Source organism: Cololabis saira, chromosome 14 (genome assembly GCF_033807715.1).
Source record: "Cololabis saira isolate AMF1-May2022 chromosome 14, fColSai1.1, whole genome shotgun sequence".
NCBI classification, from domain to species: Eukaryota; Metazoa; Chordata; class Actinopteri; order Beloniformes; family Belonidae; genus Cololabis; species Cololabis saira.
Genome location: NC_084600.1, coordinates 10119097 through 10181649, shown reverse-complemented (window position 1 = coordinate 10181649; position 62553 = coordinate 10119097). Strand labels below are relative to the sequence as shown.

The following is a 62553-nucleotide window of genomic DNA, read 5'->3' as shown; positions in this document are numbered from 1 at the left end:
GGGGAAGTGAGTCATAACTTACATTCAAAGCAAACATGATCAGCGGTCCTCTTCCTTTCTGTGCCACTAAGATCACGTCTCTGATGTCACCTTCCTGTGTGCGGTTGCCGTGTGGCCCCATACGGGGCGGCAGACTGCGCAGTAGGGACAGGTACTTCAGCGCTTCCTCCACTCGTTTGGTAAAAGTGCATTTTACGTGCAAATGAAACAGTTGACAATGCAACTTCCTCCTCAGAGCTGTAACACAACAAAGAGAGTCTGGAGTCTGACCTGAATGCAGTGACTATCTCTCATATTTCACACATTACCCCCCAGAATAGATCACTTCATACGGATATTTTTAAACTCCCATCAGTGTGGGATGTTTTCTGCCTTTCTCTCTATCGAACAAGTATGGTGATGAAGTGACGTTGCGTGTGCATAAAGGGCTGCTCCTGGCCTGCCTTCAGTGGCTCTGAATCCCCTTGAGTGCACTTCTCTGGTAATAGCAACGAGAACAATGAGGAAGAGCCACTTCAGAGCTTAATGGTTTAATGTATGCATGACGTAACCGAGCAGGGAATTGGGATTTAGGACAATAAGCTTGTATATATTTCTGGAAGGGTGGCATTTTACTTCATGCACTAAGTTGAGGAATTGTATCCATGTGGGTTGTATCCACAGAAGATGCTTCCATAAATAAGCCTCATAAAGACATCGGTTTTCTTCATGTATGCTGGCCGGCACGGTTACTTTTCTGCATCTGCATCGTTTTCAACATCATTTACAACATCCATCCATCCATATCCCCACTTCTTCCCATTCAGGGCCCTGAGGGTCTGTTGAAGCTATAATATCAGTCACAACATCATTCAATCAAACTTCTTTTTACCCCTTTTTAAATGTTTTGTACTGGTATCCCACTGGTATCACCCTGGTAACCCTGGTATCACCCTAGCATCAACCTGGTATCACCCTGGTATCACCCTAGCATCACCCTGGTATCACCCTGGTATCACCCTGGTATCACTCTGGTATCACCCTGGCATCACCCTGGTATCACCCTGGTATCACCCTGGCATCACCCTGGTATCACCCTGGTATCACCGTAGCATCACCCTGGTATCACCCTGGTATCACTCTGGTATCACCCTGGTATCACTCTGGTATCACCCTGGCATCACCCTGGTATCACTCTGGTATCACCCTGGCATCACCCTGGTATCACTCTGGTATCACCCTGGTATCACTCTGGTATCACCCTGGCATCACTCTGGTATCATCCTGATATCACCCTGGTATCACCCTGGTATCACCCTGGCATCACTCTGGTATCACCCTGATATCACCCTCGTATCACTCTGGTATCACCCTGGCATCACCCTGGTATCACTCTGGTATCACCCTGACATCACCCTGGTATCACTCTGGTATCACTCTGATATCACCCTGGTATCACTCTGGTATCACTCTGGTATCAACTTGGCATCACCCTGGTATCAGTCTGGCATCACTCTGGTATCACCCTGATATCACTCTGGTATCACCCTGACATCACCCTGGTATCACTCTGGTATCACTCTGGTATCAACCTGGCATCACCCTGGTATCACTCTGGCATCACTCTGGTATCACCCTGATATCACTCTGGTATCACCCTGACATCACCCTGGTATCACCCTGGCATCACTCTGGTATCACCCTGATATCACCCTCGTATCACCCTGGTATCGCCCTGGTATCACCCTGGTATCACTCTGGTATCACCCTGGTATCACCCTGGTATCACCCTGGCATCACCCTGGTATCACCCTGGTATCACCCTGGTATCACCCTGGTATCACCCTGGCATCACCCTGGTATCACCCTGGTATCACACTGGTATCACTCTGGAATCACCCTGGTATCACCCTAGCATCACCCTGATATCACCCTGGTATCACCCTGGTATCACCCTGGTATCACCCTGGTATCACTCTGGTATCACCCTGGTATCACTCTGGAATCACCCTGGTATCACTCTGGTATCACCCTGGTATCACTCTGGTATCACCCTGGTATCACCCTGGTATCACCCTAGCATCACCCTGGTATCACCCTGGTATCACCCTAGCATCACCCTGGTATCACCCTGGTATCATTCTGGTATCACCCTGGTATCACTCTGGTATCACCCTGGCATCACCTTGGTATCACCCTGGTATCACCCTGGTATCACCCTGACATCACCCTGGTTTCACCCTGGTATCACCCTGGTATCACCCTAGTATCACCCTGGTATCACCCTGGCATCCCACTGGTATCACCCTGGTATCACCCTAGCACCACCCTGGTATCACCCTAGCATCACCCTAGCATCACCCTGGTATCACCCTAGCATCACCCTGGTATCACACTAGCATCACCCTGGTATCACCCTAGCATCACCCTGGTATCACCCTAGCATCCCACTGGCATCACCCTGGTATCACCCTGGAATCACCCTGGTATCACCCTGGTATCACCCTGGTATCACCCTGGAATCACCCTGGAATCACCCTGGTATCACCCTGGTATCACTCTGGTATCACCCTGGAATCACCCTGATATCACCCTTGTATCACCCTAGTATCACCCTGGAATCACCCTGATATCACCCTGGAATCACCCTGGTATCACCCTGACATCACACTGGCATCGCACTCTGATGGAGTCTGTGCCGGGTTTCAGAAGTGATATTAAACACTGGTATTCCCATTTGTAATTTTGAAAATTAAACAAAATTGCCTTGTGCAGACAGTGGGTGTTGTGTAATCACCGAGGGGCTTTGTACAATAAGAGGTCTAGAAAGCCACTTCTCACGAAGACAGCACTGGCTCTGGAGGAGGTCAGAAATTCCTCTCCAAAAGATCAAAAGCTGAATATTTGTTAGCCTTATTCATCTCAGCTGTGCGGCTCTATGAAATCATGAATCATTCTCTCCATTTTCTTATTATAGCTTTCCATCCGTGCCAAGAACTACTGGGTGATCACAACAGCGCGAATGCCGGGGTCAGAACCAACACGGCCCCATGTTCTGTTAGGATCACAGGCCAACAGGGAGATCGGTGACAATAGAGGGTCTGCATTGACGTCACTTCCCCACTGGACCAGCCCCCTTACTGGCACTGAGTGGCAAAACATCAGCAAAAATGACTGCTGCTAGTTGGGGAAACTGTGGAGAAGACGGGATAACAGCCGATTATGGGCTTAAATTAAAGGCAGTTGGACTTGACAGTGAGCCGTACAGTTACCCCAAAACCAGTGGTCCATGGACATTAATATTTGGTACAGTTACCAAGAACCAGTGGTCCATGGACATTAATATTTGGCCACTAATCCAGTTTCCTGATATTTATATGTACTTAATTTCTTACGCCGGGGAAATACAGGAAGCAAAGCTTGAAGGCATACAAAAGTCTTGACGCTTGGTCCTACTTCAATGCAGGATTTGTTGGCGAAATCAAAGTGATGAGGACATCGAACTTCATGATTTGTCCGTTTAACGTTAGCTACCCAAAAATCCAACATTACCTGATACAAAATTGGAACCGCAAATCCACGTTTCGGTGTCTGGAATCCAGTTGTTTCTGTGAATTGCAGCGATCCATTTGTCTCTCTTAAGATTATTTTTCGGCAGTCTGTAAAACGATAACTCCGATTTCTTGCTAAATCTATGAGTACAGTCGATCGCACAACAGCTCTTTCCCATTTTAGATGTTTTCAAGTGCTCAAACTGAAAGTCTACGCTGCCACTCAGTCCCATCTGTGACGTCATGCCCATTCCCACCTGGAGACTTACAGTGCCGGCATCGTGCCGTGCGATGGGGGGGAGGGTTGGCCTGTCCAACAGCCGTCCTCACTGAGCCCCAGCGAGAAGCCTGCCGGGCCGAAGCTGTGCACAAGGACTCCAAATGAGAGGATGATACGATGCTGACTCAGGCTCCAGCTAAATCTGCCTGGTAACCTTCCAACACATAAATCATAAATGGACACCACTCCTTCTATGGTGCAGAGGAAACTGAACGCAGCCTGAATTTTCACTGTATTGTATAGTCAAGTTAAGGACTGCTGATTAAACTGATACTTCAGGTTTTACTGTGCAGGAAGGGAACATATTAGAGCTGAAGTTTGACTCCTGGCAGCCGGACGGCCTCAGCAGAACTCAGTCCGGTCTCCCTACTGCACGGTTTCTAACGTCAGCCGAGTATTTCCACAATCAGTGGCTGAGGAACATGAATTATTGCATGATAACTAACAATGAGAAGCGAAGAGAGCTGGCGGCTGCTGCGAGTCTGTATCCATGTGGAGCTCGTATTGACACGGATGGGCTTTCATGGCTCTTGTTTGGTGCAGGAAATAAATAGTGGGCTGATTGATTCGGGAGTCTCCTGTGACTCTCTTCCTACTCAATGTGGAACGGTGTAAATCCACAGAGGGAGCCTCTCGCCAAGGGCAGCCAGGGGATGAAAATGACTGCATCAAAACAACAAATTATTGCCAATGCAAGTGCTTTTTGCTTTCAGGACAGTTAAACTTATTGGAGTTGATAAATACAGCAAACAGCAGGTTTAACACACTCTCACAGGAACTTTTACATAGTCCGACCAGATCAGAGCCCTGAAGGGCATCCAGGAGGAAAACATCGAGAAAATAAGCAATTTGTATACATCAACACTGCTCCCCACTATTTTCTGACATTATAATCACTGAGTCACAGATTTATTTTCTGTGATTCAGTAATCAAAATGATCATTAGCTGCGGCCATTATTCGAAAAAATGATGACCTCTCTTCATCACTTGCACAAAAAGATCAGCTCTAAAGTAAGAGCGGGATGACATGTAATTGATTGAGCTGATTTGAATTAGAAACGGTGGAAAATTCAGTTTCTCCTAATTGCTACACCACTACCAGAAGATTGTATTTCCACTTGGTTAGACTTAACATGCTTATAAAGGAGATGGACATAGGAGAGTAGTTTCGTAAGGCCCCGAACCCCCCCTGTGAGCCTGAATGTAAAAAAAGATGACCTCAACTACAAGTAAAAACACATTTTGGTTTTTGTCCACTCTGTTTAACAGAAATATGCTGAGTTGGGGGCATCCGGGGGCGTATCCGCTTCGGACAAGGCTGTAGCGACGGGACTTTGGTACATTTGGATGTGCTGCTGATGTAGGTATCAGCAGGGGAGCTGGATGATCAGGCTGGATGATCTTTTTTTACATTTAGATGACCTCGACTACAAGTAAGACCATCTTCTAAAACGCATTTTGGTTTTGTCCACTCTGTTTAACAGAAATATGCTGAGTTCGGGGCATCCTAGGGGTGTATCCGGGATTTTGGTACATTTGGATGTGCTGCTAATGTAGTCATGAGCAGAGGAGCTGGATGATCAGGCTGCATACCGGGAGCACCATGGTGTCATCAGCACACTTCCTGGAGACATGCTGATCACCGTGAGGGATGAGATCCATGACACACACCTAAGGGTCTGGTGGAAGTCGACCTGGCAGGGAAACATGACCCCCTTCCCACCTGTGTGGCCAAGAAGCACACAACTCCTCCCATTTCCACTGGGTACATTTCACAGTTTTCTCATTGAAATGGTGAGTCACGGTGGACCCGTGGCTCATCCGGCAGGAGGGTCCCCTCTTATGATCCAGGTCCTGGTCCAGGTTTCTCCCCCCTTATGATCCAGGTCCTGGTCCAGGTTTCTACCCCCTTATGATCCAGGTCCTGGTCCAGGTTTCTTCCTCCTAAAGGGGAGTTTTTCTTGCCACTGTTTGGCTAAAGGTTTTTCTCCCACTATGGGAGTTTTTACCTGCCAGTGTTTATGTAATAATTGCTCAGGGGTTTATGTTCTGGTCTCTGGAAAGATCCTAGAGAAAACTTCTGTTGTAATAGATGCTATACAAATAAAATTGAATTGAATTGAATTGAAAAACTACACATGATGTGTCAATGCGGCCTTTAAGACTGCATAAAATCAGGTAATAGACGCTATATAAATAAAATTGAATTGAATTGAAAAAAATTGGACCCCACTCTGGATGAGGACTGTGCAGCTCACTCACTGCAAATGAAATGGCCCATTCTTTGAGTGGCCCGGCTTATGGAAGCTGCTGCTGCTGCTGTCCTTCTCCGGCTCGGCTCTCCATCCCTGCTTCTCTCTCCCCACTACACCCCGAGGCCCCCGAGGCCCCCGAGGCCCCAGCATCTCCTCCACACACACAGCCCCATCTTAACCGAGCCAGTGCAGGGGGTTCTGGCAGGAGTGGGGGGGCTGCCACCTTGAGAACAACACCCCGGTCCATGCTGCTGCTCCATCCACACCACCACTGTGTTTCAGTCCCACAAATAAATAAATCCCCACAAATCCCTGCGCGCCGCGGACTCCGTGCGTTTGGCAGTTTATGAATAAATGCTGATCCTCATTTTTTTTGTCCCTGGATCTTCTTTCTGTGCGTGCCTCATGTCCCCCACCCCCCCCTCAAGCACGCTGGCCCATCGAGCCTGCAGGAGCCTGCAGAGGCTGCAGGAGGATGCAGGAGCTGCATCCTCCTGCAGCCTCTGCAGGGCTCCAGATCGCGGTCCTAATGCAGCCATGCTCGTCGGGAGGAGGCGCACAATAGAGGAGACGGGGAAGATGGTCGTGTGCATGCGTGTGCACGCGTGTGCATGAGCAGGGGAGAGGAGAGGAGGAGCGCAGGCCCGGGATGAAATGCGACAATAGCTGCTGTCAAATCCGCGCTGTTGTATGTGATCAGTGCAAGATGTGAGATGCACCTTATAGGGGGGTGGGGGTGATGGGGGGTGGGGGGCATTGTCTCATTGTCTCTGGCGCGTGTGTGCATGCCTCCACAGCCCGATTGGGCTGGAAAGGATGGAAAGCAAAGGAAAGGAAAGGGAAGGAAAGGAAAGGCTTACCTCCTCATGTCGCTCCCTCCGGCCGGCCGGCTGCCCCCCCCCACCGGGACGGCATGCTGAGGCTGGTGCCCACCCCCCTCCCCACCACCCAGCAGGTCCTCCCGCAGATCCTCCCGCAGGATCGTCCTCCTCAGACCTCCAGCACCGGAGCTCCCCCCCCGGCCGCTGTCCGCGTCCTCTCCCCGAAAACACGTCCCGATCCCCGGCGTCCGCTGCCGCGCCGAGCCGCTCCTCCCTGGATGATCCGGAGGAAGGTTGGTCCGCGTCCCCCTGCCTGTCTCTGCCCCTGTATGTCCTCCCTGTCTCTCCTCTGTCTCTCCTCTGATTCTAGTTCATTCACACCACAATCCCCTCTTCCTCCTCCTCCCTTCCTCTCTCTGTCTCTCCTCTCTGTCTCTCTCTCTCTCTGTCGTGCCCCCCCCCCTCATCCTCCTCATCTGAGGCAGTGACTGAGGAGGAGCTCTCTGTGCAGGTTACCCCCCCCCAAGCACAACAGGCCAGGGAATCAGCAGTGTGCCCCCCCCCCCCCCCCTGCTGTACTAATGTACAAGTCTCCTCCTCATGCCAATACTGACATTTCTGCAACAGAGAGATAAAGATAAAAGGGTGGGGGGGGGCAAAGGTGAGGCTGGCAGCGCGTGCATGTGCGTGGGAGACGTCCCAATTCGTCCCAAACAGGCTGTGGTGAGATCACAGCAGTGAACCTGCTCAGGAACAGGGGTTCACCCCCCCCCCCCCCCCCCCCCCCCCCCCCCCTGGACGATGCTGAGGAGGAGCAGAGATGAGTCAGGCTCTAGCGGGGGCCAAGTGCCCGTCACCATCCCCCTAATTACTGCCCGGCTCTGGTCCTGCCCCGCCATATGGCTGGGAGGGGGTCAGGAGGTCAGGGGGGGGGGGGGGGGGGGGGGGGGGGCAGGGAGGGGCTGTCCCGGGCATGTGCTGGGAGAGATAAGAGAAAAGACTTGAATGTGGTTGAAACGGTCGTGTTGACAACAAGCGTCCATCACTCGTGAAGAATCTGGCTGGTTTTGGTCAGGAGGACGAGAGCAAACGTCTAAATGTCTACGTCTCCTTACAAGAGCAGATGGAAACAAGTACGGAATGCTGTGTAGAATAAAAACAGCACACCTTTTTCATTGTTTTTACACAGGTTCCACACTCCAGATTCAGGCTGCACCTTATTCTTTACACCACATTTAGAGGAACATGTGCTGAGACTGGATGTAGGAGTGTGTTTGAGCAGGTGAGTCCCAGCAGCCACCGGGGCCACAGTGACCCCATGTGGACGTTTCTGCCACAGCAGCATCTCCCACTGCTGGCAGCTCTGTATAGTGCAGCAGATTAACTCATTTTATCAACACGATACTTCACTTTGGTATAGAAGCATGAAATTTGGCACAGATACTCTCCAAGGTCTACTCTTAAGGGAACAGGTGCGTGCCACTCAAAATTCCAAGATGCCGGCCCCAAAATCCAAGATGACCGCCCAAAAACGTGCTTTTTCCTTTATAACTCAAAATGCCTTGATTTTTAGCCCCATATATATATTAAAGTTGAATATAAAGTTGGGTATTGTGGACATTTTGGTACCAAGTACATGTCTGTATCCATTACGGTTCTTGAGATACATCATACAGAAACTTGTATATACCCGGAAAAGTGAGAATTTTGTAAGATTGATTGTTGTTACGAGAACATGGATTCATGAAAATGTTACTCTCATAACCTGATATTTCCAGTAGGGTTACTTACTATTAAGACAACCTGGGGGTTGTCTTATTAGTTAAAGATGTCGGCCCTTTTTTCAAGATGGCCATCAAATTCTCATTATAGTAGAGTATAGTAGAGTGAATGTCACTACACAACCAGGGCACACTGGTGACATCACTGCTGTGGAACTCAGCATGGGGTTCAGTGCCAGCTGATCTAGTTGTACTAATACTGTAGTTGTTGTCTAGTAGTGATAGTATAGCTTTGTTTAGTGTCCCAAATGCTGTCTAACAGCCCCATGTCAATTAGGTAGTACTAGTTAGATGTAGTTAGATAGCCGCACCTGAATTGACAGGTTGTGCCAGTGCGGGAGAGCCGAGCCAAGGGTAAGTGGGGCATTACAAGACTTGTTCATGTATTCTTACCTGGAAGGTGTACAGATCACACGGGACTTAAATGGCACTGGATGAATGATCGGGCTAGGTGTAGGTGACCCGAACCTAGTTGAATCCCATACCCGAATGTGTAGCATTATGATTAAGGTGGTATATAAGGATAACCCCTCGGCCTTAATCAGACATGGCAAATGCAAACCCAATGTTAGCTAAGAGGCAAACTGATTGGAAGAAATGCTGTCTTTGTCAGACAGACAAGAAAGAAGATCTACAATCACCGCCTACGCATCATGTTCTTCAACATGATGGCTATACAATGCTCGCCACCAACGTTCCACTCTTCCATGAGATCAAGCAAATGCCAATGATCCTGGACCTGGGAAGGCTGGATGAAGGTGGTGGGATAGAAGCTACTTTGAGAAGGAACCAAGTACCATTTAAACTGTCGAGCTTTGTTCAACAACACAAAGTTACTTTGTGCAAGGAAGAGACACTCCAATACTCAGTGCAGTGAAACAGATGACAGTCAAGTAAAGCATCGCAGATCCATGATGCAAAAAAGTAAGGATGATCAGGTTTGCTTTCTTTGTGATAAGATATCTTCTGCATCTGAGCTCAGCCAGGTCATGACAATGCACACAAACAACAGACTACATGAATGTGCACACACACTGAATGATGGTAAATTATTGGCTAAACTCAGTGGGGGTGATGCCATTACACAGGAGCTGAAATACCATCCTGCATGCCTCGCTTGTCTTTACAACAGGGAGAAACTCCACCTCAGAAGACTTGAGTCCCTTCAGAGTGACACAGTTCAAACAGATCTCTTTCCTCAGGCTCTCTGTGAATTGGTGAACTCTCCCATCTTCAGCAAACTAGGTCAATACCCTCCTGTATTGACTGATGGTGAGCTAGAGATCTTGGAGAAGTTTGTTGTCCTCATGTACGACAGATCGAGTACGGCCGTTAGTGTAGATGAGGCTAGGCTTGATGTGTTTGCCCGAAAGCAGAGGCCATATGAAGCCATTCCTCCAACAAGAGCAGCTCTGCTTCAACACACTAAACGCGCTGCCTATCAGGCAGGCTGCATATGGGGTCAGGCAACCCAGCGTAAGCCACAAGAAGAGAGCCCTGCTGATTGGGGATGGACAAAGGTCGGTGCACAGTGGCAGGTCTACTGGACAGCAAATGCGTCTGTTGCTCAAAGTTGTGAACAGCTGGCCAAGTGTAACTGCAAATCAGAGTGTTGTGGAAGGTGCAAATGTTTCAAGTTGGGTTTCAATTGCACAGCACTGTGCGGTTGCAAATGTGAATAGAGCAAGTACACTGAAAACCTTGTGGTGGGCCTGGAGCCTATCGAGTACCGTGATGACAAGTGCACCTTCCTTGATATGATGCCCCTGATGCAACCCATAATACTGAGTGCCAAGCAGGGAGAACTGTAGTATTTTAGATGGTCTTTTGTTTGACTCAGCGGGGGATCGAATGCACAACCTTTCAAATTCAGTGTGGACATTAACATCTTAAATTTTTGCTGGTCATTGAATTTTGCGATAACAGTGGCCCTTTGTATGCCTGCAATCTTGCAAAAGGCAGCATCTTGATTTTTTACTGGCTATACACTTTTTCAAAAAGAGTGGCCAACACAATATTTGGAGCATATATGATTGCATCAATATTTAAGCATTGTAACAATGAATATAGGAAGGGAGTGGAAGACATGTTAAAAAACGGTTTTCCAAACAAGTGGCCCTTCCTCTTTGTAAGCTGCACCTTGCCGTGGTGGAGAGGCTTGAGTATTCCAATGATCCTGAGGGCTATGCCGGTGGGGATTTTAATTTATATCCCTGGCAAGTTTAACTAAGCTGGATAGGTAAAAGGGGAGGAGGCAGACAAAGCAGCGCCCTGGGCCTCCAGGTTGAGGTTTGGCCATGGGGATATCTAAGATTAAGACAACCCCCAGGTTGTCTTAATAGTAAGTAACCCTACTGAAAATATCAGGTTATGAGAGTAACATTTTCATAAATCCATGTTCTCGTAACAACAATCTTACAAAATTCTCACTTTTCCGGGTATATACAAGTTTCTATATGATGTATCTCAAGAACCGTAATGGATACAGACATGTACTTGGTACCAAAATGTCCACAATACCTAAGTTTATATTCAATTTCAATATATTTATGGGGCTTAAAACCAAGGCATTTTGAGTTATAAAGGAAAAAACACATTTTTGGGCGGACATCTTGGATTTTGGGGCCGGCATCTTGGAATTTTGAGTGGCACGCACCTGTTCCCTAAAGAGTAGACCTTGGAGAGTATCTGTGCCAAATTTCATGCTTCTATACCAAAGTGAAGTATCGTTTCACTAATCTGCTTTACTAGTAGAGAAACAGGGGCCCTGACACCGGGCCCTGAGACCGACTCGGGGCCACCCGGGACTTGTCTCTTGTGCAGATCGCAGCTGATCGGGGCTGATCGGGGCTGATCGGGGCTGATCGGGGCTGATCGGGGCATATTCAGCAACTGTGGGACCAAGAGAATCAGGACCAAGACGTGGTTCAGGCACGGTTCAATCAAATCAAATAAATTCAAACTTTATTTGTTTAGCGCTTTTCATACAAAATAAAAAATGCTACGCAAAGCGCTTTACATAAAACATAAAACTTAATAATGCCCCCTCCCCCCAGCGATTCATACAAGTACATGGCCGTGCACCCAGGATCCACGTGAGGAAACGGTATCAGGGAGCCGTCCATGCCAGGAGGTCTCATAACCCGCAACCACAAGGGGGGGGGGGTCTCCACAGAGACCACCCCCCCCAGACGGATAGAGGACCCCCCACAGCGGTGCAGCCGTGGTGCAGATCTCCACAACCATCCAGGCCAGAACCACCCCAGGACGACCCCCAGGACGACCCCCTGCAGGCCAGAGTCACTCCCAGCATGGAGGGCTCCCCATGAGGAAACACTGGAGCTAAAAGCTACAAGAAAGCAGGAGAAGATAGGCTATGAAGTTAAAATACACACTAAGGGCCAATCCCAAAACACCCCCTACTAGACTTTCACTAGCCCTACTTTCTACCACTAGCCCTAAAAAAGAAGCCACAGATTTTAGGGCACTTGAAATCTTCCCAGGACCCTGTCCCAATACTCCCACTACCCCTACTTTCAGCACCACCACTGAAATCAGGAAGCTGAGAGCCAAAAGCTGGACCTGCAGCAGGACCTGCAGCAGGACCTGCAGCAGGACCTGCAGCAGGACCTGCAGCAGGACCTGCAGCAGGACCTGCAGCAGGACCTGCAGCAGGACCTGCAGCAGGACCTGCAGCAGGACCTGCAGCAGGACCTGCAGCAGGACCTGCAGCAGGACCTGCAGCAGGACCTGCAGCAGGACCTGCAGCAGGACCTGCAGCAGGACCTGCAGCAGGACCTGCAGCAGGACCTGCAGCAGGACCTGCAGCAGGACCTGCAGCAGGACCTGCAGCAGGACCTGCAGCAGGACCTGCAGCAGGACCTGCAGCAGGACCTGCAGGGCTCAGTCCGGTCTGGGCTCTGCTTCCAGACCCACTCTGGCCTCCATCATTCATACAGTCGGACGGAGAGCCTGCTTTTTGCTAAGATGATCTTTATTTTTAAAAATTATGTTAGAAACATGTAACATTTTTTCTGAGTTTATTTGAGAAATAGCAGCTGAAAGCGTTTATCCGAAGGCTCCGAGGCGTAGGTGCAGGTACTGCCGGCTCGGCCCCCGGCCAGGACTCGGGGTGAGGGAGAGTGCAGGACTGAGAACCGTGAGGAGGATGTTAGAGCAGTGTGAAATTCCTCCGTGTCCTCATAGGGACTGCTGTGGCTCTGCCAGGCGCACATAGGAAACGGGTGTGATGTTTAATAGTTTATTGTTTTTATTTGGATCCCCATTAGCTACAGCAAAACTGCAGCTATTCTTCCTGGGGTCAGACACCTAATACACAGTACATTACAACAACAAAATAAAAGCAAACCTAAAGAGGTAGCATATAAAAAAAGAAAGGAAAAAATAAAATATAATAAAGAAAAACATTTAGATATAAATAAAAACAATACATATTCATACATTTTTTAACATCAACAAATTCAAACCATTTATATTTATCATAGTTTGCACCAATAAGCAATTTTAATAAATATTAATTTATTTATATTATATATATATACACGACTGTCTCAGAAAGTTATTAAAAATATTGTGATTTTCTGTAATGCAATTACAAAAACAAAAATGTCATACATTCTGGATTCATTACAAATCAACTGAAATATTGCAAGACTTTTATTATTTTAATATTGCTGATCATGGCTTACAGCTTAAGAAAACTCAAATATCCTATCTAAAAAAATTTGAATATTCTGGGAATCTTAAACTGTAAACCATAATCAGCAATATTAAAATAATAAAAGGCTTGCAATATTTCAGTTGATTTGTAATGAATCCAGAATGTATGACATTTTTGCATTACAGAAAATAAAGAACTTTATCACAATATTCTAATTTTCTGAGACAGTCCTGTACATAGATATACATATATATACATATACATATGATGCTCAGAAAGGCTTCAGCAGAGCTTCCATCCAGCAGTGTCAGGATTGCAGCTGAAGCTGCAGCGACTTCCTGGGAAGGAAAGCAGCTCCAGCTGACGTGCGTCCTCACACCCGTGTAGCTGCTGCAGAGGGCCGTGCTGGGAGTCAGGGGGGCTCTTCCAAACAAAGCAGTGGTAGTCACCTTCGTGGTTAACACCCATCATCCCACGCCTTAATCTGCAGTTTGGTAAAACAATTTTGTCCACAGGACAGATTAATCTTAATACTGACCCCGATGGCTAAGCAGCTTCTTAATCCACAATGCACACAACGGATTCCTGTAAAACTGACATTTCAATTCAATGTTATTTATACAGCGTCTATTACAACAGAAGTTGTCTCTAGGATCTTTCCAGAGACCCAGAACATAAACCCCAGAGCAATTATTACATAAACACTGGCAGGTAAAAACTCCCCTAGTGGGAAAAAAACCTTAAGCCAAACAGTGGCAAGAAAAACTCCCCTTTAGGAGGAAGAAACCTGGACCAGGACCTGGATCATAAGGGGGGAAACTCCTGCCGGAGGCCACATTTACTTTGAATAAAAGCTTTCTTGTTTGACCTTAGACATACACACTGTGAAGCACTTTGACGTGCAGACATAATAAAAGGAGTTATCTATGTCAGGGATCTGTCAGAGACTTAAACCTCCCGTTGCATCTGTAAATTCATTGGTGCCTTTATCATCTTCAATTTAAAATAGCAAAAATGTGAGGTGGGGCTCCCTTTAGATCAGTGGTCCTCAACCTTTTTTCAGTGATGTACCCCCTGTGAAGTATTTTTTCAGCCAAGTACCCCCTAACCAGCGCAAAGCACTTTTGGTTGTAAAAAAAGACCTAAAACAGAGCACTGTGCCATCAGTAACTGATTTATTAAACATAAAAATATTGCTGCTATGCTTCAACCACGACTCCATCGTTGGTCCAAGTGATTGACAGGTGAAGCCAGGTGATTGACAGGTTAGGTGGAACCATCCTGGTGTGTGGGATATTCTGCGGTTTTAGGATAAGTTGAATAGCCTACTCCTGAAGATAAAATTACTTTTATGAATTTAGACTTATATTTTCCTCAATTATTTATGAAATATTTATTTTTAAAGGATTTTTGCATGGATGCTACTTTTTAAATATATGTATATTTTTAAATCTCACGTACGAGTGCCTTCACGTACCCCCAGGGGTACGCGTACCCCCATTTGAGAACCACTGCTTTAGATCATACAGGATTAATATCCCGCTGTAATGCTCCTCCACATGGCAGACCCTGCGTTTGTTAGTTTTGGGCTGCTGTAAAATCACCTGCTCCTGTGAGACGTCCATCAAGTCCTGCAGGATCGACATTTCAGTCTAGTTTCCATCATCAGGCACAAATCCAAATATTGAAGCTGCTTAAATTCTGTATGATTTTTATCACCTGCATGTCTCGCACAACTCTCATGATTCTCAACCAATATAAAGAAGCAAATATACACAAAGACATGGTTTTGAATGTAATTCTTTTTTTTTTATAAATTCAACAAGCTTTTCATATCAAACGTTCAAATGACAGTCAAGTGTGTTTCACATAACATATACCAAGTTATTTCAACAGGGCAATTCACCATTTTCTTTACATGTAAACATAAAAACACAAACAGAAGGTCAGATACCACTTTTAGGTGTTTGTTGGTTTTTGTGCAGCCTGTTAAACAACAGTGTGCTTAAAAAAAAGGTTTTTTTCTATACACTATATTTACATTCCTCTAACAGTTCAGCATGGCTTCTATCTTCAGTATGTACAGTCAAAGGGAACGCGGGTTCGACTCGGGGTGAAGGATTCTCGTCACTGGTTATGAGGTAAAATGATGAGCGATAAAGCGCTTTAGCCATTTCAAAAATAGAGTCAAAGCAGGACGATGTAGGGGAAATACTTCATTGTTCATGTTCCTTGTTAAACAACTGTTTGCATGTAAGTCTTGATGTTTGGCTTTTTTCCCCCCTCCCAAGTAAAGATTACAGGTAAGCCGTATGTCATCAATAAGCTGATGCTAAAAGCAGCATCAACAATAAGAAACTACTGGACCAAACCTGTTCTTAACATTTAGGCACTATAAAAGGAGAACTGGATTTTTATTGTTTTGACTATTTGAAAAAGCAGGAAAGTCCGTCCCATCTGAAAACGTATCTCTTATTGCAAACAATTCAACCACTTTTATTCTGAAAGAGGCTTTGAAGCTTTACAATTCATACAAAGATCGACATGTAAAAGACATGACTTCATTCTGAAGTGCAGCCCGTGTTCGTTGGTCAATACGAGCTGTGGGTGCGTCACGTTTCCATCATGAGTTGTCGTTTACTATGACTTAAGATGAAAATCTCAGGGTGGATTTAGTCAAAATTAAGTTAGCCAATCAAGTCAAATCTCTCACCTGGAAAATGTAACAGATGCAGACAGATTTTTTCTTAATTTTTGTTGTCAAAAGCAACGACACAAAAACAGACTGACCAAAAAAAAAAAAAAAAAAGCGTACTGGAAAGTTTAGAAACCTTTAGCTGTAAACCACAGAAATCCTGTTAAGAGGCTTCTTGGTTTCCAGTTTTAGGTTTTTAATTACACCACTGAACAGTTTATGTCACTTTTAATGCACCGTTTTGGTCATACCATCTTTTACACAGTAGAGTGTGTGATATTTTTTGGCTGTTACTGTTGGGAACTCCCCCAAGTTTGACAACTTTATCAATTCACATGACATAATGAGTGTTCTCAATAAAAGCTTATGCATCTGAAACAACTCAGTGTTCACTGTTTATCTGAAGAGGAGCCCTGGGCACGAGATAAAGACCAAAAACCTTTATCTGATCCAACATCTGCTCGCGTGTGCTTTCTGGATGTGGAGAGGATAAACGGGTAAACGAGGCCGGGGCTTCACCACTTCCCTCTCTTGCTCCAGTCCTTGGGAGTGAAGTGAAGGCATTTGGGATCGATGCGAAGGTGCCTCTTCTGCATCGCCTTCTCGTGTCCCTCCACGATCTCCTCGGAGAGAGTCAGGATGTACTGACCCTGTATTTAGGAGACATGACGGTTATTTATTTCAGATTAATTTGTTGCAAGCATTGCAAATGCAATGTAAACATTTTAGGTAGTTAATACAGAACACTTAATGATAGAAGCTTTTAAATTTAATATACAGGACTGTCTCAGAAAATTAGAATTTGTGATAAAGTCCTTTATTTTCTGTAATGCAATTAAAAAAAACAAAAATGTCATACATTCTGGATTCATTACAAATCAACTGAAATATTGCAAGCCTTTTATTATTTTAATATTGCTGATTATGGTTTACAGTTTAAGATGAAGATTCCCAGAATATTGTATTTTTTTGAGATAGGATATTTTAGTTTTCTTAAGCTGTAAGCCATGATCATCAATATTAAAATAATAAAAGGCTTGCAATATTTCAGTTGATTTGTAATGAATCCAGAATGTATGACATTTTTGCATTACAGAAAATAAAAGGACTTTATCACAATATTCTAATTTTCTGAGACAAAGCCGGAGACAATCCTGTATTTATAAATTATTTTCCCTTTAAAAAAAAAAAAAATGTTTTACACAAGATCATATCTGGGAAGCACTAAGCCGCTCTAGAATCACTTCTCATCACTGGGGCAAAAGTGTTCATCAAAATGCACAGGGACGTCCTTTATTGCTCCCAGGGACACGGTGACACATTTCCAGTGAGAGCTACAGCTCAATTTGGGTCGGAACAGTACAGTTTGAGAAGGTAAGCCCTGATCTACTTTGCCAAGTGTTTTGGACAAGTGGCTGTAGGTATGTCTGCTATATTATAGCACTTTTCCACCAGCACCTACCCGGCTCTACTCAACTCAACTCAGCTCAGCTTGACTCAACTCGGCCTGGTTTCTTCTCCATAACAATTTAGCATCTGGAGAAGTATTGTGACGTATTTGATTGTGGGATCAAAATGAAGAAGACAACAACACTAAAGATGTAGAACCTGGAGGAGATGATAGATGTGCTGCTGGGTCTGTGACTTGTGTTCAATACCAAGTTAAAAAATGAGAGTGAGAGAAACTTCAAGCGGCGACGCTTTTTTTCTCGGTAAGCGGGTATAGATAATGGATGGATGGATGTTTGTCTCGGCGCTGCTGAAAAGTCAGCTGGAGCCGTGAGCAGCTATGAAGTGACAGAGCTCCTGGTAGATCTGGTCGTTCCTCATCACCCGTCTAGATCTTTTTAATTCTCTCCTCAGCACCAGGTTTATGAACATCTGACCCTCAGAGTTGGATCATGAAACAGACTTTTGCTGCCATTGCCTGTTGAATAAAATGAACCAGAAGCCATCAGAGTCGCTCTTTCTCTGATTTCCTCCTCCTCCCCTTTTAAAGATTTTAAATGACATCAGGTGCAATTTAGATAACCGCAAACTGACAGTCTTGGTTCTACTGGATCTTAGTGCCGCCTTCGATACAGTAGACCATCACATTTTATTAAACAGACTGAAGCACCTGGTGGGCCTCTCTGGTACTGTTTTTAACTGGTTCCGCTCCTATCTCACAGATCGATCTTTCTTTGTAAGTTTGGATACATGTTCCTCCAGAATGCATGAAATTAAGTGTGGGGTCCCCCAAGGGTCAATTTTAGGTCCGCTTCTTTTTAACCTTTACATGCTTCCCTTGGGGGACGTCATCAGGAGACACGGCATCAGCTTCCACAGTTACGCTGACGACACACAGCTGTACATCGCCGTGTCTCCTGATGACACAGGGCCACTTGATGCCCTTTTTAACTGTATTTTAGATATTAAGTCATAGATGGCAGATAATTTCCTACAGCTCAACCAGGACAAAACAGAGGTTTTAGTTATTGGTCCTGAAGGCCGGAGAGAGAAACTTTTACCAAAACTACAAGATTTTAAACCTTCGCAACGTGTAAAGAACCTGGGTGTTATTTTTGACTCTGAGCTCACTTTTATTCCACACATAAAGAATATCACGAAAATAGGTTTTTACCATCTTAAGAACATAGCCAGAGTCCGCCCGTTTCTCTCTCAGGCCAGCACGGAGGTGCTGATGCATGCTTTTATCTCTAGTCGTTTAGATTATTGTAATGCCCTGCTCTCTGGTCTTCCTAAAAAGAGTATTAAGAACTTACAGCTATTACAGAACTCAGCCGCTCGCGTGCTGACGAGGACCAGAGGGCGGGAGCACATTACACCTGTTTTAAAATCGCTGCATTGGCTCCCCGTCCGTTTCAGGATTGATTTTAAGGTTCTTTTACTGGTTTTTAAGTGTCTTAACGGTCTTGGGCCATCTTATTTATCTGATCTGCTTTTACTGTATCAACCCTCACGGACCCTGAGGTCCTCTGGTACCGGCCTTTTAACCATTCCCCGAACCGCGACCAAAACCCACGGTGAGGCTGCATTCAGCCATTATGGCCCCTCTTTATGGAACAGCCTGCCAGAGAACCTCAGGGCCGCAGAGAATGTTGATATTTTTAAAAGGAGGCTCAAGACACACCTTTTTAGTTTGGCTTTTATCTGATCTCATTTACCTAGTGTTTTTAGCTATGTATTGTGTGTACTTCTTTAGCTCTTTTATCATCTCTAAAACTTTAATCCATTTTAGTGACTTTTAATTTTATGTTATTTATTATTCATCTTAAGTTTTATATATATTTCTCTAAAATTTTACACTTTTAGGCATTTTTTACTTTCTTTTAATCTTTTAGTTTTTAGCTCCAGTGTTTCCTCAGGGGGGTCGTCCACACTGGGAGGTGTGCCTGCTCCGCCCATGGGGGTGTCGTCATGGGGATCCCTCAGGCCTGGGTAGCTGGGGGGGGGGGCTCCACCTTCTGTGTGGGGTCTGCCCCGGTCTGTCCGGGTTGGGGGGGTCTCTGTGGGGATGCTTCTGGTGGTCGTGGTCGGTGATGCCTCTCGGTGTGGACGGCCACCCATAGGTAGTGTTTTCCTCACCTGGATCGTTAGTGCTAAGCCATGTCACCAGTCCACTTACTGTGTGTGTGTGTGTGGGTGTGGGCGTGTGCACAGGTATATGAGTGTGAGTGAGTGTGTGTGTACGCGTGGGGGGTGGGGTCGTATGGAATGTTTTAAATTGTGTTTTTTATTGTTATTTTATTCTGCATGTAAAGCACCATGTGTTGCATTTTATATTGTATGATTTGGCGCTATACAAATAAATAAAGTTTAAGTTTAAGTTTAAGTCCTGACTCAGACGTCTGACTCCAACCCTCCGACCAATCGGTGGCCTGTAGTGTGATGATGTCAGATACAGCCGACTCAGCCGCTTAGAACCTTGGCAGAGTAGGTACAGTATCTACTCGGCACGTTAGACCCCTAGTGGGAAAGCGAAAACCCGAGTGGAGTCAGGCTGAGTAGGTACTAGTGGAAAAGCGCCATAACTGTGCAATGCCAAACCCACACAACACAGCATCTCTTTTCAATATAAATCAAGGAGAAACACCAAAACTCAGTTAAGAAAGGACAACAGTGGAAAACATCCAGCATGTTCTGTCTGGCAAGAAGACGTTGAGCTTTGTTTGAGAGACTTCAAGATGATGCATCTCATGTTTATATCCATGCCACACAGAAGACACCCCCCTTTGTTGACCAATCAACTACTTGGAGTGTTTCTGGCCTAACCCTCAGTATCATGCCACTAGATTCTACGTCAGACCCATGGTTTTGATACCCACATAGAGGGGTGTTAAAAACAGTGCCTGTATGTTTATTTTTGTGTGGTTTGCATTTTTTGACAATGGAAGCAAATGATTGTGTAACGTTCTGTACTGAACCACACGGCATTGCACTGAACTGTCCCAGTACTGCTCAGTAGAACCCTGGCTTTAACACATCTAGAGGGTCGGGAATAGGGACGCCCCGATACCGATACTGCTCTCACATACTTGTACTCGCAAAAATGTTATGATACCACGCACCGATACTTCATTGTTGTTGTAGTTACTGGTTAGTGACTCTAGGGGGAGATGTTCCCGGGTGAGCGTGCAGCCGGGCGGCGGAGCAGCCGCCGAGCCGCCGCTAGTCGGCTAAGCTCAGCATGGTGATGAGAAGAGAGTGATACCCATGAGTGGGACTGGCAGCGCCGTTTCAGGCAAGATAGCAACAATTAATGCAGCGGGACGTCAGCAGTGTGGACATATTTCAAAATAAGGGACGACACCTTTATTAAGCGGTGGATCCTGTCATAGCTTTATTAATACAATGAGGTCTATTACCCAATGTTGCTCGGCCCACCTGTCTAATTCTTACTGTATTCCCTCTATACACAGATTTTATACACATGCCAATTTTTTTGTAAATATGGTGCCTGCATTTCTATACACACCGTTGTACCTTGGAGTGGACAATTATTATTATTAGGGCCCGAGCACCTTCAGTGCGAAGGCCCTATTGTATCTGTAGGAATTTTTCTTTCTTTCTTTCTTTCTTTCTTCTGACGAAATGAGGGCCTTTTTGCCCCCCTAAATGTGCCCAAAAAGTCACCAAATTTTGCACGCAAACCAGGCCTGGCGAAAAATTTGATATTTAATGGTTTGCATTAATGGGCGTGGCAAAATGGCTCAACAGCGCCCCCCGGAAAACTTTGTGCCTCAAGCCCCACGATACGGTTTGACGTACATGCACGAAAATCGGTACACACCTGTATCATGTCGCAACTTAAAGAAAAGTCTCTTGGAGTCATGGCCGAAACCGAACAGGATGTCGGCCATTTTGAATTAATCGTGTCATTTTGGCAAAATTTATGCCATTCCTTCGGCAGTTAATACGGCCCGAACCGTAACGTGCCCCTAAGTGTGTTATACATCAAAATGTGCGTCTCCATCCTGCGACACCACGCATTACTTTTCTCTTTCAAAAGCGTTACCGTGGCGACGCTAGACGCCAAAAAGCGCGCCCACCCTTCATCTGATTGGTTCAGACAGAAAAAACTTTGCGCCTCAAGCCCCACGATACGGTTTGACGTACATGAACGAAAATCGGTACACACCTGTATCATGTCGCTACTTAAAGAAAAGTCTCTTGGCGCCATGGCCGAAACCGAACAGGAAGTCGGCCATTTTGAACATTCTGAATTAATCACGTAATTTTGGAGCAAGATATGCCATTCCTTCGGGAATTAATACGGCCCGAACCGTAACGTGCACCCAGATGTGTTATACATCAAAATGTGCGTCTCCATCCTGCGACTACACGCATTACTTTTCACTTTCAAAAGTGTTACCGTGGCGACACTAAACGCCAAAAAGCACGCCACCCCTTCATCTGATTGGTCCATATTTGATAGTTCCCCAAAAGTCACCAAATTTCGCATGCAAGTCAGGCCTGGCGAAAAATTTGATATTTCATGGTTTGCATTAATGGGCGTGGCAAAATGGCTCAACAGCGCCCCCCGGAAAACTTTGTGCCTCAAGCCCCACGATACGGTTTGACGTACATGCACAAAAATCGCTACACACCTGTATCATGGCACAACTTAAAGAAAAGTCTCTTGGAGCCATGGCCGAAACCGAACAGGATGTCGGCCATTTTGAATAAATTGTGTCATTTTGGCGAAATTTATGCCATTCCTTCGGCAGTTAATTCAGCCCGAACTGTAACGTGCACCCAGGAGTGTTATACATCAAAATGTGCGTCTACATCCTGCGACACCACGCATTACTTTTCTCTTTCAAAAGTGTTACCGTGGCGACGCTAGACGCCAAAAGGCGCGCCCCCCCTTCATGTGATTGGTCCATATTTGATAGTTCTCCAAAAGTCACCAAATTTTGCATGCAAGCCAGACTTGGCGATAAATTTGATATTTCATGGTTTGCATTAATGGGCGTGGCCTAACGGCTCAACAGCGCCCCCTAGAATACTTTTATCTGCCATAACTTTTGAATGGTTTGACATAGGAAGTCGTGGGTGGTGTCATGGGAATCTGTAATGAGTCCTTAAGCTTCGTTGGCTTTAATTAGCCCCGCCCCTTCTTCTGATTGGTTGTCCCGATTTTCTGCTATAACATTGGAATGGTTTGACATAGAGAGTCGTGGGTGGTGTCATCAGATTCTTTATGGAGTCCTTGACCTTCATTGGCCTGAATTAGCCCCGCCCCTTCTTGTCATTGGTTGTCCCTTTTTTCTGCTATGACATTTTAATTGTTTGACATAGAGAGTCGTGGGTGGTGTCATGGGACTCTGTAATGAGTCCTTGACCTTCATTGGCCTGAATTAGCCCCGCCTCTTCTTCTGATTGGTTGTCCCTTTTTTCTGCTATAACTTTTGAATGGTTTGACATAGGAAGTCGTGGGTGGTGTTTTTTCTGATATGCTTATGGGGGGCGGTGGCCGTGAGTGCGAGGGCCCGTTCATCGCTGCTTGCAGCTTTAATTGACTTTACTATTTTTATTTTATTTTTTTAATTTATGGGTTTGTTATTATATACATATATTTTGGAGTGAACAATTATGTTGTTGTTTTTCTCTTGTTTTATTTGCTTAATAATGTGTACAAATGTTGTATGCAGCTGAAAAAGGGAAAAAGAAAGAAGAAAATGTATGTGGTGTATTGTTGTTGAAAACTAAATAAAAATTAAGTTCCAAAAAAAAAATAAGGGACGACGACAGAAGCAAGGCTGCAAGCTACGTGCTGCTAAGGTGTCAAGAGGAGGAAAGGAGAATACGTTGTTTAATACCAACAACCTGATAAAACATCTCAAGGCGCATCATAAAGCTGAGTATACAGAGTTTGCTGATGCTACTGCAAGATCACAACAGCCAACATTAGCTCAGGTTCTGCAAAAGCAACAGACAATGACAAGAGACAAAAGACGACCCACGGCCGTGTTAAGACTCGGCGGGCTGTCGGCGCGGCGCGTGGCCGGGGGGCTGACCGGGCCGCGGAGGAAAGCCCAGCCGGCTGAGTTTTGTTTAAAATAGTTATTCTACTCATTTTATTTATTTTTATTGAATGTATCTGTTGCAAATAAAACCTGTCTTCCAATTCATTGCATTTTTAGCCTAGTTATTTTTGTGGTAGAAGTATCGTATCGGTACTCAGTATCGGCAAGTACACAAATTAATATAGTTGTACTCGTTGTGAAAAAAATGGTATCGGGGCATCCCTAGTCGGGAACACACTGCCAACTTTGTCAGGGAAACTCCCTCGACATTTCAAAGCTATGCACATCCCAAAAAGATGCAACAATAATCTTGTTGAACACAAAGTACATGCCAGCAGTGACCTTTGACCTTTGACCTGAACCTGAGGAGTACAGGGAACAGTTTGAAGCCAAAGCCGTGCTGAATGAGAGCCGGTCTCTCACCTTATAATAGTTGATTAGGTTGAGGTATTGAAGCGTTGAAATAACGTCCTCTTTCTTGACACTGGTGATCTCACTGATCTCACTGTAAAAAAAAAACATAGTATTTAAAAAAAGACTTCTTTTTTTTTTTAAATGATTCTTAGAATGACGGATGGAACCAAAAGTTTCATACTTGATAGTAATCTGTGGCCTTTCTCCGTTGTCAGGTTTGAGGTCCATGAGAATTTCTAGAATGGTTTGGGACCAGTAGGAACGATAAGACAAGAGGCCGAGATCTGACAGCGGCTTCTCAGGCGTCCCCGTCTTCCCCTCCACTTTGGAAAGCTCATAACCTGAAACATATGGTCGTCACAATATTAAGAATGGGAGATATTTTACCGTTCAAGATATACAGTCAAAAAAATTCCCCACGGTAAGAATTTGTTATCTCGCGGTAAAAACAATAAATTCCTGTTGATGACGTTTTTGTGTAAAGCCAGAATTATGGTTCTGCTTTAAATCATGAAGGAAGTAAATAAGTAAGTAAGTAAGTAAGTAAGTAAGTAAGTAAGTACCCTGTCTGCAGAAACAGAAGGTTTTATTTATATTAGAAGAGGTCATCACTGATTGGGTTTTATTTTCAGTGAACTTTTATTTATTTGTCCTGTTTCTTTATTTATAAGGTTGTATTTTTTTCTACTTTGTGATTTTATAAGTTAGGAAAACTTGAAGGACAATGGTACTTTTGCTGTTTGCACTGTTATCCCACTGTTTAAGCCATACAGTTTGAATAAATGTTGAATCTGTTCTTACATTTCAAACTTGTTTCATTTGAGTCATTCCAGTTTTGCAGTACAGGTGGACTAATTTAATTGGTTTTTAATCATTCAATTTAATTGGTGTAGTTAAGTAGCATTTATTATTCTTTTAAAGCAGTGTTTTGGGGGCTGCAAAGACTGAATGTGGTGATAGATTTATAGTTAAAAAGGTGGAGTTGAATTGGTATTTTTTTTATCGTTATCGGGCTAAATGCCAGAAATTATTGTGATACATTTTTTAGTCCATACCGCCCATCCTTACACAATATTACCAGTCACAAAGACATTCAAAAATTCACTGACACAAATATGCTCCAATAACATTATGTACAACTGTTTTCAGAGCTGTACTTACTGAATTCAATTAGCAATTTCCCATAACCTCTCCGCTGGTAGGGAGGCAAGGTGAGGATGCAGGCAACATTATAATCTTCAGTTGACTCCTTTTCCTGCAAACGGGGAACAACAAAGTTAGGCTTTGGCAACCTTAGGTGAGATACAGAGACATTTCCAGGGGATTACGAAGGGACTGCGCACACAGATTCCGCTCAATTCCAAATTCTGTCTATAAACGGTGTACCTTAGAGAAGTAGCCGACTATATGGAACCCTTTGGAGTCGTACTCTGTCATGACATAGAATAGGAAGGGATCTGTGTCGTAATACAACGTTTTGTGGTCCAGGAAACACTTTGCAAGTAAACACAGGTTCTGGGAATAATTCTGAATAAAAGAGACACATATGAGAAAAAGACCAATACAAATTTTAATAACAACAATACTAATAATAATAAAAAAACTAAGAAGATAAATGCCTTCACTTACTTTGTTTTTCCTGCCGTCAATCTCAAAGAATGAGATGGTGCCTTTGCGGTAGATCTCATTCCCTGGAGGATGTCTCAAATGACATTTGGTCTGAAAATAATAGGCATAAAAACCCATGTGAAGAAAGTGACTGACGTGTGCATCAACTGTCTATTATTCCCATACTACCCTCATTAATATATACAGGACTGTCTCAGAAAATTAGAATATTGTGATAAAGTTCTTTATTTTCTGTAATGCAATTAAAAAAACAAAAATGTCATACATTCTGGATTCATTACAAATAAACTGAAATATTGCAAGCCTTTTATTATTTTAATATAGCTGATTATGGCTTACAGTTTAAGATTCCCAGAATATTCTAATTTTTTGAGATAGGATATTTGAGTTTTCTTAAACTGTAAGCCATGATCAGCAATATTAAAATAATAAAAGGCTTGCAATATTTCAGTTGATTTGTAATAAATCCAGAATGTATGACAATTTTGTTTTTGTAATTGCATTACAGAAAATCACAATATTCTAATTTTCTGAGACAGTCCTGTATATTGCATAGATATTTCACATTTAAGGTGATTGAAAACTGCTCAAATCATGTCTGCGTCATCTCTCATCTTGGGCTTGAGATATGAATCTTACAGCCGCATGCCTAATTAAGATTTTTCAAGGAGATTCTTACCAAATGCCTCTGAAGACACTTGAGACTTTTTAGGTACTTGAGACAAAATTCACAGAGGTAGAGGATGGGCAGCGCCGTGAGCTCCTGCGGGTACGGAGAGAAGTACCAGGGCTTCAGTCTGTGCCGTCCCAGTTCTATACACTCGATATTCTTCATGCGCGTGATGATGTCGTCGTGGCTGCGGTCTGACACCAGACTGCCGGTCATGCGCGGTGCCGTCGGTATTCCGTCTGAACTGTCCTGGGAATCCTGGCAGCAAACACACATCACACTGCAGCATTCAGTCTCACTTTTTAGTCAATTTGTTACAATAGTGACACCTTTAGATTTTGATGAACAATTTAGATTCCAATAAGTAACGCAAACAATTATGGATGTTGTATTGAGGATTAAACTTGGGTCTGAGGTAAGAAGCACCTTTGTTTAATTGGACCCAAACAGCTGAATTTGGACAGCAATACACAATTAAATGGTCAATAATAGGAATTCAAACAGACCTCTGGTGGTGGTAGAAAGACACTAGCACTTTGAGGCTTGTTATACTGCAAAACCTTTATCATCTAGCAGAAAAAGACACAAAACCACAAGTTATTTTGGAAACTGAACAGGGGAATAAAACAAAACTTTTAAAACTGAACAGAGGTGAAAGCAATCGTGAATAAGAGCAGTTTTTGTACATTCCAGGTTGGGTTAATCACAAACCTGCCATAGACACCGATAGAAATTTTAAGAGATTACGAGGAAAATAGCAAATCACAAATGTTCATTTCACTGGGGAGTGGAAGTACTGTTATGGCACATGAAGAACTCACTGGACAGTGATGGAAGAGGATGTGAGGTCAACTGAACCTTACTGTAGCTCTGACTTTCTAAATAAGCCAAGTCTCTTTTAGTGCATAACTACAGTTCAGCATAAAACAGGTCTATAATAAAGTCAAAATCGACTTTCAAAAACTGAAAGAGCCATTTTAGATTTGTTTAAAAGAATATCAAATATCCAAGACTAAACCTAGAAATATGAGAAGTCTAGGAAATGGAATAACGTATATGTTTATATGTTTTGTATAACTGGCGTACCAAAATTTTACCAAGCCCTCCTAAAAATTAACACTTGACAGAATAAAATGTGCAGAGAATTACTTAAAAAGGATTAAAAAAAAGACCTCTCATGACACATAATCTGACTCGAGTCAGACATTAACACTGAAACAACTTTATAAGTAAATAGATTTCAGACAAACATAAATTACAAACCGACAAACTGAAAGTGCTCAATGGAAAAACCATTATCTGGTTGGTTAGACAAATAAAAATCAAACAATTTTGCTCCTTTAAGAATATTAAAGCATTGATGACTTCAGTTCTGTAACTGTTATTGAATTCAACTTCTTAAACTTCAATATTGGTTCACTCATTTCCATGGTTATACTTCCCTATAAAAGGCACATGTATTTAAAATTACTATTTACAAAAGTATAGGCAATAAAACCATGAAGCTACCTGACAAGAAAAATAAAGACACAAGTTATATGTTCAAAAAAGAACAAATTAATTAACGGTGAAGATGAAAATATAGTTACACACCTCGTCAGCTCCCCCACAGTTGGCTTTCCTCTTCCTCCCGGGCTGGGGGGGGATGAGGCGGCGAGCAGTCCCGTTCTGCTGTTGGAAGGACATGGGTTCATTGATAAAACTAGAAAAGACTTCGACTTAGAGACATTCAGATTGGAGTGTTGTGTTTACTGTTGTTAGTGAAGAAAGCGGCTCGTGGTCTTCTCGGGACTTAAACGTGTTGGTCTCCCGCACACTGGGAAAAACAGCTGCTTGAGACGCCTCCGTTGAGCTGGGCAGGGATGGCACAGGGGTTGCCGGGGCAACCTGCGTCGCCAACGGAACAGTGTCTACTTTTCTCTTCTGCAACAAATATTAATATATATATCATTAGACATTTAGTTTAAGATGACAGAAAACAGATTAGATACTTGACTGGATGTGCTTCTTTTTGTTTTGTTTTTTTTCATCTCAGCCTGACATGGGGCAAGGGCTGCAGTTTTTAGAATACACAATATTATGATTAAAATCTGTATACTTCAGTTTGGAGTGGCATTTTTTTTGTACTGATAGAGCTAAGATAGCTAAGATTGTGTGATTAAAAGCCACAGGAAAATAAATGTAACATCTCTTGTATAAAATCCGGTCATGTCCAGGTTCAATTTCATCTGAAATAAATCACATCACATGTAAACCTGGTATTAAGATGTGATGGACATAGATGAGCTGTTTTGCATAAGTGAACTACCATCATCACTTCAGGAGAAAGACTAATCACTTTTCTCTCTCTTTTCATAAATACATTTGCAGCTACAGGCATTAACAACTCTTTTTTTTCATTATGTGCTGTTTGATTTCAGAGTAATACTAGCTCATAACCGAATCCCAGTTCTCCACCACTATACAAGAAATAGGAAAAAAGCACAGGGTGTGAGAATTACACTAAGAAATTATAAGGTTCAAAGTGACTTGAAAAATGTTGTGTGTATTGACACACTAAGATTCGTATGACCATACAGTGTTAAAGCACAAGTTATGGAGCTTTCTGTGGTAAATCATGGACCCTAAAACCTAGAATCCTCTGCAGTTCAAACCTAAACCCACAACTGTATAAGACAAAACACATGTTAACAGCAGGTTTAAGGAGGTAAATTCAAGTTGTACCGGTGTGGGGAGAGTTTTGCCTCTGGAAGGAGCTGTGGGAGATTGTATGTTGAGATCTAGACTTTTCCTCTGAAATGAAAATAAAGGAAGAGAAGGAAGGGGATTAACAACTCATGTTAATCCTCAAATTAACACTCAGATTTTATGAACAGTGAATTCCTATATAATGATTTGAGAATAACTAACATTAACACAGAAAAAAATAATATATATATATATTTTTTAAACCAAATCTGAAAAAGTATGTGAACAAATAGTTAAAAGTCAAAGCTGAGGTGTCTTAGAATAATTAGTTTTGTATAAAATTACAAAGACTGGGCAGTTGATAGAAGTTGTCTCCGTTTCTCTCAAACAAGATATAAAATGAGACAATACGTTTAATACAAACATATTTTGACGTTGCATTGATTACCTGTTTCTTCTGAATAGCCATTTCAGTGCTTGTATCTGCCCTCACACTCCCCTCATATGAAAAAAGCAAATACATGTTAAAGGGCTGACACAGGCCAGAATGTAAATACTTAATGTAATATAACAATATATAATACAAAATATTCACATAAACATTAAAAACACATGACTTTTGATTTATGCATTTGTAATACAGTTTTTTTCCCCCCCTGATGCTGAACATTCCCTCTGGGCTAGGGCATATGAAAAAGAAAGTACTCCCCTCTTCAGCTCTTAAGGTTTATGACACAAGACATCATATCAAAATGTTTAAAAAGCCCCTACCAGGTCTTAAATTTGGATGTACACAACCTCTGATGAGAAACCACACATGACATGACACTTTCTCGCAGCATAGTCTGTCCTTATAGTGAACATACTGGGATATTCACTCCTGATCAGCAACTATTTGATCTGGGAATGGTTTGCCCTCCGAGCTCATATTTCTCACTGCTGATCATGTCTTGCAATAACTTCTTCTCACTGGACTACTCTTTGATATGTGCTCACACTCTCTTAACTGCACTTATTCTGTAACTGACTATGTTTACTGCAGCTGTTTTCCTTAATTGTAAGTTGTTTTGGATAAAAGCATCTGCTAAGCGTAATTTAATGTAATAACTCTGAGTTGACACACAGAATGCAACACTGCCAGAATGTTTGCTTTTATACAGGACTGTCTCAGAAAATTAGAATATGGTGATAAAGTTCTTTATTTTCTGTAATGCAATTAAAAAAAACTAAAATGTCATGCATTCTGGATTCATTACAAATCAACTGAAATATTGCAAGCCTTTTATTATTTTAATATTGCTGATTATGGCTTACATTTAAAGATTAAGATTCCCAGAATATTCAAATTTTTTGAGATAGGATATTTGAGTTTTCTTAAGCTGTAAGCCATGATCAGCAATATTAAAGTAATAAAAGGCTTGCAATATTTCAGTTGATTTGTAATGAATCCAGAATGTATGACATTTTTGTTTTTTTTAAATTGCATTACAGAAAATCACAATATTCTAATTTTCTGAGAAAGTCCTGTAGAGGTGGCCGCTGTTGCAGCACATCAATTAATCAAGTGCATTTCAATTACCACACCTAGGCGCTACTTTACCTCTTATTTCCTGTGGAAATGGTTAGCATCTACGTATGTTTTGACAGTACTACTGCATTTTGACTTAGATTTTGGTAAACAAACAATTTTGTGTATTATGTCTTGTATCTCTCATCCGAGGTTGTATTTACCTTATTCCACAACTTAGTACAAATTCGTATCATACCACAGTTAATATTGACAGAATGGTTTTAGAATATAAGCAGCTAAATTTTAGCCACTGTCAGCCCTCAGACTTTATTTGCCTAGCTGCAACTCTTTTTTCACAAATACACTTATAAAAATCAACAAACAAATTGAATTCCTAGTTAGTTTTACCTCCAGAATCGACTCAGGCATGTCTTTATCAGGGATAAATCTGTTCAGACAGTCACTAGCTGTGATGCAAGGTGCATTTCTAGAGAGTGGGTGCTGGGTTCCGGGGAGAGAAATAGCACAAATCAATATTAAAAAAGGTATCGTCTTATTTTATGTCCCATTGAAACAAATTACCCACTTCAATTAACAAGTATATTTTTGCCCAGCTCTGGTTAATCATTTCTCAAGCACAGGAGTTTAACAGAATTGGATTCTAATTCTGGCAGAAGCTTCTTGAATTAAGTTTCAATTGTCCTATAAAAGGCACTTCACTCCATGCTTTAATTGGACAGAAATAACTGAACAATATATTTAACTGCAACTTCAGTTGAGTCTTGTGTCCTACAGACAGACTTCCACCCCCCGATCTTGAACTACAGCGGGCAAAAGCTCCTTGCAGCTGGACTTTATGGTATCGTCCTTCTGCTCTGCCGCCATTCCAAGTTTAGTGATTTAACAAAACAAGGAAACTATTACCAGCCAACAATTACTTTGGCAATGAACATAGCAAGTTGCCCACTTCCTCCAAATAAAGTCTGAGCAGCAAATATATTAATGATTAGTAAAACAGGAAATATTACTAATATCCTGTGTTCATGCTGTCTTCTGTCTAGGAAACCAAACAATCCTGCAAATAAACAAGTCATAAAATAAACACATCTAATTATATCACAAATGTCACAATACTGGTTTATACAAAAAATAAATATTAAAACAGAAATAAAAATAAACTCTGACTTTTAAATACTATATCTATAACATACAAAAAGTACAACTTGATAGCGCTCCTTCATGGATTAGTTTAACTTTTATCCCTATGCCAAACACAGATGGATAAAAATGCATGTAAATGTGGCATAAAGTACTGGACAAAAATAAAAAATGATGTTAATGTTGAGCTTATCTGAAAAAGAAAGTATTGTAAAATAGACTCACCACCACTTCTCTCTCTGGGGAACTGGGACGGGAGCCCGACAGACCATTCTTGGTTGGTGTTTTAGCTTCTTTCTTAGGAAACTGAAGCTTTTTCATGTCCAACCTGTCTGCTGTGACCCACTCATCCAGCCGCTTGTTGACTTTAGGAACAAACAATGTCATGAAAACAAGAACAAGTTTCCAATTATCAAAGTAAAATTATTTTTCTGAATTTGCACTCAACAACAAATGCTGCACAAATTGAAGGGGATGCAATAAAAATTTTGAAATTTGTCCATGTGTTTAGAGTAATTTGACTAAATAGGTACGAATCCTGAATTAAAGCTTGTGTTAAACAACGATTCACAGCCCAGACAGTGACAATAACATGGCACTGAAATAAGGAAGGCGAAATAAACCTATACTCACAGTCGATGTAGTGAACATAGTATAACTTTCTCGCAGAGACTTCCTTCACGCTTAGAATCTCAGCCAATGCTGCACAAAACAAAGAAAAAAGAAAAGAAGAGAAGCCAAAGCCGAAAACAGCTGTAGTTACATCAATAAAAAGTGTTGAGATGCATATCTGAAAAAATTATAAAACAGATCAATATATTTTTCACACAGGGCTAACATGTACAGCCGGAAAAAAAAGGAAACATTATGCTGCAGCACTATGCTTATGTGTAGGCGGTGCCGGCCGTTTTCACTACAATCAACGCTTTTCAAATAGCCATTACATTTAATCTGTAGATTTCAGAGGCAAATCACTCAGACACTGGCAATGGAAAAAAATCCAGCTTTTGAAATGAATAAACACTTTTTTTGAAGGTGCAAGATAAAAACCCAGATTTCAGACTTATCTGGCTGATGCTTTTCCATTCAAAATGTATTGAAAAGATCAATGAATGATTGTCAACAAATATTGAACACCTAATGATAGCATCTCACTGTCAACCATAAGACAAGTAAATATCAAGATTATATAGAAACGGTGTTGTGCCAAAAAGTGATTGCCTGCCAGAATCTGATTTCTTCTGATTTCTGGCCGCGGGAGCGCACACAGCAGCCCGTTGAGCGATAGCGCTAAAACGTCAGATTTTCAGATTATGAAACTCAAGAATGAGATCAAGTCATATTTAGGCAGAAACAACTTTTCATTAACTGTATTTGGCCTTCAATCAATTTTTGCCAGGTGAAAATGCCTATTTTGTGTTGTAATGGTCCTTTAAAAGAGTTAAAAGCAATCATGTGAGCTCTAGTGTTTATATTTTAAAGCTCAAGAATGAGATCAAATCATATTTAGGTAGAAACAACCTTTCATTAACTGTATTTGGCCTTCAATCAATTTTTGGCAGGTAAAAAGACCGATTTTCAGGGGAGAAATCAGATTCTGGCAGGCAATAAAACTTAAATATTAGTATTTTGTCTTAGATGCAATGAAATACGACGACTTCAATCAATTTACTCGATGTGACATCCCTGGCGTGTCTCAAATATGAGCAAGTGATGAAAGCAATAAAGGTAAACAACTGTCTCTTTAAGCCTGATTTATGGTTCCACGTTAAATCGACGCCGTAGCCTACGGGGTAAGGTACGCGTAGGCTCTGCGTTGGTGTAACGGGGGACCATAAATCAGGCTTTTAGATTTGTAAACGCACGGTCTAACGTAAGACTTCCCCTGTGTTTTTATTATTGTTATGGGATTTTGTTTCTTCAAAATGTGTCCTTAAAAGGAGCCGTCTGTAAGAAATGGCCAAAACTGGTACTGCAGTCACTTTCAAAATATTGTTGAGCGGCGTGTACCCTCCCCCTCCTCCCCCCGACCAGAGGTTGCCAGGTAGGCTGCAGAATGCAGCAGCAACGTAGGCTGCCATGGCTGCGATAATTAGAGCCGAGCTGGCAACCCGGATGCCGAAACAATACTGACTTGGTGATTGGGAGATAGGTGGAGGGTGGAGCTTCAGAAACAATACTGACTTGGTGATTGGGAGATAGGTGGAGGGTGGAGCTTCAGGCCAAAACAAAAAATGACAACATAAACATCAGTTGAGGGCTGCAACTCCTCTTTTTAAACTGGAATATCCTGGCTTGAGTGCTGTTGTCAGTGACATAAGTATTTGAAATGAACATGATTTTTAAATGTCTGTTGACATATCGGGGTCATTTTATGATTCGTTTTATTATTGCTCTTACATACAGCTCCTTTAACTCTCCAGTTCTGTTCTGACTGAGTGGGAGTGACTTGAGGAGCGGCTCCAGACTGTGCCGCGGCCCCGCTGGCCCCGTAGCCGGGTCTCGGGGCTCTGGCGGAGGCCGTTGCTCCTCAGCAGCCTCGGTCCTCAGCTCAAGGCTCGGAGCCTACGGCGTAGGGTACGCAGCGACGCGCGCCTCTACGCCGTAGGCCCTGCGTCGATTTAACGCAGAACCGTAAATCAGGCTTCAGCTCCACCTGGAAACCAACGCAGCACACTTACGCCACTCGTCTTCGTGTTCCTGGTTTTTGCGAAGAACGGGTAGGCGACAGCCCTCGACGATCTCGACCTGCACAAAACAATGTGTTCATTTACAAGCTACGACCGGTCAATGTTTTCAAAACAATATTTGATTTTCCGCGAACCTACCGAAGATGAGTTGTCCGCCATTTTCGTCATTTGTGAGAGCAGAAGCAGTGCGTTGTGGGAAAATGCCGGTGCAGGAAGACCAAAGACGAAACACGTAACAAGACGGTTGTCCTACCGTCGACAGGAAGTCGGAACAACCAAACCGGAACAAGATTTTATAACTCGGCAGTTTTTTATCTTGCTTAGCCGGTTGTTTACTACAAATGTGTCTTTTTAATACATTACGCAAATAAAAAAATGTAAGTTATTGATGTTAGTTGCTTAAAAAAATAAAATAAAATAAGCAAATCACTTAATAATACATGTCTGACTCATGGAGTCATTTCAGCAGACTTTCTAAAACTTCGATTTACTAATAAAGTGGTGATACATGAGTAAGAAGGCATGGAAATACAACATTTTGCAGGTGCAATATAAATGTGCTGGTTTATACTAAACATAAATGATATTAATGAGTAATGCTGTTTCTAACTCACTTAGGCCCCCCAAAAATGTCCAAAAGTAACATTTTTGTTTTGTTTGTTCTCATTATTTTCTCTAAGCCACTTTATTCATAATTCATATATATATATATTTTAATAATCTTTAATTCTCTGTATATATCTTCCAATAATCATATTTACCTCATTCTGCTGCACCTTTCACTTTTTAAAAATTGTATATATGTTAATAAGAGCTGTCATTTGTCTATTACCTATTTACCTATTTGCTGTAGAGTGAGCGATAACAACCGAATCAAATTCCATGTCTGACCTGACCTGGCCAAATAAACATGATTCTGATTCTGATAAAATACACCAAAATTGTCTATGCTTTTAACTCACCACCAGTTGGACTAGGACCTGCCATTTTTCCAGCACTTGGGGAACAGTTAGGGGGTTAAGGGCACTGCTCAGGGGCCCATAGTGATTCAGGGGTTTATTTCTAATGCGTTAAATAATGAATTTGAGACATAGCTAAATGTTGAACAAAATACGAGTTTTATAGGCTAAATTGCATTCAGCATCTAGCTTTCAGATCTGCAAGATCCGCTTCTCTGCGGTTTTGCTGACCCGCCTCCTCCTGGTCGTGTGCATTATACCGTTGATAAATCAATTTGTAGCTCGGTTGATTATCCTATAGGTGTTACGATATTTGCATTTGTGTAGTGTTACCTGTCATAAACAAGGTATGACTTATTACGAGGCGCGTTTGTGCCGTGGTGTTAGTGATATGACACTTTTTGCAAAGTTTTTGCAAAATAGCCTACTGTATGTAACATCACAATCAGTCCGAAGCTGTTTAACTTGCTTCACACGGTATACATTTTTACCAACTGAAATAACATATTTGATCACTTTTTTGTGTTATGTAGATGCATCGCTCCATTTTTCCATCGAGTGAGGGCTATAAAGTGGAGCGCTGCACAGTTTGTTGCAAGCTTTTTCATTGCCCCCTTTGCCCAAAATATAAACCCAGCCAAAGAGGAAGGCTCCATAAACATCTGGATGTACATTTCAAAAATGCCATCACATTCAAAGGTATGTGTATGTGAATGTGTCTGTGTTTTCATGTGCTCATATATCCTTTTAATCATTGTCAAATTTAACCTTTTGTTGACTTCCTCCTAGACCAAAAGATCTGCAAATGCAGTTTAAACTGCAGAAGCACCTCACATTTCCATTGTCTCATTTGTGATAAAACCATCATAAGAAGAACGGACATGGAGAAACATCTGGAGACTTGTCAAATTTTGAACACATCTGCTGCACCCAACCCCCTCCTTCTTCCACCATCCACTCTTCCACAAGATGTTCCCTGTGCCCCACCTACCACCTCCTCCGCTGCCCAGCCTACCACCTCCTCCGCTGCCCAGCCTACCACCTCCTCCGCTGCCCAGCCTACCACCTCCTACTCTATCCAGCACACTACAAGTTATAAGAAGGCAAAATGTTCTCATTGCGGCCTAATCTGCCTTGCAAAAAATTTGAACAATCACATTCACAGGAAACACAGAAAGAAAAAAACCTGTGACAGTGTGTTGAGGGCTATCTGTGTGGATGCAACAAATGTGATATCTGCTGTACAAAAAGCATCCCATGGATTTTCAGTGCCTATTCATGTGCAAAAAAAAACCTGGGGCCACCTGCATAAGGTGCAGTGTGTCAAGGTTTGACATTCCCCCCAGCTTTCAGTTTCTGTCTTGCCCCGCCTGTATCCCATCTGCCCTGATTGTGTCTGCACCTGTGTCTCGTCATGTCTCGTTATCCCCTGTGTATATCTGGTCTTGTCATTCCCTTGTTCCCTGTCGGACCGTACTGTTTGTTCCCTCTATGTCTCTGGTTATTTTGGATTCCTGTTTTTGTTCCGTTTCTTGATCCTGCTCAGCAGCGCTTTTGATTTTGTGGAATAAATCTGTTTTTTTGCCAACTCCTGCCTCCTGCTCTCCTGCGTTTGGGTCCACACCTTACCCCCAGACATGACACAGTGTGAACTTGAAGAATGCAGGCAGTATCACTTAATGGCACTGAGGAGTGGGTTAACTTTTAGCCAGTGTGAGCACATCCGCTTACTGGAATATTGCAGAGAAATAGCCACAGAGGAATGACTAAAGGAGGAGACCCTGGAGGAAATGGTTAACTTGAAATTCTTTGGTGAGGCAAAAAAGGCAACCTGCAAAAAAAAGAAAAAGGTCTGTTCCTGACCTAAATTACTGACACACAGTATAGTTTACATGTAACCTAACCATGATCTAGACAACTATGTGATGCTATGTTAATGTCTTAACTTATAGAAACCTTTCTCAATCGATATTTCCTGGAGTGTGGCACGAGACCACTGGATTGGAAATACAGGTAACAGCATATACCACATGTAATCTCCATTTAACACCATTTCAAATCATCGACTGACTTCTATTCTGTCATGTTTTAAAGAGCAGACGTTTGAGCACATTCTAAAAGTATTTGACACACAGTTTGAAACACGTTTCACAGACCTTCGAAACACAGTTAGTAAGTTTCAGGTCCTAAATGAAAAGCACTTTTTTGATAAGAATTCCATCCAGAGGATCAATGAATTGGCAGAATTTTATTCAGAGGATCTGGATGCAGAATGTGTTGAGAATGAATATTCCTCGTTCAGAGACGTGTACAAACAACTGTTCCCTAGCCCTGATGGAGCAGGGTTTACTACAGCAGAGATTCTGCCCTTTCTAATTGCAAATGACTTGCATGAAGCGTATCCTAACGTTGCAACGTTATATCGTATATTTCTCACTATTCCTACAAGCAGCGCACAGGCTGAGTGCACCTTCAGTCGCCTTAAGCTCATTAAAACCTATCTGCGCTCAACAATGACTGAGAGTCGTCTCTCAGATCTCGCAATGCTTTATGTTGAGAGAGAGGTTACTGCGTCCATTACTTTGGATAATGCTATTGAAACATTTGCCAGGATGAAGAAAAGAAAAACTAAGTTCTGAATTGTTTTTCTTCTGAGAGCAATGCTCAAATATTGGCAGTTGGCATAAAATATGCATCTTCTCCTTTTCTCCAATAGCCCTTTTTGATACTGCACTTTAATGTTCATCAATAAGTATCTTATTTTTGGCATCCACATTTATTATTGTTGGGATTGTAATGGCACCTTAAGTTGTTTTATTGTAATTTTATTAAGTATGTCTTTGTATTGGGACTGAGTTGGGAATGTTTAATGTGAATTTTATTTATATGCTGCTATGTTGGTCAGTCATGTGTTTTTTCTTATTTATTGTATTTATTTATTTTGCCATTTTGTATAAATACCAGTCTGAGATGGATGTTTGTTTAGCCCTATATGATGCAGTGAGTTGGAACTTGGAGGTCATTGGTATTTTGCTGAATGCAGCAATAAAATGAGGAGGATAATAATTATAATTGTTGTCATGACACTTTCTTTGGCTTTCTCGTTTCTCATTCAGTTTTTACTCCTTATATTGTCTAAAATTGAATAGGGGAATACACAGAGCTTTGCCCTGTTGCACTATTCACCACCCTGCAGTTATTATTATCCTGTGCTATGCATTCATCTGCTGATCTGGAATGGTCTTTTTTGTTATAATCATTGAAGCTGCTTGTGGCTGTCAATCTGTTTTTAAACGACTTAAAGTCATGCAAAGTTAACCAATCCGACCCGTAAGATCCCAAAAATTTTGCACGTGCGCGCGCACGCAGTTTAGGCCTCCACTATGCGGGGGGCGCTTTGGGCTCAGAACCCATAAGGGATTACACCTGGCGACGCCCCTGCTGTCATCATAGGGTTTTCCGACACAGCCATATGGACACGACTGTGGGATCTTCATGTTGATGGTAGGAGATGTTAGTAGTCTTATTTAATTCTATGTGCTTTAAAGCTATTGATATGGAATTGCTTCTTTTTTTTCTCCATAGTATGCCCTCTACTCTGTTCTGGATGCCCCTTATGATTTCACCGTGGTAAGTTGACTTGCATATTCAAAATAAAATGTAAACATCTACTCTGTCCAACTGTGCAAAAAAATTCTTTTCAGGTGGACATGCCAGCTTTGCGAAAGTGGTGGTGTGTTAGGCTCCTCGAAAATTTGGAACTTGGAAGGTAAGAGCACAAAAAATTGACATTTAATTGTGTTGAAAATATTAACAGCACATTTATGAGCATATTTGTTTTTCTTTTTATTTGAGCTATGGCAAAGTGTTTGCCCACTGGACAGACATTGCAAAGGGTGTGCTGCAAGATGAGGTGCCACCAGTGTATCATTTAAAAAAAAAAGGAGAATGGATGACATCACTGAGGTCAGTGATTTCTCACCCATTGGAAGAAGGGCTCATGTTATACTAGTCAAAGTATTAGAGAAAGCTGGAATGAACAATGTTGGGTGTGCATATTCATCAGTATTTTGATGCATCAACATGTTGTCCTTACAACGCCAGCCATGGTCATTGCATTATTTTGAATATTGAATAAAAAGATTTGTGTGTTCCTCACCCTCACCTCCCACCCCACCTTCACCTCCCACCCCACACACCTTTTAGACAGAGGAGCAGCCACAACCTGATTCAAAGCGTCAGCAATCTGAGAGCGAGCAATCTTGCACTGAAAGAGCTGTCGAGATGCCAGTGGATGTGGTATGCATGATTCTCTGTTTTAAACTAAGTTATTCTTTGCAAAAAGTTCTATTTGAAGTCTAATTTTTCTAATTTATATGCACTGTTATTTCCATGAGAATAACAGTTTGTACAGCAGTTTTGCTATAGCAAGACTACTTTTTTTTTTTTGCTTTTTTTTTCTTTCTATCTTTTTCATAGGATGAAGTGGCGGCCAGGATACTCCACCACTGCAAAAAGGCAGCAGAGTGGGTTGAAACCAACCAAAATTGGTTTTCAGGGGTGGTGGAGTTTCCAAGTGTCCTCACCATGGGAGAGGAACAAGTGGAAGAGGTTCTGGGGCAGTACCGAAGGCTTTGGGATGATGCAGAATTTGGCCAGCTTGATGAACGGGAGAAAGAAGACATCCTGGACAATTTCAAATTTAAATTCGAAAGTGTTGAAGACATGTGGGTATTTTGTGGGGAGATTGTTGATAACAGAGGATACTCAACCTACACCAAAGCTCAAGTGAAGGAGTAGGGTAATAGGTTGGGTTGTGTAATAAAAAGCTGAATAGAACCAAGTGATTTTGTGTGTTTTTTTTTAAATTTGTGTACTTTTATCTGTTTTCCTTATTGCATTAAATATATTATATATTTATATAGTATATTATATATGTATTTATTTGCTTTTGTTATACAATGAAGATCACAGGTGAGTTATTGCATTTCAATAGACTGTAGTTTTATCTTTTCCTGTCCTCCCTAAATGTTGACAATTTTGTATTTAAGCATAGATAACAACCTAATTGGTGGCCTCTTAAGATCTTAATGTAATTGGAGAAAAAAGTCGAATTATTTAATTTAATACAATAGAAATGGAAGAAAAAATAAAGCATTTACCTTACATGTTATGCATGAGTTTTTAAGTCTCTGAACAAATGTACATTGATGTGTTCATGTAGGCGTAGTACTCTTCAGAGGGACTCCAGGTATCTGTGTCTTTATCCTGTGCCATATGAATACATGTCTTTCTTATGTTAAAGGTTTGGTTTTTCTTAGGTTAAAAGTTTATAAATTGATGCAGCATGTTAAAGATTTATTTGAAATTTCTTCTGTGCACTTGGAGTTTATCCCATTAACATTAATATGTTGCTGGTGTAATCATGGTAAATGCCACAAATAAAGGATTGACAACATCAAAAGTGTTACATATATTTAAGAAACAAATAGATTTTCACGTTACAAAATTGATTAAATATGAAGGCGCAAAGTTTTCTCTTACAAAATCGATAACTCTTATTTTGAAATTTGTTGCGCGCACTTCCGGTCCCAACCGACCTCACGCTGGAGGTGGTTTTATTTTGAAGTTTGTTGCGCGCACTTCCGGTCCAAAACGGCCTCACGCTGGAGGTAAGCCCATGGATGTAATAAACATGAATACGGTATGTATATATGAAGTAAAGGGGATTTATACCCATCTCCATATTGTCATACCTGCCAACATTGGGCTGTGAAAAAGAGGGAGATTTTCTGGGGTAGCGGTTGGAATGCTCCACTCACAACATCCCCGCCCTGATATAAACAAGGCGACTTTTAATGAGCTTTAAATCCATAGCTACAATGAAATGTGCTAAAATGTACCTCCCAAAATGATTCTACAGCCTTCTTGGAGCCAAATAAGTTTAGTATTAATAACAATAAAATACAATATTTGTAGAATTTTCCAGGTTCCCTTTGTCACCCAAGGACCTGTTGTAATTGTAGGTGTCAGACTTTGCAGCTTCAATCATTTTCTTGGAGGAACATACTTGTGGCCAGGGCTGGTATGGTTAATCTAGCAAGAAAGGAGTGCGCAAAGAGTAGAATTATCCATACTCATTGTGTTTTCTGTGAGGATCTTTTTCACCATGCTGAATGAGCTCTCTGAGCTTGCATTGCTGTGAGGGATGCGGAGTATTGCCTTCATCAGTGATGCCAGATTTGTAAAGCTCTCCTCTTTCCCTAGAAGAACCAGAACCTTCAACTCTCTCTTCCTGTGGGAGATCCTTGCTTGCTATGACTTGATACTCCACCAACTCTTCCCTAGGCTTTTTTTCAAAGCATTTTCTCAAACAAAACAAATTTTCAAATTTTCAAATAACAAAATAACATATTTTAACCATTTTCCAAACAATAAAATAACAGAAAAAATCTGAAAAATGGTTCAAATATGTTATTTTGTAACTTGAAAATTTTAAAATATGTTTATGTAATGCTTTGCTGATGAGAGAATATGTTTCTCTATTTTTCTTGTTTTTGTGAGGGGGGATATATATTGTTTTTCAGCACTACCTTGTTCTCTATAGTTGATATAACATGAATTACTGTGGGATCGATAAAGTTCTTATTTTTGCCATCTGAGAAAATTAAACATATTATATTTGGTGCCTAACTGTTTCCCAAGTATATTAGTGCGTGTGTGAATGAATAAATGAGACGTAAAACGTAAATTTCTTTGTAGAAAGGCGCTTTATGAAAATAAGTCCATTCACTTGTATTAGTTTACAGCGCAGTCTTGCCACATCCAATATGGCGGCAACGTTGACGTATTGGCAGCTCCATGGGGCGGAGCTTGGACGTAGGCAGTGCTTTTGGGTTGGGTTGCCAGGTTTGTCAGGAACCCGTTAATATAATACATCCATGCAGGAACCCCGACACGTGAAACACCATTGACTCATTTCACTTTAAAATCGGGAGATAAGCGGGAGAAATTACAAATCGGGAGCAGGGCGGGAGAAATGGTTGAAAATCGGGAGACTCCCGCTTAAATCGGGAGTGTTGGCAGGTATGCAATTATCGTATGAAATTGATGAATTCGTTTTTTAGGTTTGTGATCTCAGGCCGTGCACAAGACCAGTTCTTTTTTCGGTTCGAAATATTAGCTCATTTTAAATTTACCATAATATTACATATATTATATTTTCCAAAATATGAAGCAATGGGCCTGTCTTAGGTACATTATTTTTTTTTTTTATCCACTTCGAATAATCAGTACCATAGACATCATATATATAGCCAGGCACATTAGTGAAACGATCGTTCACTTTGTGAGACAAGCGCCAAATTTTGCACAAAGTATGTTCCAGGTCTACTTCTTCAAAAAAGCCCGTTAGCCACGCAAAAAAAACAATATGGCTGCCATTTTCCAAAATGGCTGCCACAAAAGCCGTTTTTATATGTTTTTTGACCTGGAATGTAATTGGAAAATCCCATTTTGAGTATTTTGACATGAGACTATAATCTTGGGACCCCCCACCCCCTCCCCCATTAGCCATGCAAATAAAACAACAATATGGCTGCCATTTTCCAAAATGGCTGCAGGCAAAAGACAGTTTGTAGAGAGTTTGTGAGAACGGAGAGCTCATTCAGATAATATTTACACAAGGTACCGGTACCTTTGTCTTAACACGTCAAAGAAATATGACTAGATTTGAACACGCACGCACGCACGCACGCACGCACGCACGCACGCACGCACGCACGCACGCACGCACGCACGCACACACACACGTAACATTGATGCTCTCAGATCTTAATTAGCAATTACTTCATGCAAGGTTTTTAATAAATATGTGTGACGCGTTTAAAAAGCTTACGTTAAAGCTATTGGCAGCTACTGTAAGATAACCTCACAAACTCCTAGAAACCGCTATTATAAACACATTAAGAGTATATAGTTAAAGTCGACGCAAAGAAAAAGAATAAAGTAGCTGGTCAGACACCAAAATGTTGGGCTAACGTCACCTACCTCACATTTATTTGCCAACTCGCTGTTTTCTTGTGTCCAGCAGTCCAATAAAGAGGAAGGTTGACACATCTTAAAACTTTACATCGTCGTTTCGTTGCCGCTTCTTTGACTTTCCCTCGTTTATCCAATATGAGCCGACAACCACACAGGAAGTAAACATTAAGGCTGATTTATGGTTCCGCGTTGCACCGGCGCAGAGCCTATGCCGTTGGGTACGCGGCGACGCGCAAGGTAGAGTGCACGTCGGCGCGTAACTTACGCCGTAGGCTACGGCGTGGGCTCTGCGCCGATTTAATGCGGAACCATAATTCAGACTTTAGACGACAACAGTGGGGCTCTGCTGCCCCCTGTGGACAGCACCGCAAATAGCACCTGCAGTCTGTTAACTGTCCAGCAGGTGGTGCTGGAGGAGAATCAAGTTTAGATGCTTTTCTAGAAACTTCAGTAACTGGATTTGTAAGAGCCCTAAAACTATTAAGAGTTTAGACTATCTGCCTTTGGCCGGAAACTTTTAAATATACAGACATTAATACTGGCTTGGTGTATTCCTGTTTTTTTTCTTTCCAATAGGATGGTTTTCCATCACTAAAGAATATCACCAGCCTTTGTCATATGCTACTGAAATTTCTTGCATACATATGGACACACACAAACTGACACACACAAACACACAAACACACACACATCTATATTTAAAAGAAGTAACAGTCCAAGGCCTTAATTGTATTATAGCTGAGTCATCCACTGCCAGGACACCCATTTTTCGACATTTTTCTCTCCCCCAAGGTGACTCTCACTTCTTGCATTCAGTTCCACTTTCCTCCCACATCCCTGTGCCTTTATTGTCATCTCTTCAACAATTCATCATCCTGTTTTCTAATATGTGCAGTCTTTCTCGTGTGTATTCACTGCAGCCTCCTAGCTCTTATTGTCTCAAATAACTACACAGCTTAAATAAAACCACCATGGGAACCAGGGAGTCTCCTGGCAGCCACCGCTATACAGCAAATATTCCCTGCACCATGCGGATGCAAGGTTATGCATACACAAGACATAACCCTCCTGGGACAGGTGTTACTATTTTGTGTCATTTTCTTCTGCATCGATCGTTATTGTTTTACAGTTCTTCACCTGTCTCACTCAGCTGCTGTCTTTCCATCCATCCCGTCAAGGTCAGGATTGTTGAAAATAGTCCCCTTCCTCTCATTCCAAATGTTCAAAACTGTATTCATGCATGTGTGTCACAGCACGTAAATGCACAAAAGAACGTCAACACTTGTACTGTCATGGTCTCAAAGACTGATACTGTGGTAAATGACCTGCTCATAAGTGAAGGTCTTAAGCATTTTCTACATATCTATTTCAAATATCACAACTATACTCTTTTAAAAGGGCACTAAGGTGCAGTGAACATACAATCACAGTTGACACGTTTTATCTATTCTGTATTATCCTCATTAATAAAACATTCAGGTCAGAGAAGGAGCGAATGTGTTATGTGCTATTTTGATCCTTTATATCCTTCACCCCCCTGGATGTGTGAAATATGGTGAGATGCAGTGTAATCTGGTGTGTTTATTTGTTAAAACGTAATTAAATTAACTTGTTTAGTGGATGAAATCTTATAGCAATGAAGAATGGCTGATAAAGAGAAATAAGTTTATGCTGATTTTTCCGTTCTTCAGCATGTATTTCAAGGGAATGTTGTATACACAAATTCCCTGTACTCTAAGGTATGCACAGTAAACTCACTCACCCTGAGTTTGAGTAATCAATAGGTGCTGTACATGCTCTTCAGAGCAGAATCTCTTTTTTGAGCAGACATCCCTTTACATCAGCAGAGACAGTTTCTTCCGTTAATGCTGTATCATTGTAGCACAAGTCACACCCTGATCTACATATGCACCTTAAAGTTGCTGTTAATACTGCAGCTGTTTTTTTTTTTTTTTTAATGTATTTTCATTTCTATGATGGGGGTGGGTCTCCCAGGTTTTGCCTGCATCCTAAATGTCAATCTAATTCCTATTCAGCATCAAAACAGAGAAAACAGTAGATGGAAAGTTCCTCTTTTAAAATAACTGGGCGAACCAAACCTTTCTTGTGTATATATGCATGTGTCTATTTGTGGGTAAGCTGTGTGTAGTAAAAGTGGGAATTGAAAATGGCCCAGTAGTTGAGGTGATCCCTGGAGAAATGATCTGCAAACTCACACTGCCGCAATGAAGCTACAGACGGCATCAGCAGAATACTCCCAACACTCACACTGCATAAGGATCCATAGCTTGTGCAAAATATGTCTAAATATTTTTTTTTCGAAGTCATCCCAGTGCAGTGAATCATAATCAGTTTTAGGAAACCTAAAATTATTCACATCATTATAATCTTTCAAAGCATATGTGCTTTGCTCAGGTGTTTTTGAAAACATGTAGGCCTATACTTCATGTTATTTATATTTGACGTATCAATAATTGTATCTCATGTACACTTTGGATCATCTCGACACCCAGAGTGAATGCAACTATTCCTGCGCAGGCAGTACTTTTCAGAAGAGGAAAAAAAAATGTCTCTTTAAGACGAGTGCGTCCTTGTGCTGACTAGAGAGTTTCCCTCCCTCCTATAAAAGCTGGGCGCTCTCCCTCCTTCTGCAGTCACTTGTCCTCCGGCTCCAGCCAAGATGAGTTACACCGTTGACTGCCACTTCACGGGCCCGAGCTCGTACCGCAAGACTCGGCCCGCATCCGTCTCCTCCAGCGGCTTCCACTCCCAGCGCCGCCGCCTCGCCTACAGCCAGCCCTCTGTCTCCATCGTCAGCCTGGACGCTTTCAACGGCGACATGACGCGGAGGAGCGAGAAAGAAGTCCTGCAGGCTCTGAACGACCGCTTCGCCGGTTACATCGACAAGGTGCGCAACCTGGAGATGCACAACCGCAACCTGGAGGCGGAGGCTGCGGCGCTGCGGCAGAGCCAGGCCGGCCGCACGGCCGTCGGAGAGCACTACGAGCGTGAGTTGAGCGACCTGAGGGGCGTCCTGCAGCAGCTGACCGGGGACAAAGCCCGTACGCTCGTCGAGCACGAACACCTGGAAGAAGACATCCAGCACTTGCGCGGCAGGCTGGAGGATGAGACGAGAAACCGGGAAGAGTTGGAGGCTGCCGCTCGGGCCATGAAAAAGTACATGGAGGACTGCCAGCTGGCGCGTCTCGAGCTGGACAAGAAGTTCCGTGCCCTGGAGGAGGAATCCGATTTTCTCAAGAGAAACCACGAGGAAGAGGTGGCAGAGCTCATGGCGCAGATCCAGGGCGCACAGGTGAATTTCGACATGAGAGACATGGTCAAAGCCGATGTCACCGGCGCACTGCGAGAGATACGCTCGCAGCTGGACAGTCACGCCTCAAAGAACGCGACCCACGCAGAGGAATGGTTCCAGGTGCGTATGGAGCGTCTATCCGAAACTGCTAAGACGAACCAGGATGCAATCCGTGGGAGCCAGGAGGAGATTGCAGAATACCGCCGTCAGCTCCAGAGCCGCACCATTGAGCTGGAGACTCTTCGAGGAACCAAGGACTCACTAGAGAGGCAGCGAATGGAGAGTGAAGATAGGCACCAGGATGACCTTAACTCACTACAGGAAACCATCAACCAGCTTGACAATGAGCTGAAATCCACCAAATGGGAGATGGCCAGCTACCTGAGAGACTATCAGGAGCTGCTGAATGTGAAGATGGCCCTGGATATTGAGATTGCTGCTTACAGAACGTTACTGGAGGGAGAGGAAAATCATTTTTTGTCAGGTGGCCCCCCATTATCCTTCCTGGAGAGCAGAATCTCCGGACATGTCAAAGTCAAAGCCGAAGAGATCTCTGATACAGTAATCGTGGAGGAACAGACCGATGAGACACAGGTGACAGAGGAAGCAGATGAGGAGGAAGAGGAAGAAAACAAAGAAGAGGAAGAAGAGGAAGCTGAGGAAACCAAAGAGGAGGAGGAACAAGGTGAGGAAGAAGAAGACAAGGAGGAAGAAGAGGTAGAGGAAGAGAAGGATGAAGAAGAAGAAGAGGCTAAGGAGGAAGAGGCTAAGGAGGAAGAGCCTAAGGAGGAAGAGCAGGAGGAGAAAGGAGAAGAGGGAGAAGATGAAGAAAAGGATTCATCCACTCCTCCAAAATCCCCTCAACCCAAATCTCCTGCTGTCAAATCACCAGAATCTAAATCGCCACAAAAATCTCCAGAATCCAAATCACCAGCAGCCAAATCCCCAATGCCTAAATCACCTGCTAAATCTCCCACAGGAGATGAGTCAAAGTCCCCACCTACTAAATCACCTGCATCTAAATCTCCTCCCAAGAGCCCTGAGCCAAAGTCTCCAGAAAAAGAAACCAAGCCCATTCCTCCCAAAGACACCGTAAAAGAGGAGAAAAAAGAGGAGAAGCCACAGCCCGTCAAGGAAGAAAAGGAGAAAGAGCAGCCTGCAGAGAAGAAGCAGGAACCCAAGGAGAAAGAGCCGGAGAAGGCAGACAAACCCGACACAAAGGAAGATAGTAAAGTAGATGAAGATGAAGAAAAGGATTCATCCACTCCTCCAAAATCCCCTCAGCCCAAATCTCCTGCTGTCAAATCACCAGAATCTAAATCGCCACAAAAATCTCCAGAATCCAAATCACCAGCAGCCAAATCCCCAATGCCTAAATCACCTGCTAAATCTCCCACAGGAGATGAGTCAAAGTCCCCACCTACTAAATCACCTGCATCTAAATCTCCTCCCAAGAGCCCTGAGCCAAAGTCTCCAGAAAAAGAAACCAAGCCCATTCCTCCCAAAGACACCGTAAAAGAGGAGAAAAAAGAGGAGAAGCCACAGCCCATCAAGGAAGAAAAGGAGAAAGAGCAGCCTGCAGAGAAGAAGCAGGAACCCAAGGAGAAAGAGCCGGAGAAGGCAGACAAACCCGACACAAAGGAAGATGGTAAAGTAGATGAAGATGAAGAAAAGGATTCATCCACTCCTCCAAAATCCCCTCAGCCCAAATCTCCTGCTGTCAAATCACCAGAATCTAAATCGCCACAAAAATCTCCAGAATCCAAATCACCAGCAGCCAAATCCCCAATGCCTAAATCACCTGCTAAATCTCCCACAGGAGATGAGTCAAAGTCCCCACCTACTAAATCACCTGAATCTAAATCTCCTCCCAAGAGCCCTGAGCCAAAGTCTCCAGAAAAAGAAACCAAGCCCATTCCTCCCAAAGACACCGTAAAAGAGGAGAAAAAAGAGGAGAAGCCACAGCCCGTCAAGGAAGAAAAGGAGAAAGAGCGGCCTGCAGAGAAGAAGCAGGAACCCAAGGAGAAAGAGCCGGAGAAGGCAGACAAACCCGACACAAAGGAAGATAGTAAAGTAGATGAAAAATCAGAAAAGGAGGAAGTTTTGAAACCTGCCACTCCTAGCAAGCCCTCTGAGGACAAACCCGCCCCAAAGTCTGAGCCTAAAGAGAGTGCCCCCCCTGCTAAGGAGGAGAAGACTCCTGCTCCTAAACAAGAGAAGGCTGAACCTGAAGCAAAGGCAGCATCTAAATCAGAACCCGAGAGCAAGACTGAGGAGAAGAAGCCAGAGGAGAAGAAGCCCGAGGAGAAACCTGTCCCTAAAGTAGAGCCGGAGAAGACAGAGAGTAAGCAAGAAGAGAAGAAGCCAGAAGAAAAACCTGCATCTAAAGTAGAGCCAGAGAAGACAGAGAGCAAGAAAGAGGAGAAGAAACCAGAGGAAAAGCCTGTGCCCAAAGCAGAACCCGAGAAGACTGACAGCAAGAAAGAAGAAAAGACAGAGGACAAAAAGGAAACAAGTAAAGATGAAAGTAAAGAGGTGAAGGAGGAAAAAGTTGAGAAATCCTCTGGCGCTGAGTCAAAGGAGAGCAAGGATGAGAAGCCCAAAAAGTAAGACTTAAATGCTGTGTTTCAGTTATCGCAGAGAGGAGGAGATGCCAAAGAACTATGAACTATGACAGAAAGGTCAGGCAAAGGCATAAGAAGGTGGAGAGCAGAAGAAAAGATATGTACTAGAAGGACAATTTAATGTCCAAAGCAAAGCAGGTAACAGTATGTAAGCAATATTGATTTCTGCTGCAAATAATCCCCTGCTCCCTAATTATGGCCATTATGTATCCCTGAAGCTTAAGATGTATGACTGTAGTGAATGCAGAATGCTCTAAACTCTTTATCTGAATGTGACAACTGCCCTTAATGATAACAAGTGCATTTAAACAGAATCCTGATTTGGACAGCAGGGTCCTGTTGTGCCTGCAACGCCTTCGAGGGTAAAGATGTCATAACAATGCCAAGCTAAAGATTGTAACAGACACTGAACATAAAACACAATATTTAAGGAAATAGAAATGTCTATATTATATTTACAAATACATCCGTATGAAAGACTTGAATTTTGCTTGTTGTGCACCTTAATGCAGCTTCTCCTGACAGGTGAACTGTGGTATCTCACTCTTCCAGTCTGCGATGTTAGGATAATGATGACTTTGCTATGTATAAACTGCTGAGAATATGCAACATGAAACAGGAAATAAAGAGTGAAAAAATCAAACAAACTGTTTTAGCTTTCATAAGACAGCCATCTTGAAAAACGGCCGCCATCTTGGATTTTCAGGTGGCTAACGGGCTTTTCTGCATAAGTAGGTACTAGGCAATGTTCATGCAAAATTTGGTGCTTGTCTCAAAAAGTGAACAATTCTCCTAAAAACCTGACTTAAAGGAGCTGTATGTAAGAGCAATAATAAAACGAATCATAAAATGACCCCGATATGTCAACAGACATTTAAAAATCATGTTCATTTCAAATACTTATGTCACTGACAACAGCACTCAAGCCAGGATATTCCAGTTTAAAAAGAGGAGTTGCAGCCCTCAACTGATGTTTATGTTGTCATTTTTTGTTTTGGCCTGAAGCTCCACCCTCCACCTATCTCCCAATCATGAAGTCAGTATTGTTTCTGAAGCTCCACCCTCCACCTATCTCCCAATCACCAAGTCAGTATTGTTTCTGAAGCTCCACCCTCCACCTATCTCCCAATCACCAAGTCAGTATTGTTTCTGAAGCTCCACCCTCCACCTATCTCCCAATCACCAAGTCAGTATTGTTTCTGAAGCTCCACCCTCCACCTATCTCCCAATCACCAAGTCATTATTGTTTCGGCATCCGGGTTGCCAGCTCGGCTCTAATTATCGCAGCCATGTCAGCCTACGTTCCTGCTGCATTCTGCAGCCTACCTGGCAACCTCTGGTCGGGGGGAGGAGGAGGAGGGTACACGCCGCTCAACAATATTTTGAAAGGGACTGCAGTACCAGTTTTGGCCATTTCTTACAGACGGCTCCTTTAATTTCCCTCACTAATAGAACACTAGACTGAGCAACGAACGTAACCGCTCATGGGCCGAACGTAACGCGGGGCCGCCATATTGGAGTGGTGATTCGCTCCCTTCAGTATAATGGACTTTAACCGGGTTGATAGGAGCAATGAACAGTCAGCGCATTTAATTAACAATATGTCGCTAAATAACACTCGTTTTTATGTGTTTTCAATATCATCCGTGAAGCACTGATAAAAAAAAACATGGTTTGGCGGGATTTATTGTTTATTGTTCATACTTGGCACAATGTAACACACATCTTAAAAACTGGAACACTGGATATACATCATACACACACACACACACACACACACACACACACACACACACACACACACACACACACACACACACACACACACACACACACACACAGACACACACACACACACACATATATATACATTATGAGCCCACACATTCATCAAGGTTAGCTAAATTAAATATGAAACTACACACTTATAATAGCAGTGGTGTGATAAGTAGGATAACTACTAATATTTAGGTAATTTTATCATGTTTTATCATGAATCACATTACATTCAGTTAGAAAACTCTAGGATGGCATTTAGACAGCATGTTTATGTTCTCATCAAAAAAAAAAAAAAGAAATATATATATATATATATATATATATATATATATATATATATATATATATATATATGGCAGTCTGAACAAGGCCAAATATAGATGCAGGTTCAGGTTCGGGTAAACAGACAGGAGATACAGTTAAATCTTACTTGTGAAAAGTAATCCCACGACTTCTGTTTTCCTTAGTTCGCTCGTTTGAGCAGGAGTTTGCTGCACACCAGCCCGGCATCCTGATAAGTGACCGTTGTTGTAAGAACGTAAGGACGTTCACCACTCCAAGATGGCGGCGCTATTTCTTGCGTTCCAGGAGCCAATGCTCAGTCTAGTGTTCTATATGATGTCTATGATCGGAACTCTATCAATATTCATATTCATATGAATCTTGTGGTTGCAGATGAGTCTGGTCCGGGCGGTCACGTGACAACGACCCGTTATTCTACCATCTCCTCGGCCGTTGTGTCAGTTAACGGGACAGGAGCTGAATTCCACTTGATGCTCATTATTACTCTCCTCTTCGTCAGTAACGACTTTGTGAGCGACGATGGTAAGAAAACATGGACACATGAACAGCAATGCCGTGGTTGGTAGGAGGTATTAATGCTCTGACGGTTTCCATCCTTGCTCGTTGTCTTTCAGCCTCGTAAGACTAAAACTAACAAAAAGGCCTTTAAGGGCAAGTCGTCCTCGGTGGCTGACGATGCGTCCAATGAGGAGAAGCCCAAGGAGCAGGTGAGACATCTGCTTTTATACCTTTCTTATCTTCCAGTCCTATATCTCCGAACCGTAGTTGGGAGAGGTGGGGCCGGATTCACAAAACATTCTTAAGAAGAAAAATCTTCTTAAGTGTCATTTCTTTCTCAAGTTCAGTCTTACGAAGAAAAAAGAGAAAGAAGAGAAAAAAGTCATATTCTCCAAAAAAGGTATTTTCTCAACTTTCTTCTTAAGTTTCTTCTTAAGAAAAAACTTAAGAAAAAATGGTATTCTTGAAATAAAAGTTCTCAAATTTGTTCTTGACTTTTTTCTTAACTTTAAGACTGTCAGGGTTTGACACTTCCCCCCAGTTTGTGACTTTCAGTTTCTGTCTTGCCCCGCCTGTGTCCCATCTGCCCTGATTGTGTCTGCACCTGTGTCTCGTCATGTCTCGTTATCCCTTCAGTATATCTTGTCTTGTCATTCCTTGGTTCCCTGTCGGTCCGTACTGGTTCTTCCCTCCATGTCTCCTCGTCATTTTTCCTGTTCCTGGTTTTTCTGTTAATCCTGCTCTGCAGCGCTTTGTTTTGCCTTTTTGAGAATAAACCCCTTTTTGTTGCAACTCCTGGCTCCTGTTCTCCTGCACTTGGGTCCTTAGCAAACCTAACCACAACAAAGACATCCTTGACCTGTCTTAAAATGTCTTCTGTGAAAAGGTAAGACTCTAATATCACCTTTTTCAACACATTTTAGACAAGTTTAGACTAGTAGGCAGGGCTGGGCGATATATCGAGATTTTAATATATATCGATATATTTTCAAATGCGATATGGTACGAGACAATATCGTTTATATCGATTTAAAAAAAATATATTTATTTATTTATTTTTTTGATTTTGATATAGCTTATTTTGTGACAAATTGACTTGAATGTTTTATTTGAGATTTGCACAAATGTTTTGTTATTTGCACAACTGTCAACCTCAGTGGAAAAGTCTGCCTGTTACTGTCTACATTGTATTAATTGCACAGTGTATTTTAATTTAATTGTTATGCAGGAAAGGGGAATTTGTTTTATTTTATTCAAGAAGCATTTTTATTCTATATATGCAGGCAGTTTATTTTTATTTCATTTGTTTTATACAATTTGATATTGTGCAGACCTCTGTTAATAAAGGAACCTGTGAGACATTTGGCACGAGGCTTTGTATTAAAACTGACTGTTTTTTTTAAGGGTTTGCCTCAGAAAAAAATGAAGCTAACAGAGATGCTATAATGCTTTGGGGGAAACCCCAATTATGGCACAGAAAAAATATTTATATATATCGAGTATCGCCATTCAGCTAGAAAATATTGAGATATGACTTTTGGTCCATATCGCCCAGCCCTACTAGTAGGTCATAGTTTGAGGATATACTTTGTAATTAATTACACAAAGAGCCTGTTAACTGTTTGTTAGCATGTTAGTTAATTATTATTAATTTTCCCCAATAGTAATTTTTGTTCGCACATTAATCTCATCCACCATAACCTTGAAAAGTTCCTGCATCTCTTTTTCTCCTTCTCCATGTTTAGCGAGTGACTGACGGTTAAGACCAAACTACCTGTATAAATGTTGTTTGTTGGCGCGTGCAATGCAATGACATATTTTAAGAAGTTCTTAAGTAGGAAAAATAAGAAATTCGTAAGAAATGACAGTTCTTAAGACGGTTCTTAAAAAATTTTGAGGAATTGCACTTAAGAACAAGAAACTCCCCAGTTCCACCAGCGGGCCCTCAGCACCAGTTCCTCCTACACACTGGCCACGGTTACATGATGTTTTTTAATTCGGAATTAATTATTCCGAATGAAATAATTCCGAATTAAACTATTTTCCTTCCAGTTTACATGGAAATAGTAATTCCGAATTGAGGTTTACATGGAAAACACGTTTGATCGGCTTTATCCAATTCCTCTTAAGGTCTGGGGGTTGGGAAGGTTCTGATTGGATAGGGGGGCGGACCGGAAGTTACGTCTACCGGAAGAAAAACAAACTTAGCCGCTTAGCTGCTACAACTTTGAAAAGCTCACAATTTTCCTTAAGTTTCCTGTTTCCATCTGTTCCTTTAATTATTTCCAGGTCCTCCAAGCTATTTATTAAATAAATGGTCTCTGCTCTTGACCACCGTTTACTGCGTGCTGCATCTTGAAACTTTGTTTGGAAAACCAGTGGAATATAAGCGCGGAATATAAGCGTCATGGAGACAGACGGGTGAGGGAACGAGCAACGCAGAAAGACCGGAATTAATTTAAAGAGGAATGAGTGTTTACATGATCGTGGAATTAATCTATTCGGATTTAAAATCGGAATAAACCAGCCACTTACTTCGGAATTAAGTTTAATTCGGAATGGCCATTTTCATTCGGAATGAGGTGTTTACATGGTAATTTTTACTCATTTTAAATCGGATTTAATTCTGAATTAAATAGGAATTAAACTTCCCATGTAAACGCACTCAGTCTGTGTTTCACCCATCCTTTCTGGTTTTCTGGTACGACCGCAGTGTTCCCTCAACTCAGGCTTTCTATTTCCAGGAGATCCAGGAGTCCTCCACTCAGAAGGAGACACAGGACACTCTGGAGAAGAAGGAGAAAGAGGTCCAGCAGTAGCTGACGAAGAGGTAGTTTCTACCATCTACAAATGACAAAATGTTCATATCTTTCATTTGTGATGCCCCTATATAGATTACTCCTAATATGGAGCATCATGCAAGCTAACATTCCAGGTAGTCCTGAAACTGGAGAACCTGCTCATTGAGGGTTGATTGCCTGCTTTTGCTCAATGGATGACACCTGGGCCCGGTGTCTCCACCCCTGAGTATAGAAGCAGCCTGCACCTCAGTCTCAAAAGATCTCTAGGAGAGAACACCTTCCCTCAGCTCTCCATGTCTTTGTTTGTGTTCTAGTTCTTCTGTATTCTTTCCATCCACTCACCCTGCACTACACTATGTTTCACTCAGCCATCACTCACACACACTACTGACTTACTGACTCCACACTCCATAGGATCCTTATGGCTTTTCTGTTGGTTATGGTACCTCAGTTGTTTGTTTTTCGGTAAGCTTAATAAATATTATTTGTTTCACTTCCGTCTCTTGTCCCCTATTTTGCCATGACTTAGAGCCGGTCATGACACATTACATTTATGAAGTGATTAGTCTCCTCCTGGTCTTGTGTTTCTCCATGTTTATAAGAACTTCCTGGACTCAATAAACCAAGATTCCGTGAAAAGAACATGCGCAGAAAACAAATTCCTGTTCCTTCTGATGGGGATATCCTGTTAGGCTATACATGACCAAATATTCCGCTTAGAAAAGGGTTATTGACTGCATGGAAACACACTCCATGCTCCTCTGCTCATGTGGGTAGCAACAGTGAGACATGTTTGGGGGGACAACCTGGTCTCCACGAGGCCCCAGGGCTCCCAGCCTGCAGTTAGATGATCATCACCTTATTAATATTATTATTATTATTATTGTTATCATCATTATTGTTGTTAGTATATTATATTATTATTATTATAGAAATCGGATGGATACATATACACGCACACACACATACATACATCGGGGGTCCGAGTGACACCTGTCTCTGCTTCCACCAGGCAGCAGCAGGAGCTGCTGCAGAAGATGCTGCAGGGGCAGCAGGAGCTGCAGGAGGAGATTAAGCAGGAGCTGCAGGAGCTGCTGCAGAAGATGCTGCAGGGGCAGCAGGAGCTGCAGGAGGAGATTAAGCAGGAGCTGCAGGAGCTGCTGCAGAAGATGCTGCAGGAGCTGCAGGAGGAGATTAAGCAGGAGCTGCAGGAGCTGCTGCAGAAGATGCTGCAGGGGCAGCAGGAGCTGCAGGAGGAGATTAAGCAGGAGCTGCAGGAGCTGCTGCAGAAGATGCTGCAGGGGGAGCAGGAGCTGCAGTAGCTCCGCGGTCAAAGAGTACCAGGACAGTCTCATGAAGTTGTACTCCAGGTTCTAAATGATGTTGTTGATGATTGTGGCGGGGTGGAGGAGCAGCAGCCACTCAGGTGATGGGTCACAGGTGTGTCCCATCAACCTCTCCACCCTGCCTGCCTTTATAAGGCGTGGCTGCACAGCAGCAAGAGGGCTGTGGGAGAAGGGGCTTGTGCACGTGTGTGGAAGTTGCTGGTGAATAAAAAGAGGTTTTGCACTGAAACCCCGTGTCCTCTCTGTCCTGTCGGTCGGGCCCCCGTAGCACTCGCCCTGCTACAATGATAGCTCTGACTTTAAATTAAATAAACACATAATACATCAAATATATTGTTTTTACTGTATATATGACATCATATATAAATATATATATAATGTATGTATATATGTGTGTGTGTGTGTGTGTGTGTGTGTATGATGTATATCCAGTGTTCCAGTTTTTAAGATGTATGTTACGTTGTGCCAAGTATGAACAATAAACAATAAATCCCGCCAAACCATGTTTTTTTTATCAGTGCTTCACGGATGATATTGAAAACACATAAAAACGAGTGTAAGTAAAGGGGACTTATACCCATCTCCATATTGTATGAAATTGATGAATTTGTTTTTTAGGACCCTGCAAAGGATAAAGCGGGTATAGATAATGGATGGATGGATGGATGTTTTTTAGGTTTGTGACACCATCTCAGGACGTGCACAAGACCGGTTCTTTTTTCGGTTAGAAATATTAGTTCATTTTGAATTTACCATAATATTACATAAATTATTATATTTTCCAAAATATGGAGCAATGGGCCTGTCTTAGGTACATTCATTTTTTTTTTATCCACTTCAAATAATCGGTACTCTATCAATATTCATAGTGTGTTTCTGCTTATAATGGGATGTTGCAATAATTTACAAGTATATCACATTCAGCCAAATTTTGTACAGCTTTTGTACAGCTTTCTTCTGGGTTCCTGCAGGAGTAACACAATAAGAAGGTACAGTATATATCCTAGCTATTATTTGAAGTCATACACAATACACTATAAATGTTTATTTTACTTAAGGCATTATATTGTTAAATGGCACGTGTATGGTAGCGAAAGAGTCCCAGTCCTACAGGACAACATATAAAGGATGTAAATATGTGCTGGTAGGAATAAATCATGTTGTAGAAGTTGGAAGGAATAACCAGTTACAACTTGGCTGAGATTAGGATACCCAGAAATAAAGCATAGACTTCACAGAAGTGTCGGCTTCCCACCGGGTTATGTTCTTATCGTGTTTATTTGATTATCAACATTTAGATAATTTCCTTTAACCACTACAGTGAAAAGAGACAAAAGAAGATTTAACTGTTGAAATTCCAGTCATCTGATGCCAAACATGCAGCTGTCTTCATCACTGAACATGTTCAATCACACGGTGCTTACAGTATGTCAAAATCGTCAAAGATATGGCAAAGTTTGTCTCCTATTAAGAATTAAAAATACTTCTTACAGGCAAGCAGAAAAAACTAATTGAACATCATTAGTAATTGTATGTGGAATATGTAATAAACAGTGACCCTCTCTGACCCAGGTCACCTGCTTTCCTCCATCATGCAGAAATAGAGACTTGGAAGCTGTGCTTGTGTCGAGTCTCAATGCTTGTGCATCTGTACAAAACACAAACGTGGAATTTTGAGTATTTTATATTAAATTATTGTATTTTTTCTCAGCAATGATGGCATTCAGGGCAATAGTAAATCAGTATGAGACCAAGGACTAAAGGGTTCCCCGTCGACCAATCTTTTCTCATAAACAGCCTATAATTAAAATCCCTCAAATGTCAATTTTAAATTAAGACATTATTCAAAACAGTTTCTGAGACAAGCAGAGGGGTATTCCAGGAAGCGGGTTTTGTGAAAACTCTTGAGTTTGTTAAGCCTGAGATGAGGGAAATCCAGAGTTTTCAGTTCCAGAAAGCGATTTAACTCAAACTCTGAGTCAGTTACTACGGCAACTGACCCCGTGAACCTAACCTGCTCGCTAGCAGGTTTACTTCAATAAAGCCTGAGTTTCTCTCCGTCTCCTCCCTCAGTGGCCTCAATTCAGCCAATGGGCCTTTACTCAATACGCAACCGTTTTCTGCACCACGGACAGCAAGCGGCAGAGTTAGAGAGCAGAAAAAGTATCTGACAAACGCAACGTATTTTATTCACTATGTCAGTGCAACAATATCACAGGGACATCCGAGTTTAACTTGAAACAGTTAAAGTCCAAATGCAAAAAGGAGAGGGAGGGAGCAGAAGCCAGAAAGAGAGAGAGAGAGTAAAAAAAAAGACAAATATTTCCCTTAAACAGATTTATAAGAGGGTAGGGTGATTTGATATCTTACCTTAAAATGAACTTATGAGCTATGAGCTAACAGCCTCGTTAATATCTACTGCTGCTGGGGCAACATTGGACCATCACTTGCCTTCTTTCTTTTTTTGTTTTTAAATGCGTGGTTGTCTGCTTCCTTTTCATTTTTGTACATTAGTAACACTCCAGAGCGCACTAAAAACCAGATTGATAGCGACCACTGTCGTCAGGGACGCTGGGACATCACATTTCAACATATGAGGGGGGTACAAGTGTTGGGAAAGATAATACCTAGTGAAATCTATCATGTTGTTCTGATATGATATGCATTTGTAGTTATTTTATATGTATTAAGTAATGAATCGTTGTATCAGGGCTCTAGTGATGATGGCTTTTTAACTCGAGCTTAACAAACTCAGAGTTGATTGAACTAACTCATATCCGCTGTTCTGGAACCGAAAACTCTGAGTTTCCTATCTCAGTTAAGTCAACTCAGAGTTTAAACTCAGAGTTTGTTGAACCTGCTTCCTGGAATACCCCTCTGGTGTGTTGCAAACTGTTTTGGTGTGAAAGTGTGAAAAGAAAAGAAAATCCTCAGATGAAAACAAATGCTGCCATCTGTTGGTCAAATAACAAAACAACAAAGTACAATCCCCCAAAGTAAAGTGGCACATCTCAAACTTTCAACATAAGATCCATCCACCCCTCCACCCCTCCATCCCTCCATCCCTCCATCCATCCATCCATCCATCCATCCATCCATCCATCCATCCATCCATCAGTACAGTAAGACACATTTTGCACAAAAACAAACCTCACAACCTGAATCAGTATCAAATGTTAACTTGTTAATCACATGAATAAAACAAGAGTCCGGTAAAACTTAGTTTTTCAGGGTTGATTTTAAAAAAACACACTGCATTATGATCCACACTGGGAAAATGTGAACATGTGAAACATTAATCAGACACTGATATAAAGACCTGCATGTATATATATATATGTATATATATATATATATATATATATATATATATATATATATATATATATATATATATATATATATATATATATATATATATATATAATCAGCAGATTACATAATTACTTGCATGGAGGAATATGTATATTTTCATTTAATTATAGAAACTTTAAAATTATTTTGTACATGGTTGAATTTAATATGAAGTGACAGACAAATGCCAGCAGATAGTTAACTTCCTCATGTATATGTGTTTTAAACAGGTGTCAGAATGTGCAGTGTGCCACTCAGCTGCTCATATAATAAAACAGGAGGTGGAGTATACCTCCATAAAGATAACTGTTGGAATTAATCTCTGACCGACTGAAGCTGAACAATTTTCCTTAAATGTCACCATGCTCACAAACATTTTATCCAGAATGAAATGTATATATTTATTTTGTGCTGCTTTTTCAGGTAAAACATCCATTCAAACTGATCGGTATGGACCTGATTGGAAAACTAAAAACCACCAAAACAGGCCATCAGTACATTTGTCATGGTGGACTACCTGACAAAGTGGCCACAGGCCTATCCTCTCCATAACAAAACCGCAGCAGAGGTGACTGGATGCATCGTAAAGTTCTTCCATCAGTTTGAGGCTCCAAAAAGGAGAGTTTGTGAATGAGGTAATTTTGAAAATACATTTAAAAATGTTGCTGAAATATTTTTATTGTGTTTTGATCTATAAACAATAAGTTCTTTATTTTAACAGATAAACAAGAACGTATGTGCTAAGTTGGGGATAAAAAGGAGTCTTTGTTCTCCTTACCACCCTCAAACAAACGGGCTGGTAGAGAGGATGAATGGCACCATACAAAGGTGAGGCAATTGGTTAATTTACAAAAAATCATTTTATGTACATTATCATCATGTGTACCATACAGTCTTCAACTTACAGCAGCAATGCCAGTTGGACCATAAATATATTGTTTTGGGAGATGCCTATTGTCAGTTAAAGTTCTGTTATTATTTTAGAGCTCTCAGCAAGCTGGTGGCCCAAAAACCAGAAAACTGGGACGAGTATTTGGATGCGGTAATGTTTGGGTTGAGGACAAAAACACAGATAACCACCAAGTTCTCCCCATTTTTCTTGATGTTTGGCCGCGAGGCTCGGTATCCAACAGAGGTGCCGGAAGACTTCATGGTTGGTAAACACATGTCACAATACATTTTAAGGTTGATAGATGCAGTGTTGAAAACATAGACTGAAAGAATGTAAAAACATTTGTTCAGAGGTAGACAGCAGTGTTGAGGATGTTGTTGCTGAAGAGGCTGTCTCAGACGAGGTAAAGCGCTTGGATGACATTATGGATATTGTGCATAACAATGTCACCAAACAGCAGGAGAAGACTATGAAGAAGCAGGGTGCTGCTAAACCGGGCTTCAAAATAGGGGATAAGGTGTGGAGACAAAATGTAAGGAGCCAGCAGAGGAAAGGTGGCAAACTCGAGGCAAACTTCCTTGGCCCTTTTACTGTAATGGCATTACAGGGGAAAAGTGTGGATCTTCTGGCAGAAGACGGTACAGTCTTTAAAAAAGTAAACACAGATCATTTAAAAATTGCGAAAGAGGAGGTGCCTCGCATCCCTCACAAAATTAAAAAATCGGGGGCCGCTCGGTGGCGCAGTGGGTTAAGCGGCGGCTCATATACTGAGGCTACAGTCCTCCTCCTGCAGCAGTCGCGGGTTCGAATCCAGCCCGCGCACCTTTGCTGCGTGTCTTTCCCGTTCTCTCTCTCTACCCCTTTCCAGTCTGCATCTCAATAAAGGGCCACTAAAGCCCAAAAAAATCTTTAAAAAAAATTAAAAAATTGGCCACAGTACCAGCTTCACCTTCAGCACCATCAGCCCCATCCCCACCAGCAGCCCCAGCTGCTCCATCAGCCTCACCAGCTTCACCAGCAGCCCCATCCCCAGCTGCACCATCAGCGCCAGCTTCACCAGCAGTGCCTGCTGACGTAGCCTCAGCAGCAGCCCCCGTCTCACCATCAGCATCATCAATCCCATCCTCACTAGCTTCACCAGCTGCCCTAGCCTCACCTTCAGCACCAGCATCCTCAGCCTCTCCATCTGCACCAGCCCCACCAGCAGCACCTGCCGCCGCAGCCTCTACAGCAGCCCCAGCAGTTACCTCACCAGCTCCAATGTACACACACACTTCACTTGAAAAATGTAGGTAGTTTATTGTATACCTTTTTTGTTTGAATAGTCATTTTTACAAAATGCAGTAAATTGTGTAGTATAAGATGGTAATAATGTCATATAACATAGTATTACATTTTTTTCAGATGTACAGGAGGCATGGGCATGGAAGGACATACATGTTCTTCTATCCAAAGTGGGGCCATACAAAATGTTCTATTGGGATATTGAGAACACTGGTCCCAACAAAGAGCTGGAGAGTGAGGTATCATTTTCTCATTATTGTATGAAATCACTCCTTTCCAATCCCTAATTGCTAATATTTCAACAATGACTGTTAAAATACATTGCAATACAATTGCCTTAAATCATGCAAGGACATTCAGTAACACTATTGTGCGGTTTTATTAAACTATCTACCCCATAATTTAATAACTCCCACCGTAAGGGGTGTTTTAACTGGTGAACAGTGTCTCACTCAGGCTCCGACAATTTCTTAATGTAGTTCACAGGTTTATTAACATTCAAATTCATACAATTTCCACATACTATGCCACCTAAGCTAGTACAGTAGCGCCATTTGCCAAGAGCCAGGCACTTCTGACGTAACGGTCTGTAACGGAGCAATATAGATTAATATCGACACAAATAATTATGAAATTATCAAATACAAATAATAAGTCAGGAGTAACTACTAATAACACCTGAGGATATTATTTACAACGTAACAACTGTGAAATAGTAAAAATAAATTAACATGTTCTCCAGAAAATAAGAGAACTGCACAACTTCAAAACAATGCACTTGGTAGTAGTACAGTCAACCTGCCTCTGTGCAATAATTAATGCCATCTTTGTGACATTTTTTATAGGTGATCAACGCATATCTGATGCTGCTTCTAAAAAAATACAACCGGTCCAATGAAGCAGCTTATATTGACACATATGCCATGACGGCAATCTGGAAAAAAAGATTTGGAAAAATCCCTGTATGTATTGTATTGTTATGACTTGGCATTTTGTAAATGCTGAAAATATGCATTTTTTAA

The 62553-nt window shown here is 42.1% G+C and overlaps 2 protein-coding genes across 3 annotated transcripts; one reads left to right on the top strand and one right to left on the bottom strand.

The window, feature by feature from the left end:
* Positions 1-15157: 15157 nt before the first annotated feature.
* LOC133459564 (histone acetyltransferase KAT5-like) lies at positions 15158-34560 on the bottom strand. Of its 2 annotated transcripts, XM_061739630.1 has the most exons (17): positions 34474-34560; positions 34327-34393; positions 32279-32347; positions 31871-32010; positions 30896-30988; positions 29426-29476; positions 29014-29082; positions 28042-28212; positions 27883-27960; positions 26796-26858; positions 26299-26547; positions 25620-25709; positions 25377-25517; positions 25152-25245; positions 24172-24331; positions 24000-24081; positions 15158-16694 (listed from the first exon to the last, which is right to left on the bottom strand). In XM_061739630.1, exons 1-17 carry the CDS (start codon positions 34501-34503, stop codon positions 16560-16562), a joined length of 1782 nt encoding a protein of 593 aa, XP_061595614.1. In that variant the 5' UTR covers positions 34504-34560; the 3' UTR covers positions 15158-16559. The 2 variants fall into 2 exon arrangements, with proteins under 2 accessions (XP_061595614.1, XP_061595615.1); XM_061739631.1 differs by lacking the exon at positions 30896-30988.
* Positions 34561-46017: 11457 nt separating this feature from the next.
* On the top strand, positions 46018-49913 carry LOC133459563 (neurofilament heavy polypeptide-like). Its single transcript, XM_061739629.1, has 3 exons — positions 46018-47487; positions 47752-47883; positions 47935-49913. The coding sequence occupies exons 1-3, from the start codon at positions 46018-46020 to the stop codon at positions 49258-49260; spliced, it is 2928 nt and encodes a 975-aa protein (XP_061595613.1). The 3' UTR covers positions 49261-49913.
* Positions 49914-62553: the final 12640 nt, after the last annotated feature.

Coding starts and splice junctions, on each gene's coding strand:
- LOC133459564 (XM_061739630.1), bottom strand. CDS start 34,503: ATGACGAAAATGGCGGACAACTCATCTTCG. Junction 28,213..29,013: donor GCAAAACTCTCCCCACACCG/GTACAACTTGAA, acceptor TATTTGTTGCAG/AAGAGAAAAGTAGACACTGT. Junction 24,332..25,151: donor GAAATTGCTAATTGAATTCA/GTAAGTACAGCT, acceptor CATATGTTTCAG/GTTATGAGCTTTCCAAAGTG.
- LOC133459563 (XM_061739629.1), top strand. CDS start 46,018: ATGAGTTACACCGTTGACTGCCACTTCACGGGCCCGAGCTCGTACCGC. Junction 47,488..47,751: donor GAGAAGATGAAGAAAAGGAT/TCATCCACTCCT, acceptor ACCGTAAAAGAG/GAGAAAAAAGAGGAGAAGCC. Junction 47,884..47,934: donor ACACAAAGGAAGATAGTAAA/GTAGATGAAGAT, acceptor AAATCCCCTCAG/CCCAAATCTCCTGCTGTCAA.